Here is a 72,089-nt window from a genome sequence, read left to right as displayed (position 1 = left end):
TGTGTGAGTCTTTTAAGTACTACATGTCTAGATGCTGAGGTTACTGACACAGTAGCTGTGAGGATTGGTTGTGTTTGCATCAAGTGCATATCGATTTAGCATGTGGCTGTGCAAAGCATCATATATCTACAAGGTCGTCCCAGTGTGTAAAACATTGTGGATAGAGCTGGTTGAAGCCTAATTATACAAAATAAACCAGTAATTACTGCTATGCTGCCTTTATAAAGTGGGTCTATATTAGCGTATTGAATAGACTAAACAGCGAAAATCATTTAGTCGATCTGATACTGTCGAAATGGCGAAATAGCAAAGACACAGAACATCGAATTTTTTCCCAGGGAAAAAAATCGGTGGGCCATCTTTGGGACTTTGCCATTTCCTCCACTATGGTGCAATCTCAGAGTTGGTATATTTAAGTAAGGGGGTGCGGGGGGTGAAGCCCCCCACTTATCTTTGTGCTTAAGTGTTTTTATTTTTATTTTTTTTGTGGAGCAGCAAATTTTTTCCCTGGGAAAAAATTTGCTGTTCTGTGTGTTCGATATTTTGTGATTTAGACATTATCGGTACAATGAAATAGCATTCGCTGTTTTAATCGTACGATAATGTAATATAGATGCGTATAAAGCTAATTGTTTAAAAATGTAATAGTAAACCTGACTCACCCCTTCACCTAGAGAGATGCTCCATTTACCTTTGGTATAGGAGCACATTTTCTGATATTGCCTACTGAGCTAAAAAAAAACAAACAATACACCACACATTAATTAAATGTCCAGAAAGGACCAGTTAATGTGCAAGAGAAATAAAACTGCAGTGATCAGCCATGCATGCCTGCCATCATACAACTCAAATGTCCAGATGTTCACAGAATTGTCAGATTTTTAGCTCATGATTTCGGGATGTTCTTCATAAAATTTGTGGTTTTATGGCAAGTCATTAGTAAATAATAATACATATTTGAGTCTCATTTCCATCATAAAATGCATTCTGATGCCAAACCTGTTATTTTAGCAACATTCTATGTTTATAACAGCAACATCTAAAATCTGTCTCTGATTTTTGTCCTTAGTCCCCCATTGTGTTTGGTTTTGTACACATCTCAGGGGTCTGCCACTCTGACCTCTTTTACCCTTAGGCTCAGAAGGACAGAGTGATATCTCTGCAGATCACAGTGGTCTCTATACAGCAAGTGCAGAATGATCTTACTTTCTATAGGGCACCACCAAGAAACTCTGCCTCCATTAGTGACCTTGGAAGCCAAGGATACTTATCAGGTCACAATCCAGAGAAATGCAACAGATCTCTGATGGTCACATATGTCGATGCTGTCAACACAGTATGTGGGCCTAAGGACAGCTGTGTGGTGTAATCAGTCTTGCCAGATACCAAACTATAGATCTCTTATTTAAAAGGTGAACAGTGATTACTATACCCAAACTGTTTAAAACAGTTGTGAATGAATGGTGAACAGTGATGTTTTAATTTTTTAGTGCTATTAGTATTACTAATACTGATGCATTACGTGTGTGTTGTTTGAGGACATTCATGACAGTTTGATACTGTCAGGGTACAATGTAATGGTTATAATGTCAATAATGATGTAGCTTTTTGCGGGACTATATACAATGGTGTACTGCCATAGCAGGGAAAGTGGAGAGGATGTGATATGGCAGGTTCACTAAAACACGTTTTTTTTTTTCATTGTATGCTATGCAGATAACATATGACAAGTTCTAGGCTGAGGACCTCATGTGCCTGTCCTGTAATGATATGCAAGTGCTGCAAGATATTGTTATTGCTGATAACTAAATTCACAGCTGTTACACTAATATTATGGTGTCCAATATGGGAGGGTTACTTCTGTCACATGACCAGTACACTGTGTGAGTCTCTTAAGAACTATGTGTCTAGATGCTGAGGTTACTAACACAGGAGCTGTGGGCGTTGGTTGTGTTTGCATCAAGTGGCATAGCAAGCACAGACTGGAAGTGAGCATAGAGCACCATAGTTGAGAAAATCCCTCCCAGGTAGCACTATTTGATTGGTGCCTCCTTATACTTTTTATATTCACCTCCAAGTATGGACTACAGATCTGGGAAGGTATCATCAATAGGAGGGAGCATATAGTACCACTGAATTTTCACTTGCAGGCTCTGCATTCAGCGGCTTCAGCAAGAAACACACGTGTCTTACCTGCATTAAGAATCAGTGTAGGGGACGAGTAATCAATAGCCTTTCTAAACATTTGGGTTATTCCCTTGCTACATCTGTACCAAGGCATTTCATGTTTGGTCCGTGCTATTTCTTTTGGTATGAGAGGCTAGTGTAAACATATAGCCACAAAGGGGGGAATCTGTGAATAGTAGTAGGTGATTGCATTTTGCCTTGTATGTACAGTTGTAGGCCCATGCCAACCTATGGGTAGCACACCAGTACTGTATTTTGTCTATCTTGGTTGATGTTGTAATGGGCTAGGGATATATGCTATTTTACAGTAGTGGCATACGTTACTAACAGGAAAGTCAATATCAGCATTATTTATAATGTTGAGTGTATTTCACATGTAATCTGCCATTCGCAACAGTTCAACCCTCTGCCAGACTAAAAGTATTTGCTTGTTTGTATGTAGCAGCAGGAAGTTGAATGTGCATGTGAATGGTAGAGTTTCATTAATCTGTGTGTGTGTGTGTGTGTGTGTGTGTGTGTGTGTGTGTGTGTTTTAAGAATAAAATAATATTTAAAAGAAGTCTGAAATGTGCAGGCTATCACTGAATACATCTAGCACTCAGTAGAGCCATATTTCTAAAATCTTGGTGATAATGCAATTATCTTGTAAATAGAAAAAACATGCACCTGAAGTTTGTATAATGTTTGTTTATTTTTTATAATCAGTAAGTGGATTGTGTTTTACTATAGTTTATTGAATGAGCCGTTTGGTGAGTGTGCAAGCATATATGATTGTTTGACTTGCCGTGTTTCAGTGTTGTGTAAATGTAATGATATGATTGTTGATGGGTTTTATTGGGTGAGTAAATGCTTGATGAACTTGTTTTTAATTAATTTCAGTTACTATTTCGGTATCGAGAAGCATGATGATTTCCCTATGCAACTGACACCCTCTGTATGAAGAAGTATGTTGTCCTGCTTCTTCAGTAAATTGTTCCCCATGTTTGTGTTAATATCGTCATTTTTAACATTCTGTTCTGATTTATGTATTCTTTAGATCTTTAATTATACCTAATAGGCCTCTCTCTAAAACTGTCTCTAACCAAGTCAAGCCATGCGGCTGGATGTCCTGATAATAATATTACTTCACTCATCTACAGTGATGGTAAACATACATCAGCATTTTTGTATTTATAAAATTAACTGAATAAAATCACTTGGATTTTCACCTTATTTTCTACAAAAAACATGCTTCAGAGTAGGTTACAATAAATGACCAGTTCAAATGTAAAAAGCAACAACATAAATTCAATGGGGATCATTACATTAACAGTTCAAACCTTAGCCACTATACAAACAAATTTATTTTCCAGATTCAGGTCTTTTCATGACAGTTCTTTCCTATCAGTTGATACAGCATTCATATCCCAGGTGTATCCGCGTGTAACTTGAGATGAACTAAAAAACCTTACTCACATAAGAAAAAGCAACTGTAAGAGCATGAGCACAAAAGGATAAATTGTGTGAACTCACCCTTTCACAGTAAGGATTTCATCTGATTCATGAAATGCTACAGCCTGACACAGAGTAAGCCTTCAAGCTGCTTATTAAATAAAGATGAACACTGCTTCTCATAAATGTATCAACCAGAGCTGAAAATGTACTGCATAAAATAAAGCTTTTAATTAAATTATGTGGTTTAAACTGTGCATTAAATTGTTGCAGTATAGCACAGATGCAAGTTAATTTGTCAAAGCTGTATAATAAATATTTGAGATGTGACTTTGCTCATTGGTTTAATACTAATGCAGATTATTACATCTTAATTGAAGTTTTCTCCTGAAAAAAAAGGAGAAAGTATGCCTTGCAAGGCTCCTGCTCTATACCACTTGAGCAGAGTACATGTAGATAAGTCACCAGACTAGTAATATCTGCAACACGTTCACTTCTCATTAAAATAAGCCACCACCCCAACTAAATTATATATATAAAATTCAGATTTGGTTTAGGCTGTTATGTTTATTGTTGTTTGTTATATCTATATCTATGTCTATATCTGTACTTCTCCCTCTCTCTCACTCTTTTTCTGTGTGTGTGTGTGTGTGTGTGTGTGTGTGTGTGTGTGTGTGTGTGTGTGTTTGTGTGTGTGTGTATATATATATATATATATATATATATATATATATATATGTTCATAGGTTAATACTAGGCTGACTGCCCTTGGGAGCCATATTTTAAGCGTAGCCAATTATCCCTTGTGAGACTCAAACTTTTGTATACATATATATATATATATATATATATATATATATATATATATATATATATATATATATGTGTATATTCTAAAATTTGGCAGATTTTATGTAAAACTGTTGAAGGAATGATGGGAGATTCAGTAGAGTTATGATGATTATAGGGACCAATAGGCTTACAAGTTTTGACTTTTTAATATTGTTTTAAGAATAAAATAATATTTAAAAGAAGTCTGAAATGTGAAGGCTATCACTGAATACATCTAGTTCTCAGGAGAACAATATTTCTAAAATCTTGGTGATAATGCAATTATCTTGTAAAGAGAAAAAGCATGCACCTGAAGTTTGGCAGCAGATTTAACTTCCTTTGTGATTTAGACTGCTAAACGTGTTATCTAAGCCAAAAAATAATGTAACATTTGGTGTGAACATATTGGTAAATAGCAAACAGTTGTTCAAAATCACTGCTACAGAAAGGGAATGTCTTTTTTCAAAATCCTGGCATCAAGAGATAGTTAAGCATAATCTTTTGGAGTCATGTCAAAACCTACTGATTCCATTCCAGAGATAACTTTGAAAGAATTAGAACCCCTTTCCCTTGATCAACAACCTTTTAGTATGATGTCACCTTAAGATTCCAAAGACCAAACACAAAAGTAGACATTATGCTCTGGACAGATGGAGTTTCTGGTTTCCAAACATGTGCACTACATACTCTGACAGTAAAAATAAGCTTAGCATGCTGGAGTAAATCAGATGTTTTTTAATATTACCCTTGCAGGGGAATGTCAGTGACTGGGTTTTCGTTAGAGTTGGTGAAATGGTTCACTGGAATTCCCACAGATTAGGACAATAAAAAAAGTATAAAATGGAAGCTTCTCTCAATACACCGCTGCAGCACAAGTATGTTAAATAAGAAAAAAAATGAATATTTCTGAGAGTAATACAATGTGCATTTTGCAGATTTTCATTAAAATAACCTCCAAAATTAACTTTAGATACAGTATATATAAACATCACCTATCAACTGATCTATCTATCTATCTATCTATCTATCTATCTATCTATCTATCTATCTATCTACCTATCAGTCTAGCTATCTATTTATTCTTTGATAACTGGTTGGTCCTACTGAGAAGACCCAGTTTACAGCTAACTTCATGTAGACTAGTCCACAAGTACATATACCAAGTAAGATAAGTCAAGGACACAGCATACGCATGTTCATTTCCCATAAGATTCATTCAAAATAGTAGGCATACACATATAAATGACAGATGTTTTACACTCTGGACACAGACACATAGAGGATGAATAAATTATTAGGACAGTTTGTACAAAAGTAGCAAGTAATCCCTCACATAGTCTTGCTTAAAAACTACTTACTTAGTAAAGGTATGCAAAGAATGCATATACATTTAGGACCCTTCAATTCAGAAAAGCAAAACTATATAATATGCATGAAAGGTCACATAAAGAAAAAGCTGTAAAGATGCCAGCTCCATTGCAGAGATGTTTTAGCTCAACCATTGTCTTGATAACCTAGATTTGATTAACTGTCTTGATGGTTGAATGTCATATGAACAGGAATGTGGGTGAACAGGCAGTGCTGGCTTGCTAAGGCAGGGTGCCCCATTTCCACCCACCTCACAGTAGTGATCGCGGCACTTGTAACAAGTGTGTCTAAACAGCATGAACCTGGCAAAGAATTTATAAGGACTCTAGCTTGTGTTTACTACAGCAAAGCACTCTTTCAATGATTCCAAAGTAGTAGCTATTGTAACCTGCTTTCGCCTCTACAAGGAATGTTAGAAACATATGAAAAATCTTTACCACTGTTCAGTGGTCACTGAGAGCTTAAACTCTTGCTTACCTTTTTTTGGTTCCCCAGAATTTGAAGTTTCTGAGGTACGAATGTAAAAATGATTTAGATAAAAAAACAAAGAAGAAAAAGGAGCATCATTCAAGATTATTTGCACATCAGAGTAAGACACAATTAAAAACAGATCTATGTGATTTCCAATGAAAGAAGGTGAGTCAAATATTTGAATGAACTACTCAAGAACTAAGAGTGTGTTACAAATAAGGATAATGAACACTTTGTCTAGTAGCATGTAAAGAAAAGGCTTTTGAATGTGTAACATAGTGAAATGCAAGCACAAGAACATTGTAATAGCAACGAGATAGAGGAAGCACCTGTCATGCTGCAAATGAATTGACAATGAACAGTTGTAAATTACATTGTTCAAATAAAGAAGAGAAGTGTAAATCACTAAAACTTGATAGTAGTGTGGGCAAAGGTTATTGTGCTTAAAGGAGTTTTAAGGTGTAAGTTTGTCATTAATAGGATCTAAAGTTAACAAAAACATTTCATAGTCTAGAGGTAAGAAAGAAATGAATAAAAAAATGAACAATCGTAAATATATCTTTATAAAGGAAAGCAAATGGTGGGGTGTTATGCTTGCATTCCAGACAGCAAAGTGCACAGAGCAGTTGACAGGCACAAGAATACAGAAGGATGATGTGCAACTGGACTGGTGGCCCTTAGGGAGAATAAAACACAAGTACCAGAGGAACTATCTTCAGAATACTAAAGCTAATACTGAAAACAACATTGAAATTTAGGAATAAAGTCCGAGCTAAAAAACAATTTGCTCTTAATGTTCTTATCTACAGCTCGGTTGTGACTGACAGGCCCAAAGACAACAATGAATCCACTGGATAAGAAACAAAGAAAAATATTTCAGGATTACTGCGGTGGTGGTGCTGTGGTAGCGTTGTCGTCTCACAGTTAGACATTGTCCATTCCATTCTCAGTTAGAGAGTCTTCTGTGTGGTGACATGCGTGAATGGGCATTCCTTCATTGAAGGTTGTGTGTTAGGCCCGGCAAGCCAGCATGTAAAAATCTACTGCCAATCATTAGCGGACCGGAGTTCCGCTGTGGCGACCCCTAACCGGGAAAAGCCGAAAGACACAAACAAACAATATAAAAAACAGGGAATACCTATATTATATATCCCATAGTCTGAAAAAGGTATGGGATTCTTCAAAATTGATTGCATGTATAGATTTGTAGTTGTGGGGATATAAATGTACTTGTTGACCTTGTCAAAACCGTGATAGTGAAAATTCTAAAGTGTGATGACAGGAACTGTATGCTGACATCTTTGCTTAGTTTAGCAGAAGCATTTCAGAAAGGAGTAGGACTAGAAATCAAACTAAAGATAGATGCCAATCCAGCAGCAACTGAAAGTGCCAAAAAACAAAAGACAAACTGTAAAGAAAACGACCAGAAAAAAGGTTAAAAAAACAGAAAGCCAAAAATATAGTCTCAAGTATACAAATTCACTGAACAGCCATGTTTACCAAGATTTAACACAGGAATAGTTAAGGATGTATGAATTTAATCCAATGAAAAGCTAATAAGTGCAGCAAATGTAGGTTGCATAAAACAGAAATGGAAACTGTTGCACTTTTTGTTGCTGGTTGTAATTCACTCATGGCTGAGGGTCTGCATAGTGAAAGAGACAATAATGTGGCAACACTGCTGCATTTAAGGCTTGTACAAACACAATAAGATAAAAGTAGCTAAGAAGTATTGGAAACATGAACCACAAAGCATTATTGACAGTAAGGAAGTTAAGAAGACATGGGATCACCCAGTACCAACAGATAAGAAAATAGATACATGAACATTAGGTATAGTACTCCAAAAAAAAGAGCAAATACAGCATTAATCATTTGCATAGATTCAGCCAGTGATTATAGTGTGTTTAGCACTGAGAGAAACAAGGCAATATTTTTTACTGCCGTAGCTACACTCAATGATTATAGAGTGCTATGTACTGACAGCTGCAAAGTTATAAAAAACTATGGCAGTGGGGCAGAAAGAGACACAGACAGTCCCAATACCAGTAGGAGCAACAGGACTAAATAAAACATAATTTTCAAGTGTGCTTACAAAAGTTATATATACATGTAATCATGTATGGAATGCAGAAAGAAACTTTTCTGGGCACATTGTAGGTGCTGAGAATACTCTTAGCTATTATCAAAGACTGAATAAATACTAATCTTGTGGACTTCTATGAAATCTAGACTCGGGAATAGGGCCCATTCCTGAAAATGTATTAGAAATCCAAAGCATTTGTAAAAACTAAAAGAAGGACTATAGAGAAAATAACAGTATCCTTCTTGGTTATAAATAAATAGGTTCAAAATAGTGGGAGAGGGAACAGTCCAGTAAAACTGATTACTTATGAAAGAATGTACAAATCAGAGGACACTACAGACAAGTGTAAGTACTAAACTTGAGTTGGAATAACCCTGCTATGAAATATCACCTAAATCAGTGGAATTGGAAAGGGATCTTAGGTTATTATTACTACCTGGATTGTACCACCAAGAGCAGACTGAATGTGCAGGTTCAAATGGAATGTTGAGGTAAAGTCTCATTGGAATACACTTCTTATTAATTTTTACAGGGTCCTTGTCAAACTACTCCATAAATATTGTGTGGGGTTTTGTAGGCCACATGAATTTATATAAGTAAAATATCATCAGACTGGTAGAAGGAGTCCAGAGGAGGTACGCAAAAAAATATATGTGTGTGTGTGTGTGTGTGTGTGTGTGTGTGTGTGTGTGTGTGTGTGTGTGTGTGTGTGTGTGTGTGTGTGTGTATGCGTGTGTGTGTGTGTGTGTGTGTGTGTGTGTGTGTGTGTGTGTGTGTGTGTGTGTGTGTGTGGAATGAAATGGAGCGAAAAAACATTACAAGAGAGCAGATTAGCTAGTGATCTTTGACTTGATCAAAATCAAATTTTCAATTACTTGTACACAATTACAATTCATTCAGCTCTGTTCTGCATTAAAATTACATTTATTTGTTTATTTATTTGTGTTGTATAACAAAAGGGGGGGACTGAGTTACAGTACAAGTAAGAGGAGGATACGAAGAGAGCAGTGATGAGTTTTGTACAGGAGTGATGCGCTAATCTGGTGCAGCACATTCGCAGAGCCAAGAGTTGATAAAGTGAGATTTTAAGTGTAGTTTGAATGACTGTGTCGAGCAATCATATCTCATTGTTAGAGGGATGGAGTTCCAGGTTTTTGACACTAAGTGGGAACTGAGAGATTAATTAAGTTTTGATTTATGTAGAAGGTCTTTGTCAGAACAGTGCAAGCTTCTGGGTGGATTTTATGGCTGTACAGCATTGGCAAGAGATGAACGATCATTCTGTTTATTAGATTGTGGATAATAGGAAGTTATGAGTATGTGAGATGGTGAGTGTGGGACTGGAGGATTCAGAGGGCTAAACAATGATGCCTTCTGTGGGGGAGGCTGTATGCACATTTTGTGATCTTGTTGTAGTATTGTTCAAGTTTGTTTAATTGAGTAAGTTGGGTGTTTGTCAATAGCAGTGCTGAATAGGGAATATAAGAATAGAGCAGGCAGTAGAAGAGCAATGGCAGTGTGACATCTTGCACTGTTGGACAGATCAGGTTTTGCCCTATAGATAGTCCTTAGCTTTTGATGCATTTTTTTTTCACTATATTTAGAAAGTGGAAGTCAAACTTTAGGTCCTTGTCTATGTAAACTCCTAGGAGTTTTGTTTGTGTGACAGGTTATATTTTGGTATTGTTGGAAGAGATAATAGTGGCAGATGTTTTCTTTATTGTGAGGTGTATGGCTGTGAAGAGAATTAATTTTGTTAGGGTTTATGAATAGGTGGGAGGTAGCTTAATGGTTTTCTATGGAAAAGAAGGACTCCTGTGACAGTTTTTGTAGGGAGTCAAGGTTGTTTGATGAGCAGATTATGATAGAATCATCTGTGTACTCTACTAAGGTGGAATTCTTACTGGCCAAGTCAAGATAATTAACAAAACTGTAGAACAGGATAGGTTCCCTTATGGATCCTTGTATGATCTAACTGCAGCAGAGAGAGATGATATATTGTTAGATATCTCACTTTTTATCTCATTCTGGTAGCAGAGTTAATGAAAAGGAATTTTAATGGCACTTTCAATTTGTTGCACTGTCTTTTATTTAATCTTTTTCAATGAAAAAAAAACTCTTAATGCCCTTCAAATCATATCTAATAAAATGTATTGTTTCCTTACACTTTCTCCTACAATTAAACATCACTGCTCAGTCCTAATTAAAACTCTCAGGCTACCTATACAGCAAAGATCGCAACTTCTTCTCACAACACAGTTATTTAAACCTTAAATCTAAACTTAATTTCTTACCCTGCAAGTTGAAGTACAATTAGAAAGAAAATTTATTGTATAAACTCAACAACCTCCATAATAAATTTTCTACCCCCCCAGAAACAACAATAGCACCCCCACAAACTCTATACCTCTTCCAAACCCTCCTAATTCCTTCTCTCTAAAATCAGTATCAACTAACTTTGTAAAGTCATTACTCTCTAAACTTAAACCTTGCTCTCCATCTGTTGACAAGCTACCCTCTTACTTCCTGCAGATTGCCTCTGAACCTCTTGCCTATCCTGTATCCATCTTAATCAACCAATCCATTACTGAATCCTATGTCCCCACTGTATGGAAGAATTTCTTTACTCTACCCATTCACAAAGGGGGCAACTCTTCAGACATATCCAACTTCAGACCGATTGCCATACTCTATCCACTCTCAAAAATCCTAGAGAAATGCATTCACAAGCAGGTAATGCATTACCTTCACCAGGAAAACATTCTCACACCCACACAGCATGGTTTCCGTTCCAAGCATAGCACAACTACTGCACTCATATCATTCATCAACATTGTCTTCCTAGCTCGAGATAACAATAAGCTTGTCTCATGCCTATTCCTTGACCTTTCTAAAGCCTTTGACATTGTCTCTCACCCATTCCTTCTAGATAAACTCACAAACTTACATTTCTCTTCCCCTACTATCTCCTAGTTCCCCAGCTATCTCTCTACCCACCAACAATCAGTTAAATGGCTCTCTGCACTATCCTCCCCTCTCACTGTACAAATGGGAGTCCTCCAAGGGTCCATACTTAGACCACTACTCTTTAATATTTTCACCAACTTGCTCTACTCCTCTTGTCCTCAATCATCTCGTGCAATATGCTGATGACTCAGCTGTTATACCCATTGCTGACAACCCAACTGACCTCCACTCAACTACCCAGACATCCTTCCATGCCATTGAGACGTGGCTTAGTGATAACAAATTAATATTTAATCCAAAAAAAAAAAAAACTAAGCTCCTACTCTTCCTCCCGAAAAACATCACCACACTCAAAAGTACATTTACCATCTTATCCTGCAACAACACTATCATCTCAGCTGAGTCTAGTACTAAATTGCTAGGTGTTATAATAGATGATCAGCTTAAGCTTGATTGGCATATTACTAACTCGGTATAAAGAACTCATCAGAAACTTCAACACCTTTTCCATAGCAAGAAATACTTAACTAACACTGCCCGAATAACTCTCTCCCAGGCTTTATTACTCCCAACACTCCTGTACAGCTGCCACATATTCACAAATCTAAATTCTACACTTATTTCCAAGCTTGAAACTACCTATAATAAGATTGCCAGATTTACAGCTAACCAAACCTACAAGTCACACCACTGCTTAACACTACAACAACTAGACTGGTTAGAATTCCCTCAGCTGCTCCAACTATACCAACTACAAATCATCCACTCTATCCTCTATCTACCTTCCTTCTGCTCCAGCCTCTCTACTATAATTTCAAAATATTCCCCTGCTAGAATGCTACACAGCTCAAATCAAGAATTATTAGACATCTACAAACCCAAAACCAAAATAGGCTGCCTTTTCTATAAGTATAACCTATCTACATCCTGGAACCAACTCCCCTTGGAAATAAAATCCCTCCAGCATAGCAAAAGTTTCAAATTAGCTACAAGAAAATACCTAAAAACAAAGTTGTCTTGCCACTGTAGCCAACCACCCTGAAACCACCATCCTTTCACCTATTTCACCACCTCACTCGTAATATATCTCTAACACTATTCCCCTGCCTCTTCTACCTCTTCCCTTCCTCTATCTCCAACCACTCTTAATTCTTACAGTCTCAAAACAACCTACATCTCTTACTAGCCATTCTTGCTTTCCTTTCTTGTTTCTAACTCATATACAACTAGATCCTACCCACTTTAAATAAGATCTGCCTAACTATTGACTCATTTTGCTCTAAGTAGCTAAAATAATAGTGTAACTAGTCACATTTTCTTCTGCTAATTGTTTAAAACCTTGTTTGTAACAACTCACATACTTGTCTGCCAGTTGTTAATACTCTGTATAATTGAATTGCCTGAGGAGCTTTTTTCTCTCTAGGTCTCTGCCTGTAAGATCCTATAGCTGATTGTTACTGCTATGTTACTAAAAATCTAATAAATTGTTTTCTAGTCCTGAGGAGCTTTTCTCCCTGGGTCTCTGCTAAAAACAGGCCAATAGCTCAGTCAGACTAACCCGGTTAACAAATGTAAAATAAATAAATAAAATGCATACAATAAATAAATTACGTTATATATCAGTCAAATGTAAGTTTTTCTCACCTTACATCTTTATATCCTTCTCAACCCCAAAAGCAAGGAAAAAAACATAATTATAAACTTTTATTTTCTCAGTCCAGAAACTTGGCAATCTATTCCAGCTAATAGACCGAAGCTCTCTTGTGGATTTTTGAAAACAATTTGAAAGGCTATCTTTTTAAAGCTTCTGTATGGCATTACTTTGACTCTTCTTCCTGTTGATCTTCTCGTTTGTTTATATCATTGCCTATATTTCATTTTAATATTAAACTGGCTAGCTTACACACTCATTGCATTTTGCCCTTAATTTACTTTTCCCTTTATCTGATCTATTTTTCTAGTCTGTATTCAACCCAGCTTTCTGTCTTTCCCTTTTATCTTTTGTTCATGACTTCTTCACTCTGCTCATTCTGCTTTTTTAAAGTATTTTTATTATTTCTAGTTTTTGTTCTTACCTTTATTTTACCTCTAATTTCTTTCTTTTTATCTTTTTTTTTCCATCTACTTTTCAAATGTATCATTATTTTTGTATTTATGATTTTTGAATAAGTTTGTACAGTCATGTTGGGTTCTTAATGTGTGCTTTTTTTCTAAAATTTTGTAAATGTATTAACTTTATGGTTTAGCTTTTTGCTCTGTATTTGTGTAATAGTGCTTTGTTAGCTAATATGCCATATTCATTCTTTTATATATTATAGCCTGCTGTTTAATATTTCCAAAGAACATGGCTGTGTACTCCCTGGATTGAATGTGAAATCAGTCCTACTTGTATCCCTTTTCTACTTTGCTTAACAAATACATTAAAACAAGTACATTTATCTAACACCAGAGGTGTAGTAATAAGGGTAGTGTAGTCAATACTCTAGTTACTGCTGCTAAGGGACCATCACCAGGCCTGTTATGTGAACCAGTGACCAGTGACATATTTTAAGTAGGTATTTGATAATCAAACTTACCTAGTAGGATCATAGAATGGACACTTTGGTAAGTACTGCAATTTGTGCAAATTATTAAGTTGTAGTATTTTAATTTAGCATTCCATCTGCAGCCACCTAAGGTTTTGTGGATGTCATAAAATCATAGAATCTACAAGGCTGTTTATTCACAAAGCATTTAAATCTTGCCCATCCCCACTTTCAAGGAGGACAAGCCTGTCAGTCCTGGAGTGAATGTAGAGTACATCTTCTGTTATCCAGGTTTAATTTGAAGTATAAAGGGATTAAAAACTTAAAACAGTGCTTTTTTAACCTTAGATTTTATTACTTGTGTGTATTCTAAAATGTTTGTAGAATCTTCTAACTGAATGAAATTATATGTTTGGTTCACCTAAATGAATTTGCATAACTCCAATTTCTTTTAATTCTAATAACATTGTCTCAGTTTCAAACATTTAAATGAGCAATGCTAATGAGATGGATATAAACCACAGACCACAATTCATAGACATTGGACAGAGTACTGAAAAATGGTGGCACACTAATGTATGCAGTGCATAACTCATTTATGGGTTGAAGCAGGGATAATTGTTTTTTTTATTAATAATTTAGGGTAATAATCTCAATAGTTCATTAACTGTATTAACAGAATATTGTTGCTCAACTAATTCAAGGGAAGTAAGTATTTTTAAATCACAAATCTTCATTCATTTATTCAGTTATTAATTTTATGACAGATTGCATAATCCATTCAGGGTCATGAGTCACTGACAAACAGTCATGATATTTGTTTCTTATAACACTTGACTGATGTAATTTGCAGATTTCTACAAGTCAGGGTTATCCTGAACTTTGAGATGCATTAATGCTCTAAAAGTGCTTTGATCAAATTATGATTTAATCATGGCCTTACCCTAAAGGGAAAGACATTTAGCTTAATCATCTTTGATAAGGCTAGCATACCTGCAGACTATCAAATAAATGGAATTCACCTTAAGACTGTTATTGTACCTATTTACCCAGTAATATTGTCTGTCATATTATTATCTGAAAACAAGAAAGACCTTGTATAGATTTCTAGCATAGGCCTTCTTCAATCATGAATGTTTTGACCATTTCTTTTGCAATATGTGTTCCAACAATGTTACATGGTACCAAGAAGTGGGACTTTATAAACTGGGCACAGACAAATGGTGAGGTAAATTAAATGTTAAGATTAGCATATCAGATATAATCAATCATTATATTTCCAGAAAGGAATAAATAATGGGTCTATATTAAATCAGTGAATGCTTAAAATATAGAACGCTGATTAATCGACTGATTAAAACCGAAAGCTGAAAATTCTGAAGACACGGAACAACGATTTTTTCCCAGGGAAAAAATCGCTGTTCCACAAAAATAAATAAATAAATAAATAAATGAATAAATAAATAAAAAGTTCAAAACACAAAATAAAGTGGGGGGCTTCACCCACCACACCCCCCTACTTAAATATACAAACTCTGAGATCACACCAAACTGGAGGAAATGGCAAAGTCCTGAAAACGGCCCAGCAATTTTTTCCCTGGGAAACAAATAGCTGTTCTGTGTTTTTGGGATTTTCAGCTTTTGGTTTTAAAGGGTTGATAAATCAGCATTTGCTATTTTAAGTGTTCGCTGATTTAATATAGACCCTAAATGACATATACAAGGATCTCTTTAAAATGTTTTTAAGTTAGATGAAGATGTATTTGTTATTACCCTGTAACATACTGTAGTATAGTCTTAGGGTAACTGTTGAGTGCTGTGATACGTGAACTCTATAGCTAAAAGCTACTCTGATCTGGATTTATTGCAGTGTGTCATAGAAATGTCTATATCTTTGAAATTGTCATGTTAACACTTTGCCTTTAGGAAGGTGACTGAAATGTGTATGTAAAATGTGGGCAGCATAAAAAAGTATCGCCACATTGTGCTCCTCACTGGAAATTCTGACATCATTAGGATACAAGTTTCATTTCAAAGGATTGTGTTACTTTATCCTCTGGACACTATAGAAATGATTTGAAGGCACTTTAAAGTTGGACTGAAAGAATTTCAGAGTCAACAACCCAGCAGATCATCAGCAGGAGGATGTGTAGGAAACCTTCTCCCATAAGATTTATAAATGAGTAAATTAGGCATCTTGCCTACCAGAGCAGTATGTGTTCTGCTGCTTGTTGCTGGTTTCTGTGTTAAAAAGCATATCTGAAGTACAACACAACAAATGTTTGCCTGAGTTTTGAGTCATTCTGCTACCACTGAACAATCATCCCATTATCCACATTGTGCAAGTAAAATAAAAATTAACAGTGTTTCTAAAAGTTGTAATTAGAATAATTAAATGAAAGGGCAAGCTAAAGACTTTGTATTTGCATTTAATTAAAAATATTGCTTATAATCAACCTCAGTAGATTGGAAACTACTTTCACATGCAGTGCCATTATTTATGTAGCCTCCTTTCCTTACTGCCATAAACAAGACCCACTGTGATTATGTGTCAGGGACTGCCTGAGAAAGCTATCAAGCGAAATTTGTAGCGTTGTCGCCTCACAGTTAGACGTTGCACGTTCGCTTCTCAGTTAGAGCGTCTTCTGTGTGTCGACATGCATGAATGGGCGTTCCTTCATTGAAGGTTGTGCGTTAGGCCCGGCAAGCCAGCACGTAAAAATCTGCTGCCAATCATTAGCGGACCGGAGTTCCGCTGTGGTGACCCCTAACCGGGAAAAGCCGAAAAACTGACACATTTCCTGAAATTACAGACACTTTAGTAGCATCCTTTATGCTTCATTTCTTTGAGCACAAGTTCTGGATAGATAGATAGATAGATAGATAGATAGATAGATAGATAGATAGATAGATAGATAGACAGGCAGACATAGATAGACAGACAGAGAGATAGATAGATAGATAGATAGATAGATAGATAGATAGATAGATAGATAGACAGGCAGACATAGATAGATAGACAGAGAGATAGATAGACAGATAGATAGATAGATAGATAGATAGATAGATAGATAGATAGATTGATAGATAGAGAAGGCATACTGCTTGCATGCTATTACAATCATTCAGTGCTTGCAAAGAAATTTAAAATTGAAAGTGTTAAATCTTCTCTGATTATGCCTCTGTGCTGTGGTAATTTTTTATACAGTTTTAGCATGTCTCTAAGAGTTTGAGTTAGCTACCACACAAGACAAAAACATATCTTAGATCTAAACTGGAATGGAAGTAAACTTTGACAAAAGTAAGCTATGTAGAGAGGTAACACTATAGATTAATCTGTTATTCTTGTGGTATCCGTATGAGATGTAATTTTTATTTATATAGTTTTTATTTATATAGTGTAGGATTGTATACTATTTATATATATATTTTAGGCCATACAGGTAAGTGATATAGACATTATGTGTACATTCTTTATGGTGATTGTGATACAGTGGGATTAGGAAATTAACTTTTTCCCATTGTAGTGTGATCTTGGAGTTGGTATATTTAGTTTATGGGGCATATGGGGGGCTGAGCCACCCACATGGGGGGTGCAGGGGGACTTGTCCCCCTACAGAAACATAGTAAAAAGTGTGTTTGCTAGTTTACTGTTGTTATAGGTAGAGGGGATGTCATTTTCTTGTGATTTATAATGTTCAATGTTGTGATGCAAAGTTTCGATGTTATGAGATTCGATATTCTGGGTTTTAGATATTCTGGATTTTAGATGTTGTGGTCTTGACGTTTTGAATTTAGATGTTATGACTTTTTGATGTTTTGAAGTGTAACCACACACACACACACACACACACATGTGTATATATATATATATATATATATATATATATATATATATATATATATATATATATATATGTATTATAACACTGTTATCTCAAAACTGAGTACTATCTTTCAGGATGACAGCTATAGTAAAAAACTATCACTAGCCTGTAATATATATTTAACCAAAACGTGTTTAGTAACAGCAAACTTACAAATTCTTTTGAATAAAGATATTTCCTCCAGATATATTCTATTATCATATTCCTTAATTAAATAAAAATATCTTATGCAACAATTGACTCAATGGTCAGGGAGCACTGCATATAAACCACAAAAACTTTACTCACTGATGCCCGCAGCACACTTTATAGGAGGAGAGGTGTTAATACTTAAATACTTAACTTAACATGGCATTATAAATTACTATCCATGTTCCAAACTAGAGTATGACTATTAAGATAGACTCTGCATCTTATAAGATGTCATGAAGCAAAGTGTATTGACAAAATCAAAAGATTTGATTGAGTCTTTAAATACTGATGTAGTTAGAATAATTTTTCCCATGCTAATGGGTACATCATTTTTTTAGAGAAGCCAATGATTGCATGACTAAATATCACAAAACAAACTCCCATTAAACTCTTCCAGCTGTATCACTATGCCTTATTGATTTTACCTTAGAGTTAGTCTTGTAGTCCATTCTTCCTTCTCATTAAAAAAAGTGTATTTAATACTTCTGCTGTAACTCTCACCATTTTAAATTTTAGGTTCCAGATAATATTGTCACAAGTGTGAGAATAATTAAACTTTGAAAGGCTTCTTACACAAAACCCGGTGTAATTCATAAAACTACATAACATTTTATAAAGATGACCTTCTAGCAAATGTCAGAAGTTCTATAAGCCCTTTCTTCACTTATTATTATCTGGCTTTCAGCAATTTCTTCCTGATTTTGTATTTACAATGGGAGCCAATCAACATGAGTGGATTTGTTATAGTTATTCTTAGGCTAAAACATGATTGCCCCTAGTAAAGCTATTTGCTGTAATCACAAGTTTTCATTTTGTTGCCTCATTTATGTTTGAGCATAGCTATGGAACTTATTTCTTAAGGCTTTCTTAAAAAAAAACAAAAAAATTCTACTACTTTAGAAAAACTAGATGAGCCCTTGATATCTAACCCAACCTGATTTGTACATCAAACCACTCCTTGCAGTCTGTGTGAAAGCTGAAGCTAAAGTTCCAGAGTCTTTCCCTGTGGGTTCCATATATATGTAACTTTAATCTGAGATGCTTTATCAGAAAATGAGACAGAAGTCTGCAAACTTTAACTTCTCAATTAAGCAAAAAAAAGTTACATCTAGTGCCTGGTTTTTATATTAAACAAACAACTTTTGAAGTACCTCAGAGCTTATATAATTGACCTAAACAGTATAAATCGTACTCAAAATGTGCCTCTGAGATAGCACTAATCAGGTAACAATTTGCAGCAATCAAAATCATTGACATTTTTTTATATTATATATTATTATTTATTGACAGATTATATTTGCTGGCTGTACAACTTTTATTGCAAAAGTACATGAATGCTAATGGCACTCCAAGATTAAATGTAATGTGATGTAGTATCTGATCTTTAACTAGACATCGGCTAATGTAATTAAAACATTATTTGATTCAGTACCTATATGCCTTTTTGGTTTGAATAGATCATTTAAAACAGTTGTTTCCATGCTGAATGCAGCCTTCTTTGGAGTATTTTGTGAAAACCTGTAAAGGAAAAATGTTAAATAATCAAACAGCACATTACAGGCTTCCAAAGACTGCCATTTCAGTGTTTTAAGAGCTCAGCATGGGTTCAAAGGTCACCATCAGCACTCTGTTTCCTCTAGTCACACATTCACACTTCATACAGTGAAGATCCAGGGACAGCTCGAGACCTTTAAACAGTTCTAAAGTGATTTTTCTTTTGTCTTAAGGCAGGAAAAATGATTAGAGGACAGTAACGCTAAGAGAAAGAAAGAAAAAAGGTCACAAGCTAGATTACTGAATGTAATATGTCTCAATTAAGCCAACAACTGGATCTTCTTACAAACAAGTGAACAACTTTCCAAAACAGGATGCCCAAAGCCTACAATATTCACACTGAAGCTGACATTCTTTAACTGTGAGACTCCAGTGCATTGTTTGCTCTCTCTCTCTCTCTATATATATATATATCTATATATATATATATATATATATATATATATATATATATATATATATCTATATCTATATATATCTTAAAAAAGAAGCATACACACACATATACATACGAGTACAACCCCCTCCCTTTCCATCGCCAGCATCACATAACCCATAGACAAACACATATGCATATGCATAACCTGTCTTTTCCCTCCCCCTTTTCTTCTTAATTTTCCCCTTTATATAACCACAACTACAACACACATACATATACATGTATACAAGTACAATTCCAGTCATCTTTATAGCTAATACCAAAAGACATACACACATATATAAGTGCAACCCCCTCCCTCTTTATAACTAATACATACCCCATTTAATAACACACACACACATATATACATATATATATATATATATATATATATATATATATATATATATATGTATATATATGGGTCTATATTTATAACATCGAAGTTCATAAACTTCGAATGTTACAATATCAAACCCTTTAGTGTGAAAGCTGAGAATAGCGAAGCCTCTGAACTTCGAAATTTTACCTAGGGTAAGATTTTGGTGGTCCATGGCATTGCTATTTACAGCAGTGTTGGTTATGGACCGGGTTTAGGAAAGTGAGCGAACGGAGGTTATGGATTGGGTACAGGTAAGTGTGGTGCGATGGTTACAGACCGGGTTAAGGTAAGTGAGCGAACAGACTGGGTTAAGGTGAGTGTGCATTAGTTAGGGACTTTAGGGTTAGGGTGGGGGTGAGGTGAGTGTGCAGTAGTGACAGACTTTAGGGTTAGGGGTGGATTAAGTGAGTTAGGGTTAGTGCGCAGGTCAGGTAAATGTGCGATTGTGTGGACATGAGGGTTAGGGTGGAGTAGGTGAGTTAGGATTAGGGAGCGGGTAAGGTGAGTGTGCAATAGTTAGGGACCTTAGGGTTAGGGTTGGGTTAAGTTAAGTGGATAGCTAGTGGTGTATGTCTGGTTTAGAGTAGAGTTTCGTGAAGTGTATGTGTGTGGATTATTTATTTTGGTGTGCTTGAGTTGTGTGTATGTTTGTCAGAACAGCAAATGTTTTCCCTGGGAAAAAATTTGCTATTCTGACTGTTTGGCTTTCTGGTGTTTCTATTGAATGGGGTCGATATTATAACATTCCATGTTTTTAGACTTCGTTGTTATAATATAGACTATATATATATATAAATATATATATATATATATATATATATATATATATATATATATATATCTATAGCTCAATAATCCAGAAATGATGTCCAGAACTAAAGCATAACTATAACTACAACTATAATTATATCTTTTATAAGAATATATGTGATAGACTACCTCCCCTTCTATACACAAACAATCCGATTATAAATATCAGTATAGTCATCAGTTTTCCTAGTTCAATAGCAGAGCACAGTTAAGAATAAACAGCACGCTATGAACCCATTTATACCTTATTAAAAGGAAAAGGCTAGAGAAGAGGTATACAGAAAACATAGGGAAAGAAAATAAAAGCAAAAGGAGAAATAAGGAAAATGACAGGTACATAACGTGCAAAATGTTTACCTTGTTAATAGGTTCCATAAATATAAACTAGGAAACTAGGTATCCACAATCAAAAGGAGAAAAGAATGTTAAAAATATGAAATATTTAACATTTTTCACATTTACTTGTCTTTAAGCTTATTGTTAGCTCCCTCTTTAACAGACCATCGTGCAGACCAGTTCATATCTTCTGTGTCAGATAATACATTTTTCTTTTGCACAAAGCCCAAGGCTTCATGTAGGAAGCTGAAAATCTTTAGCCCCATCAGATAGATACATTTTTATTCTAGCCGGGAATAGTACTTGTTCTTTAATGTTAAACGTTTTTAGCGATTTTATTAGAGGTACACATTCTTTTCTTTTGGAGATGAGAGAAGAAGTATAATCATTGTCGAAGTGGATATTTTTCCCATTTATTTTGACAGGAGGATTTGGCCAGGCAGACTTTAATACCAAATCTTTGTCTTGAGTGGATAAAAATCTGACTATTATGGATCTAGGATTGGAGTTTCCAGTGGATATTGTTTTAGACAAGGACCAATGAGCTCTTTCTATTCCAAATGAAAGGGATTCAGGTAAATTCAAAGCTTTGGATAACCAGTTGTTTAAAAAATGCACCATGTTATCCCCTTCCTCTTTTTCAGGAACCCCATAAATTCTTATATTATTCCTCCTTGATCTACTTTCGAAATCATCCATCCATTTTTTTCTCAGTCTTTTTTGTTCACTCTAGTGCATGTTTTTTTCTTTAGGTAACCATTTGATATATATATATATATATATATATATATATATATATATATATATATATATTTTTTTTTTTTCTTTTATAAGCACATGTGCATGTGCATGTGTGTGTGTGTATGTGTGTGTGTGTGTGTGTGTGTGTGTGTGTGTGTGTGTGTGTGTGTGTGTGTGTGTGTGTGTGTGTGTGTGTATGTGTGTGTGTGTGAGTGTGTGTTTTAAGGCACTCGATTATCTCTGTTTAGCATTGTGTATAATGGTTTCCCCTTTTGATAATATCTGACTGATTACTGTTCAGAATATGACATGACTGCTGCAAATAATATGACTTGACAGGAGACTTATGCACTTTTTTCTAAAGACTTATCCTAAGCTCCTTGATGAGCATTATGTCACAAGAAGGCTAATATCTGTAATTTTTTAACACCTTATAGAAGTATGAGGACTTTATTTTGAATGTTCTGTTCTAAATTGATATTTATTTCCTGTTGTGGAAATACAGTGTGTAATTGCTGAATCAGATCTTCCATTCATTATTCACATGTATGCAACTTTGGCTAAGATATTTATGTGCGACTATTGAAATGATTAAGTATACGATGAGCTACTAATTGACAGTAGAAATCTATCAAAATAAAACAGTGGTGTAGAATAACAACTGTGCTGTACCTTTAAGAAGCTTTTCCAATTCTGTGTGTGCATATAAATTCCTAGCAAGTGTTATCTTCAGTGCCATTTTGAAAGTGCAGCCAGAGTGTTAACATCTATGTGCATGATAGCTAGTTGGTTTATAAGTTAAAGTTACTCAGCTTAGTTTATGATGTGTTTGTATGTAATAAAGCTGCTTGAAAAAGTACCCACAAGATTCACCTATTTCTTGCTGACCTGGTGAGTGACAAATAGTGCTGTCATTGTCCTTTTTGCACATGCATAAACATATTTCAAGCATGGGCACTAATGCCCTATTAGTCTGCCAATATACCAAAACAACTATTGTCATAATAAATGTCCAGGCTGAAAGATGTAATCTAAACAAGTATAGGCATAGGATAGAACAGTGTAGGACACTCTGACTGTAACCTTAAATATTACCTGTCCAAATTATCTATGATGCTTGCTATATCTTATTTGTAAGCAATGCAGCTATCCATCAAATGAAGAGAAAATCAGTACCTAACTGTTCTCGTTTATTGATCACTGTCTTGTGAATGCTGAAGTTAAATCTATATAAATTATATTACTGCACAATTGTTCATTCATAGCTGTTATTATATTGTCATAGAACATCATGTTACAAGTGGTAGTAGATCTATTTTGAATAAATACATTCTGAAATATGGTTTCAATTCCCAACCTTTCCTCTTCTGACCATAATGTATCCAATATAACCTACTCTATTAATTTTTCACAACATGAAAGTAAACTTATGGGCCTATATGACTTTGGGTTGGTTGTACTCCTCTTTCCCTTAAAGACAGGTTTATCAAGTTCATGTCTCCAGTCTTGAAGAATCTCTCAATACTTATAGGCCGTAATAATTAACACTTATAATGGCACTGTACATTCATGCTGAAGTGTTCTCAGGTCATTATTACTAAATGTGTCTCCTCCATTTACTTTGTTTGGATCTAGTTTGCATAGTTCTTTATTTAATATAATCTAATTTGATTTCAGTACCAGGATTTCACTAGGAAAATTGATCACCATCTTTGTTAAGCTAAACTGCTTTGCATAAGATTCTGTTATATTCTAATCTGTTGTGTCTGATAATAAATTTTAGAGTCCCTGTGCAGTTTATTTGTATTTCTTTTGTCCCACCACATATTATGTGTTTATAAAACTTGATTCCTATTATGATCAATATTTTTATTTGTGTGTCCTGCTTGCTTATGTCAGTTTTCAAGAATATAGGTCAACCTCTTTTCCATTTCTTATATTTTTGGTCTCACCTTAATCAAGTGTCTTGTTCTTATAGGTTCATAGGTTAATAGGTGTGTACTAGGCCAATGACCCTGGAACCTTAACAAACCCAGCCCATAGTATTACCCTGACATCATGCCACCCAACCTTAGTTCCCAGTGTCTCTGTTGAGTAGAGCCACTGGAGTGATCCGGGGGGTGCATTTTCTATTTTACACCCACTCATCAAGGTTTCTCTTGAAGCGGGCCATTGAGGTGTTCTGCTTGACATGTATTGGAAGTCTATTCCATAGCAAGGGCAGTCTCTGGGTTATGAACTTCACCCTCCAGCAGATTCTGTTGACTGTGGGAATGAGGCTGAGGTCACTGGAGTGTGTGGTGTGGAGGGATTGGGATTTCTTTAGATGTAGCATTTCTAACAGAGCCGGATCAGACATGGCTTTGTATGTCAGGCAGAGATCACCTCTACATAGGTGATATGAGACAGTGAATAGTTGGAGTTGTTTGTATCTGTCCATATAGGACAAGTGTTTAAGGCCTAGGATCCTCTTTGTAAGGTACTTTTTTGGCCTCTCCAGTTGTTGCAGGTGTCTAGTGAGGTACATGCCAAATGGGGCATTGTACTCAATGACTGGCCTAATGAAGGAAGTGTAGATGGAGACAATGACCTCTTTCTTCTTGAATGCAAAATCCTTAGTAATGAGATGTGCCACATAGAAATACTTTCTGGCCACAGTGGCAATGTGGTTGCCAAAAGAGAGGTTGCTGTCAACCTGTGTTCCCAGATCTCTTATAACATCTTCTGTGCTCAGTAAACTACCACTGATGTGGTAATTCATGGGAGCCGGGTTTTTCCCAAAGGGGATGATGACACATTTTTTCCCATTGAGCTTAAGGCCATAGTTTTGACACCAGTCGTTGGTCTCAGTGAGGCCTTTCTATAGGATGTCAACATCACTTGGGGAGTTAATAGTAGCTCCCAACTTGCAATTGTTTGGAAATATTTCATCCAGAGACCCTTTGTGCTTGCCTGGACTCAGAGAAGTAGATACCAAACAGGAGAGGACCCAGAACCAAACCCTGTGGGACTCCACTTGTGACTAGTCAGCAGTCTGACTTGGAGTCTGCTACTTTCACATTGTGGGTTCTATCGGTGAGCCAGGTTGCAAACCACCTAGTGATATAAGGGTTGATGCCTAGTGAGTTCTTCTATGATTCCAAATGGGGAATGGTATCAAACTCCTTGGCCATATCAAGGTAGGCTGTAAGAACCACCTTGCCTTCATCCACAGCTCTGGTGACTGACTCAAAGAAGTCAACTAAGTTGAGCAGGCATGATCTACCCTTCACAAAACCAAACTGTGTGGGATCCAGAGTTTGGAGATTCCCTATATCCTTGTTTATTAGGTCCATGATGATGCGTTCCATATCTTTGCATATCAAACTCATCAGGCTAATGGGGAAATAGTTCCCAGGGTATGTAGATGCTCCTCGTTTGTGGAGAGGGATGACTGTAGTAGTGCGCCATTTGCTAAGGACAATGCCTAAGGTGTGGCTGTGATTGAACATGGCACACAGGTGAGGTGCCAGTTCACTCTGCAGTTCATGTAGAACACAGCCAGGGATATTGTCAGGTTCCATGGAAGTTGTATTCATGGCCTTGGACAGTGCTGTTTTAATCTGCACAGCAGTAATACTGGGTGCTGGCAATCTACTGGTATTGTGATTGGTCATTTGGGGGGGAGGGGTAAAATTGGCACTGAATCTGTCAGCCAGTATATTGGCAATATCTGCTGGCTTGGTATAGGAGGTACCATTGTGCAGTAGCTCAGAGCAAATCAGGTATTGCCATGGAGATTCTTTACATAACTATAAAAGGCCTTGTGGTTGTCTTTACTATCTGCTGCAATTCTGTTTTCATAGCTAGCTTTAGAGGTTTTGATGAGGGATCACAATTTTTTTTAGGCTGACAAGGGAGTTTTCCAGTCTTGGGACTTCACCTTAAGCTGCATCAGTTTCCTCCTTCTGTTGTATAGTTTGTTTATGGCAGTAGACCACTAGATTGGCTTCCTTTTTCTGGAGGAGATCATCTTGATTCTATTGGGTATGGCGAGATCCATACATTTGTGTACATGTTTGTAAAGTGCATTGGTGTATGATCCGGTGGTCATGCAATTATTCTCCATTTGCATCGATGCCATGAAGTTAGCCACCTCTGTTTTTAGGACCCCAAAGTTAGCTTTGGAGAAGTTTTTCATGGTGTTTACTTTTGTGGGAAGGGGTGGGAGGGATGTGGATTTCTAGGTTGTTTAGTTTTTGGTTGGATCTAACCAGGGAGGAGTTAAATATTGGTGTAGAGCAATGGTCGCCCGTGTTAGTAATGACCAGGTCAAGGATGTTGCTACCTCTAGTGAGTGTAAGAATGAGCTTGGTCCAGGGCATTTGAATTAATGAATTCCAGGAAATGTTGGGCAAGTGTATTGGTACATGAGTAGTTTTCCCAGTTAATAGAGGGATAGTTGAAGTCACCCAGTATGAGAGTGTTAGGTTGGACCCTAATATTCTCCAACATGGCTAGGAACATGGAATGTGAGTCTTGGGACATTGTTGGGGACCTATAGCAGGCTACGACCTGAATCACTGTCTTACCCAAAGTTAGCTATACCTGAAATATCTCTGATGCATTATGTTGGGTTAACAGTCTGGAGGTGTGCACATCCTTTATGAATATGGAAACATCACACCCTTTGGAGCTTCGGTCCAAGTTCTGGAGCCAAAGGGTGTGGAATGAGTTAAATCCTGGTAGTTCAGGGTTGCTTTCTACTGATATTGAGCATAAAATAAATTGCCAGCTATGTGGCTAATACTTAAATCACGGAAAAACCCTCTAGACTAAGAGTCAAATATTGAATAACAAAGAAGTGAGAACAGCAATAACCCCCCATAACTGCAGAGAGACAGAGAGACCACAGTATTCAGTGAAACAATTAAATAAACAGAAACATAAAATACATTATCTTTAAAACTGCAAGGTTGTAATTAACTTCAGCTTCTAATACAATTGATTGTAGCCAGCCAAACCACTCAGATATTGAGCAGAAAATAAATTCCCAGCTATGTGGCTAACACTTAAAGCACTTAGGCTAAGAGTTAAATATTGAATAACAAATAAGTGAGAACAGCAATAACTCCGTCTCACTGTAGAGAGACAGGCAGACCACAATATTCAGTGAAACAATTAAATAAATAAAAAAAAATACACCACTAGCTTTAAAACTGCAAGTTTGGACTTAACTTCAGCTTCTTATACAGTTGATTGTAGCCAGCAAAACCACTCAGATATTAAGCAGAAAATAAATTCCCAGTTATGTGGCTAACACTTAAAACACAGAGAAACCCTCTAGGCTAAGAGTTAAATATCGAATAACAAAGAAGTGAGAACAGCAATAACCCCCTCTAACTGCAGAGAGACAGACAGACCACAATATTCAGTGAAACAGTTAAACAGAAAAATAAAATACAGTACTATCTTTAAAACTGCAAGTTTGTTCTTAACTTCAGCTTCTAATACAGTTGACTGTAGCCAGCCAAACCACTCAGATATTGAGCAGAAAATAAATTCCCAGCTATGTAGCTAACACTTAAAGTACAGGGAAACCCTCTAGGCTAAGAGTTAAATATGGGAATAATATAGAAGTGAGAACAGCAATAACCCCCTCTAACTGCAGAGAGAGACAGACAGACCTCAATATTCAGTGAAACAATTAAATAAACAGAAAAATAAAACACAGTACTATCTTTAAAATGGCAAGTTTGTAGTTAACTTCAGCTTCTAATGCAGTTGATTGTTGCCAGCCAAACCATGCAGATATTTAGCAGAAAATAAATTCCCAGCATTGTGGCTAACACTTAAAGCACAGATAAACCCTCTGGGCTAAGAGTTAAATATTGAATAACAAAGACGTGAGAACAGCAGTAACCCCCTCTAACTGCAGAGAGACAGACAGACCATGATATTCAGTGAAGCAATTAAATAAACAGAAAAATAAAATACAGTACTATCTTTAAAACTGCAAGTTTGTACTTAACCTCAGCTTCTAATACAGTTGATTGCAGCCAGCCAAACCACTCAGATATTGAGCAGAAAATACATTCCCAGCTATGTGACTAACACTTAAAGCAGCCCAGAGAAACCCTCTAGGCTAAGAGTTAAATATTGAGTAACAAAGAAGTGAGAACAGCAATAATCCCCTCTAACTGCAGAGAGACATACAAGACCACAATATTCAGTGAAAATTAAATAAACAGAAAAATAAAATACAGTACTTTCTTTAAAATAGCAAGTTTGTACTTAACTTCAGCTTCTAATACAGTTGATTGTAGCTAGCCAAACTACTCTCATATTATATCCTCCTAGAGTTGTGTGCCTAAATGCTGATGTTAAACATTTCTTTGAGTGTTTGCAGTCAAACATGTTTTCTTTCAAAACTTTTTACATTATTTCTGGTCTTTTTTCACTGAATGTATCACTGCAATTAGTTTGACATAGTGACTGATTACTTCCATACAATCTGCTATTAATCTTCTGCTCATTTGTTTAGATTTCATTCTGGAGAAATTATCTAGCAACAATTTAACCTTTATAACCCCATGAGGCACATCAATGGTGGTAAAACCTGAAATGAAGTAACAGTAATTTCTTTAGGAACACAAATTAAGTCTTGTATGCTCCAGCCCCTGGTAGACTTTTTAGCAATCTGAACCAATAGTTTTTTTTTCTGAACATACATTGTAAGAAATGCCCTTACTAATGTTGAATCAATATTATTCCATTCTGTATCTGGTAAATTTATGTCCCCAGCCACTATTATTCTAGCCGTCTATGTTTCATGCAAGAAATGTATGTATTCCTCTAGGTCATCAGTACTTGATATCAGTGGTCTGTGCTCTCTAACAATTGTTATACATTCCAGGGTTCTCTTTATTATCACAGTTACATAGTCGACGGTAATGGTGTTATCACTGAACACATAATAAGCATAGGTCTCATAACAATCTTTAATCCCTATGATAACACCTCCACCTGATTTTTTTTTTGTTAGAATGTATTTTACAGTTAAAAAATATTTATACCTTGACACCCTGACAAAACTGGTTTCCAGTCATTTTTCTTTAAACATGTTTCACAAACAATGACAATCAAACTTGGGGAACATAACGACTTTTCCCATATAAAGAAAAAAAAAACTTTATTATTAAAACTCCTGGTATTAACAACCATCATAGATGCATCAAATATTGCTATTTGTGAGCTGTTAGATTTTTGATCCTAGCAAAAATCCTGCCTTGTGTTTGTCAAATATTATAAAATATCTGCTGCAAAAAAATTCTCTTCTCTGATCTTGACAAGTGCATACCATCCTGACTAAATATATGTTCCCAAAATTATTCTCATGTTTTACACATTTCCATTTGTATAATGGGCCAATTTTCACATAGGCATTTACCCAAAAATATTTTCATTCACAGTACCTGGCTCTCCTTTTTTTATGTGATTTATTTAAAATTTGTCCAAACACTTATACAAGGTATGCTGTCTAAGAGAGCTTTACGTTCCCTACTAATAATCAGAGAGACCTTGTGGACGAGATCATTTATACCAAAATGAATGAAAACAGATCCATGCTTTCTAGCATGAAGGCATTCTAAGGCATTCTCACATCCAATATTTTTGCTCTTGGCAAGCATTACCCTATTTAATGTTTATTGTCTTCTCTGTAAATGTATGCATGAGTTTCTCTTATAAATGAATCTCCAATTACAAGAATATATTTTATGACAACGTCTAAAGAATCTTCAACTTTTAGTTCAATAATTTCTGCTTTATCAAGTAAAATAAAGGAGCACAACGTTGCGAGTCCACAGTAATATTTTAATAAAACAAAGTTGTTAAGCACTTTCATCAACTAGTGTGACTTCTTCAGAACAAGATACCATTAAAAATTTCAAATTTAAATACATATTGCTGGTTAGTCATTGGTTCTAATCCAACCAATTCTGTCAATGAAGAATCACTGCTCATGAATGTATAAACACCAATTAATCAAAATTAAATTAATTTTACACAATAATGATTAAAACAAAAATTGAATACCCTCAAGACACAAATAATATAAAATACTGTTAAAATACTAATCCATCACAGTATGAACTCATCATACAAAAAATATTTATGTATATATAGCCACAAATGTTCTAACAAATTACTTTGATGTTACTAAACTAACTCTGCCTTTTCTTTAAGAATGGGCATTATAGTAATATGCTCATTAAGTCCTGGTGGATGATCAGCAGCTAGCCTTATTTGCCACAATAGCTCCTTTTTATACAACATATTTTGCCAATCTCCACCCCTCGCTTCAACTGTTACAAATTCAAGTATACCAAACTTAAAGCATGTAAAGTTAGTACATAAGATACTATGCTTGTATAAAGCATTGCTGTCTTTCTTGTTTTTAATATCATAAAGATGTTCATATATCCTAGTCTTGAACATTCTCCCTGTCTTTCCTATATAAAAGGAAGAACATGTACTACACCTAGCTATTTACACTAATTTGCTAGAACAACAATTGCCACTTTTTAAGAAAACATGACTTTTATTTTGATTATCAATGGCAATGGAGCTATCTTGCAATATATAAGAACAATAGGAACATCTGCCACAAGGTTTACTTCCACCTCTTTTGTCCTGTCTATTGTTGGAAACAAAACCTGTCTCCAACAAGGACTTCATATTGAGTCCTACCTTTGTAGAAAATATGGGTCTATCACCCAATATACGAAATATCTCAGTATTTGTTTTAAAGATGTTCCAGTTTTTTGTCAAAATTCCTTTAATCTGAGAATAAAAAGGACTATATTGTACTACACAGGCATGTTGGAAATTAGGTTGATCCTGAACTATCGTATCATTAAGTTCATTATATAATCTGTCACCACCAGTACCTAATAAGGGGATATAGACGTCACCCCATTTTTTAAGAACATCTTCAAGTATAGGGTCAATAAAGTGTCCCGGATACCCTCTCTCTAGAAACATATCCCTTAGATTTTTAAACTCTGTTATCACATCATTTTTCATAGTTGTCATCCTAGCTATTCTTATAGCCTGGCCCTTTATAATGTTTTTTTTCTGATGAATTGGGTGGTGACTAGTATAATGTAAATAACTATTGCAGAAAGTATTTTTATGGTAGATTTTGGAAATAAAACCATCCTGGCCTTTAATGATCTTAGTATCCAGGAAATTAATTTCTTGTTTGACGAACTGATAGGTAAACTTTAGGTATTCTTTAGTTTGGTACAAATACTGAACAAACTCAAATATTTGTTCTGAACATCCCTTCCACAAAATAAAAATATCATCCAAAAATCTACTGTAATATACAACACTGGAAGAAAATAATGCATTTTGAAAAATATACTTATGTTCCCAACCCAGGAGAACTAAATTAGCATACAAGGGGGCGCAGGCAGCACCCATAGCAACCCCTTTAAGTTGCTGAAAGTATTCCCCTTCAAAAAATATATAATTATTTTCTAATATAAGATTCATTAGTTCACATATAAGTAGTACTTCATCTGAGTTCAAAGATGAATAATTAAAGAGAACATCCTCAAACAAGCATAAACCTTCTCCTTTCGGGATACAAGAAAAAAGGTTTTGGACATCTATGGTAAGAAAAACACTGTCAGCTGACCATAATTCCTTCTTAATTTATCCTAGAAAATCCCATGAGTCCTTTAATAAATGGGGAAATTTATTCATAATATGTTTCAATTTTTTGTCCACATATGCTGCTAGATTGTGCATTTTGGAACCTGCAGCTGCTACGATAGGTCTGAAAGGTGGCTTTCTCAAGTTCTTGTGTATCTTAGGTATTCCAAAGATCACTGGAATCTTATATTTGTTCAGTAAAAAATCATAATCATCCTTTGATATTCTCTGATCCATCAAATATTCATATAGATAAATATCTAATCAACGATACGAGATATATATTTCATTTTTAGAACACAAAAAATAATTATCTGCTTTGAATAATATATTTTGCATATCATTTGTTTAATCTTTTGAACTATATAAAACCACCCCACCTCCTTTATCAGGTGTCATAATTCTTATACCCTAATCTCCCTTTAAGCTCTTTAAAAGCTTCAAGATTTAAGTTAGTAAATCATTTTCTTTTCTCTCCCCATACTTTGTATGGGTTCTCCTTGACCAATTTTTCATAAGCAGTAACTAGCGGATGCAATGGAGGATTAAACGTACTACTTCTCTTAGGAATATCTTTCGATTCAACTGTAGTAGCTTTGTTCGAAAACATAATGTTCAGGTTTAATTTCCTTAAATATAGCTGTAAGTCAACCATTACTTTAGCTATGTCAGGTACATAAGTTGGAACAAACTTAAACCCTTTAGAAAATAAAGAAAAGAGTTCTTTAGTAATAGGGACCTCAGAATAGTTGTATATATTGAAGCCATTTAAACTGTATTGAATATTATCTATACACTGTATTTGAACTACAGAATCTACCACTTGGTGTACCCGTGGTTCTGCTGTGCTGCCCTGCTGTAGGTTTTGTATGTCCCTTGTCTGCGATTTGCTATTCTCTCTGAGCATCTGGGAAGTGGAAAATCCTGAAGATCAACTGGATAGTCCGACTCGATTTCACTATAATTATCACTGCGTAGTTCAAAATTAGAATTAGAAATAGATTTAGCCCTCTCAGCCTTTTCATTAGCTGTATTATTAATATGATCTTGTTCTCTTTCGTGAAAGACTAATTTATCTGTGGGATATACCTTGTGTAGTCTATACTGAATAGTGTCCCTAACTAATTTTTTAACTTTTTTCTTAAAAATATTATCACATTTTTGATCCACCCTGCTGATAATTTTATAATACAAATTTTCATACTGTGCAAATAATAAATCAGTAATGATGTTTTCATTTAATACATTCACTTCATCACAAAGCCTTGTTTCCATTACCTCATAAAAAGACACAGTTTTGCCTAATAATTCCAAACCCCATTTGTTGAACATGTCAGTAAATGTCTTAACAGTGTCAGTATCATAATAAATTCCATAAGGAAATTTAAAAACTCTTACTCCTTGTGGAACCAGTTGTCTTTTGATACATTCATTTAAGTAACACACTTCCATTTGACACATTTTAAACTTAAACAATTTCTTCTCAAAAGTATAAATCATGTCTCTTAATGATTCAAAATTATACTGTCCAGTTTCCCTGTTAACCAGGGCTCCATTATTTTGTTTAGGGCTGGTACCAGCAAAGGTAAAATGTTTTTGAAATAAATTGCCAAAATGTTCATTATTATTCTTGGAAGATATAGTTTCTTTACAGGTACAAGATTCACACTTTTTGGTAGCAATTGAATATTCTCTTCTCTCAGTAGACCTATTGGTAGTACAAAAACTATTACTGTTAATAGGTTTACCATTAAAGTTAGTATAAGCAGTACCTGTTGTTAAAACTTCATGACATCGTGCTTGCATCGCGTTAGAAAAATCAACAGGGGCCGGTTCAATATCGCCTTCAAACTGGACAACACAATTACTTTTGAAGAGTTTTTGGGGCGAGAAAGCCCACGTGTATCTCCTACTTCGACAAAACTATTGGCGTTACATGGAGAATGCCTTCCTTCATCCCCATTGTGAATTTGCGCCGCCATGATGACATCATCCGTTTTCTTAAAGCGGCAAGGCGGTGTATGAACATCAGGAACAAATGTATCACAAACAACAGCTTTATCACCCCTTTTAGAACCATCTGAAATTAAAATACAATCCAAATCTTTTTTACTAGGCTGCGTAAATAATTCGATAAGCCTAGTTAGTTCTCCCTTCAATTCTGCCACATCTTTCTTCAAGGATACAATATCTGACTGACCAGAATCCAAAATGGGAGAAAGGCTAAATGATTCTGGAGACCCCATAGCAACAAGCACCACAAAATAAAACAAAGTCCAAACAAATAGTGCTCAAAGTGCTCCAAAGAAAAACTAAGTAAAATAAAGGAGCACAACTTTGCGAGTCCACAGTAATCAAAATTAAATTGGTGTTTATACATCCATGAGCAGTGATTCTTCATTGACAGAATTGGTTGGATTAGAACCAATGACTAACCAGCAATATGTATTTAAATTTGAAATTTTTAATGGTATCTTGTTCTGAAAAGTCATACTAGTTGATGAAAGCGCTTAACAACTTTGTTTTATTAAAATATTACTGTGGACTCGCAACATTGTGCTCCTTTATTTTACTTAGTTTTTCTTTGGAGCACTTTGGGCACTTTATCTGCTTTATCAGTTGTTACAAATGAATGATCTTTTTCACTATTAGTCTTATTAATTCTTTTGTTTTCATTGCTTATTTCATTTCCAAGCATACAACCCTCATCCAGCTGGCTTTAAATATCCCCAGCTTGAGCAACTTGTCAGCTTCTGTCTTTAGCCTCTTTTTCTTAGAATAATGTTCTTCAATCCTTCCATATTCAGTTTTGATTTCTTCCTTTTCACCTCCCCCTTCTCTCTTGTTTATGCATTCTATTTTGGAAAAATTATGGCTTTTTTTGTAGACTGAAGTTTGTTTGGTAGAAACATGTTATCGTTCCATGTAATCTGTGTGTTACGTAACAAGGCAGTGTCCTTTTCAGTACATATTCACTTTGCCTATAGACATTAATCAGTTTATTTTTCTTCCTTTTTATTTGCTATTATCTTCAGTCTTTCTTTCCTTTTTATTTTTTCTATATGCTCTGAATCCTCAGACTGCTGAATACTTGTATCCTGAATTCCATAGAAGTCAGTGGTATTATACTGTTCAATAGGGGTTGAGTGATCTTTTTACTGACAATAAACACTTCCTTTCCTAAATGTTTTCTGTTTGTTCTTTGCCTTACATTATATAGCATACATATAACAACAGCTCTTTAAGCTGTGCCAGTTACACAAGTGCAATTGTCATCACTAAGTCTAGACTTACTACTTATAATGGTAAGCAAATTATCAAGGTTTTGTCATGAGGAGCACAGATTGCCAGTGTTATCAGGTGTTACCTTTAAATACACATAGGATTTAGTGCATTGTACAAGATACTCATACTGCAACAAATCATTAATGGCACATTCATTTAAGGAATCCATTTCAGCTGCAAATAAAGAATTCTAAAAGAAAAAGGATAATCAAAATCAGTTAACACAGAAATCAAAGGGATTTTAAATCAACCTCTGTTTGAAAAATCGCACAAACAATCGACACAAAAAAATTAAATTAAGTAGAATAAAGTTGTTTCTCTGACCACACCAGTTCTCATAGTTGATGAAAAGCTGGAATTCCTTTAAATCACTCACAAATACAAGCAGTAACTTCTGCTCACCATCACTTACAGTCACACCTCGTTTTTACAGTAAAGATAAAAAAACTACAAACCAACACTGGATTGTTTCAGATAAATTTTGGATTATCCTGTCTGCAGTCTGTGTGAATTTATAGTTGAGTAGGATCTTGGTGTGGCTAGAATTTGCCCATCTAAAACCCGTGCCTTTCTAACCAAAAACAGTGAAAATTAGATGGAAAACAAGAAAATACAAGTAAATCTTGTCTGCAAGCTGTCCCTTCCTCCTAGAAACAGTGGAAAATAAAATGTAAATCAAAATAAATCTCTTAGCAGGGTACTGCACAGTCAATCACAAATCAACTCAGGATACTTTAGATAAACTCTGGATACATATGAAAGGGGGGTGTAATCATTATTTTAGAGGCTATCTGAGACTGAAATTGTCTAAATGTGTTGCTGGAGGTTTAGTGTAGCATATGCCCTAGCCATCGCTTTGTCTTGGGAGTGAGATTGAATAAATATCAGCAAGTAAGTATGAGTTTTTATCCATACATCTACAATGTATTGACACTCAGTGTTGCTATGCATTCTTTCTTGAGTTATTTAGCTGATTATAGGGAAAGCAATTAGGTATTAGACCAAGAGTAACTATGAAATATAATTCTGTTGTTTTTTAGAGATTTTCAGCTGAATATAATACTGTGCTGCTTGATATATATATATATATATATATATATATATATATATATATATTATAGTTTTCTGAATAAAAAGATGAATTCTTATTTTATTCATGTAGAATTTTTTTGTATATCTTTTGCTGTAAATACTTTTATCCATTTTTGGTTAAAACTTATATTTCTTTTGTCAAAGCCATTGAATAATCATATGCATTATAACCCTGATTATCAGGTTCTCTCAGGAAGCAACCAGTCTGTTCAGGTAAGTTTGTTTTTCATTTATTTATGTATGTATTTATTTATTTGTTTATTTATTTGTTTATTTATTTATTATTTATAAATAAATAAACTTCTAGTATGTAGCCATACTTTTTCAAGAGATTTCAGGTGTCCTTCTCAATCGGTACTAGTAATCTGACATTTGCAGAGAGCAGAAACCAGTTTTTCATCAGTGTTTGCTGTACATAATAATATAGCCTTCTTGTGCTGCCCTCCACCTCATGGGTATATAAAATATATACTGAGCAGTCCATGTACTCTCCTGTAACTAAATACATACACTTTTCTCCTCCCTTCGACCAATAGCAACCTGCATATTTTGTAAGAATCTACTCCTCGACTCTAACCCAATCTGCAAACAACACATCAAGGTTACTAATGGTAAATGTCAACTACTCTGTCACTTTATACTGCCCATCCCTGAAGGTTATAAATATGTTCTAGGTGTATGATGTAGGCACCTACAACTGGATGCAGTACATTCCAAACCACTCTGCCTTACATAGTATACGGGAACCACTGCCACTGATACCCTGCACTGGAACAATGCCTCAGTGTACCAAAGTCCTTCCATCAGTGGAGTACATAATGCACTGGAATTTCTTTGATGCTGTATCTGAAAGAGGCACCAAACCTCAAACATTATGCAATCACCAGCAATCAAACATCGCACACAGAATTTAATGAAGTGACATTTAATCATGCTTTTGGCATTTCAGCTATGTCTTCTTAATGACACTTTTTGGTCATTTTATATCAATGCATATTTAGATGTCTTTGTCTTGAATATAGTGAGAAAAATTAAGAAGTCTGCATTTTGGTGGTGTGATGAGGGAGTTCTGGGAGTAGGTGTAACATTTTGAATTGAACTTTATAGTAAGCTCTCATAGTATGACAAGTAGGAAAATAATTGTTAGATATGGCATTTCAGGATTACTGAGATTAGTGCTGCAAATAATCTTTGACTTGTGAGTCACTAATGTTGCAAATATAATGAGGAAGCATGCCAGTGCCTTTAACTTCAGAAGTACACTAACTGAGAAAACAGAAGTAAACTGAGGCTAAAACCAAAGCACATACCCGTATAGCTCCCTTCATTGTTTCAAGTTTGGTTAAAGCAAACATTCAATTAATCAGAGGTTGGAGAAGTGGGGTAACACTTGCACATTGGCATGCATGAGATTAAAGTAATAACTTGGGATATTAAAAGACAGCAAATGCTCAGTTAGACAAAACTGTTCTTGCTTTGACCTTTAAGAACATTTTTTAAATAGAAATACATATGGCAAAAGAACAACAGTAGAATACTAATAAAATAGTGTCATTATATTTTGCATATGAAGACAGTGAGAATATCAAAGGTACATTAATTACGATAAAGAAATGATTACCTTCTCCTAAGAAGAAGAATATTACTGACTAGAATGAAAGACATTTTTCCTATGGAGTTATTACTTTCAAGTCAAAAATTACTTATATTCAATTTACACCAACATGTAACAACAAATGTTTTTTCTAAGACGTTAGGAGTTCTCAAACATTGTGGGAACCATAGCTGCATAGTACCTGTTAACCAGATGATTGCTATAGATAATGGGTTTGATATGCCTAACACATACCTCAGCTAACAATGCTGAACTGGAAACTCTAAAAGAAGTTATAAATACTTAGAATATATACAATCCACACAGGGCAAAAGTTTACTTTTTAGGTGCATTTGTCATGGTCGTTGGTACTTTTTTACTTTTTTTGGGAGGATTGTAATTAACTCACTTATGTTTTCAGACCACTCAGCATTTGCTGTCCAAATAGATTTATCCCCTAGAAAACAATGGAGAATAAAAATTTAAAATTTATATTTATTTATAATATATTTATTTAAATTTAAATTAAAAAATAAAACTATATATAATGTTAGAACAGAGAGTTTAATGTTTGGTCAAGAAGTATTTGCAAGAGTTGTCAGTGGCCTGGCTGGCAGCTAAATATTTTTATATATTAGTGATAAACCACACAGATGTAACAAACAGAAAATGAAGCAAAACCCAACAGTATCCATGCTGGAACAAGACAGAGGCAGTCCGCTCACAAAGATACTCCAAACTTCTCCAACAAATCTTTATTAAATGAATGTAAGTACTTTAACAATGTAAAACATTGCTTCTTCAGACATAAGTTGTAACAATTGGTCTGCCATCTATATACATAAGTAAAACACCATCAACTAATAGCAGCTCACTAAAACACACACCTTCATTAAAAACCCTTAGCAAAAAAATAAAAACAATTCAGGACATCATTTAAAGAAAACCACAGAAATCAAATCATAATTCCTCTGATCTGCTTGAGTTTTCTCGATGTCAGCACACGTTTGAATGAAACCGAGTCGTTGAGGCTATAACCATGATGTGCTCCCAATCTCAATATCCACTGCAGCTCAACACTTTCTGTTTTATTTATCAGATCACCCATTTATTTTTTTTAAGTTTATGTGCTGTTTGTGTGGGCAGTGTGGTGCCTTCACAAGAAGTGAGCAACAGATTCCACAATCTGAAAGATTTAGTTCTGCAACATAGTACCTGAGTTGTCTGTGTAATTATAAGACATGGAGTTTCCTTTCTCTCTCATTGTTAGGTTCCGGAAAGAAAATGAGGAGATGGTTCATTTGTAAAAGTAGACTCGGATACCACTTTAGGCATAAGAGAAGAATTAGTTCTCAAAGAAACTCTGTCACTGTGGAAAAGGAGGTAAGGCTGACTCACCATAACAGCTTACAGCTCAGATACCCTTTTTGCAGAGGTCAGAGCAATCAATAAGACTGTCTTCCATGTTAAAAAGTTCAAGTCAGCCAGATTAGCTGATTAAAATGGAGCAAATGCTAGTTTCTGTAACACAAAATTAAGATCCCAAGGAGGGTGCACCAATTTAATTGGAGGTTTCTTGTGCCAAACACCTTTCAAGAACATTTTGACATGTGACTGCCTTAAAAGAGGATGATCCATGGGCAGACATGCTGAAATGACTGATAAATGAACCTTGATGGAGGAATAAGAAAGGCTATAGGACAGTGCCACTTTTAAATGAACATTGATAGAAAAGTAAGAAAGGGTAGAGGACAGTTCCTCACACAAATACTGTAAAACCAGAAAACAACTAGACCTGAATTGGTGCTAGTTATGTTGTTGGCACCAACTAGAACACTTTTCCATTTCCTAATAAATGATTTTTTAGTAGCAGGCTTCCTTGCCTCCTTTAGTATCTGCTGCATATCCTCAAGAAACAGGTCCCTAAAAGGAATTAAGACCCCATCATCCAGGCAGCTAGTTGAAGATGCTTGGTGTCAGAGTGTATCAAACACCACAGCTCTTGTGAGAGTAGATCCATTCTCTGAGGAAGTGTGTGGTAATTGTCACTGGCCATTTCCAAAAGAAGGAAGAACCATGGTTGCCTAAGCCAGAAAGAGTAATTTCAATGATCTTGGGGGATTCCTTCTCAATCTTTAGAAGTACACTAGATATTAGTGGAAAGGCTTGAAAATCATAGAGGAACATTCCTGTCCAAAGAAAAGAAAAGGCATCTGGCTTTTGGGTCTTCTTGCATGGAGTCCTCAAACAGAATCTTGATGGTTGACTGTTCTGAGAGGAGACAAAGAGGTCTGCTTGAGGAACAGATCAAATCTTGGAAGTCAGCCCGAACATAGTTTCTATTTCTGAGGGTCTGGTCCTGCTAAGTTTGTCTGCCACACAGTTTTCCTCTGACATAATGTAGAATGCCTGTAGAGTGAGACATTGCTGTGAAACTCTATCTCAAGCTTACATGACTAGTCTACAAAGGGGGTAAAACATGGTTCCCTCTTGCTTGTTGATGTACCACATCACTGTGATATTGTCTGTAACCACTTGAAGGGGTGGACAGGACAGTAGTCTCTCCTTTGATAACCACATCGGCACATGATTCAGGAAATCCTTCTACGTGGCACACCTCATCACAAAAGGGTTCTCCTCTAGAAAAAAGGAGGTGATTTTTCCTATCTACTCATCCCTCATCAGACCCATTATAGTGTACAATGCCCTGTTTGGTATGTATCTCACAAAACACCTTCAACAATTGGAAAGGCTACAGAAATACCTCACTAAGAGAATTACTGGCCTCAAACAGATGCCATACGTACACCTTCTCAAAAAACGCCAGCTCTACTCCATCGCATATCCCCTACTCAGAGGCGATCTCTGCCTAACATACAAAGCTATGTCAAATCCAGAGCTGATGGACATGCTACACCTAAAGATATCCCAATCTCTCTGAACCACATGCTCCAGGGACCTAAAGCTTGTCAACACAATAAACAGAACATGCTGGAGGGATAGATTCCTGTCTCAGAGACTTCCCATACTCTGGAGCAAACTACCCATTCATGTCAAGCAAAGCTCCTCATTGGCCCTCTTTAAGGAAAAATCTTGATGACGATCTAAATCCCCCCTTAGGCCTGTACTATCTGCTCAGGGATCTAAGATTTCACCCTTATCCAAGTTTCTGGATTGGAAATTAAAACAACTAAGGGGTAAAGACAGGTATCTACTAAAAGATTCATGGGAATTCTTGGGTAAAATTACTCCTGATTTAAATGTTCCAGATTTGAAATTCCTTACAATAGATGTAGTTGATCTTTTTCTGTTATACCTCACGAACCAGACTTAGCCTGGCTGGAGGAAGCACTTAGAAATAACCCTGGGGCTAGTGATAATGACATATTCCTTTTTATGGAACTAGCTGACCTTGTGTTACATAACAATTTTTTTGTATTTTTCTGGGGAATATTTTAAACAAATAACTGGAGTTGCTATGGGAACCAATTGTGCCCCCACTTATGCAGACATCATCCTTTCTGTATGGGAAAAGAAATATGTTTTTAATAGTGAATACTGTAAATACTGGAGCATATACATTATATTTTTGGATGATGTCTGCATTTCTTGGATAGGTACACCAGGACATTTACAGGATTTCATGAGTCACTTAAACCAAAGTACCAACTTTTTGTCCTTTACATATCAGGTCACAACACAGCAGGTCAACTATTTGGATGTGTCCTTAAGAACAGATGGAACAGGTTTCAAATCTACTATTTATAGGAAACCTACTTTTTCCAATACCTACATTCAATACACTAGTTCACACCCCATATACCAGAAGAAAGGCATAGTCAAGGGATAATTTGTCAGGGCATCCTGAATGACCTCTGATGACATTGAATACAATCTAGAATGTCAAAAATTGACCCTGATGTTTCAAGAGAGAGGATATCCAGAAGAATTTATTACAAATATAAGCAATGAAGTAAGGGATGGTAGGAATAACAAATATAAATCCATCCTGGGCACAGGAAACATACATTTATCCACGGTTAATAGCAGTGCTCAAAATTCACTAGTGGGATTCAATAGAGCCTTTATCACAGACTATAGTGCTAATTCTGAAGTAATCAAAAACATAGTGAAAAAGAATGGGAAAGTTTTTGTGATTTTACTGATCTCACTAACTTAAAAGGGAAAACAGTGAAAACTGTTTTTCGTAAGGGGAGCAACATCAAAAATTTATTGGAACAAGGAGGAAGTGTCAATGTATTTTCCAATCAACGCAGAGGCACATATAAATGTGGGGCCTGCACGCAATGTAAGAATATTTCCCACACTGATAAAGTATTAATTTCAGCTAGAAATAGGTGGATAACAGCATCCACTTACTCTAATTGTAATACTCAGGGGTTGATATATTTAGCTATGTGCCAGATGTGTGATGTGTTCTACGTCGGGAAAACAGAAAGACACTTGAGACGTAGAATATATGAACACTTGTACGAAATACAGAAACAAAATTCCAAAAATGCTTTGTACAGGCATACCCTGGTGTGCAATTAAGCCAAGTTTGAGTTTTTTGTCTTGGAAATTTAGCCCAGGGAAACTAGAGGTGGCCCTTGGGAAACTAAATGATTGTACCGGGAGACTTATTGGCAAATCATACTGGAAGCTAACAGAACACCAGGTTTAAATGACAATATATCTATCATGCCACTGCTCAAGTTAAGAGCAGTAAAACTGTGACAATGTATATATACATTTTATAGCTATAAATATGGCATTTTGTGCATTAGACATACATATATGTATTTTTTAGCTTAGTATTATTATAAATATTTTTATATAAATTTTATATATTTTTTACATTTTAAATATCAGGTTATACGTCAGGTAATTCATGCTGGATGTATTGTATATTGCTCAATGGCTGACTGTAGCCAAAGGAGTTAACACAGCAAATGTTTGTAACAGTAATTGGTGCTTTAAGTACTAATTGATTATTGTTTCTTTAATCAGTGTACCTTGTGACTAATATTTAAACAGCCTTTGAATTTTTACTTGTGTATCTGATGACGTCAGGGATTTTTACTGACAAAAACGTTTTATATGGTTATTACTGGTGTTTATTCCAATAAAGCTTCAGTGGGTGCGGTTTCACCTTAAGACTGAATTCTTTTTCGGATAATTGTTGTATTATTTCAGTCGAGTCGCTGGTTTTGTGGTTACATGCTCCAGGGACCTAAAGCTTGTCAACACAATAAACAGAACATGCTGGAGGGATAGATTCCTGTCCCAGAGACTTCCCATACCCTGGAACAAACTACCCATTCATGTCAAGCAAAGCTCCTCATTGGCCCTCTTTAAGGAAAAATCTTGACGACTGGATGGGAAATAGAAAATTCACCTCTGAGATCACTTCTGTGTTACTGCTTGACAGGGGCACAGGAAAATAATTTTCTTGGGTGGTGAAAGCCAGGGAACCTTTTTGGCTAGGCTTATATAGGCCCCAGGGATGTTTCAGAGAATGACTTGAACAAGACAGGGATCTCCTTGATATTTATTTGCTTGCATCTGTCCTTAGTGTCCCACACCTCCTAAACTTTTATTTATCCTAAAAACTGTTCCACAAGCATAGTTTGAAATGCTTATGGTAACAAATTGTTTTGCAGCAGAGAGGGAGAAGGAGAGACCTTGATTTAAGGATACCTGTTGTCTCCATGAAGTGATTTATCTTCTGACAAATCCCAGTACTGGGATCTAAAAAGCTAAAGGGTGCTGATGTTAGGACCAAAGAGATTTCAGATACCACTGCACCTTTGTCATGTGGAGTCTTGCCAGGGGTATTATGAGCTTCATAGATGCCATAAGTCGCACAATTATGAGGTATTCCCTCAAAGTAATGAAGTCTGAGTAGAAAGCCTCAGAAATAAATCTAAATAAAGATCTATTTTTCCTTTGGAAGAAAAGCTCTTTAAACTGAGGTATCTAGATGACATCTCAGGAACACAATCCTATGTCTGGGAGTCAAGAAAGAGTTTTGAATTTCCTCTTTGAATCTCAGCTTGTGCGAGAGATCTTTTACCCAACAGAGAGATTCCAGACATGCAAAGACAAGCAAGTCATCTAAATACAAGAAAATGTGGCTACCCTACAAAGAGCTATAACTGGAAACCAACACTTTGTGGACCCTCTTGGTGCAGTGGATAGTCCAAAGGTAAGGCAGAGAACTGATAATATGATACAGATACACACAACCTTAAGAAACACCTGAAGTCTAGATGAATAGGAAAGCAATGATAAGCATCTTTTATGTCTGGTGTTACAAAGATACTTGAAGTAGGAAAAAGAAGCAGCAGGTTGCGAAGTGACATTTTTTTTGAATTTGGGCATTATCACAAATGAGTTTGGGAAAGAAAGATTGAGAACTGGTCTCCAAGTGTAAGAGAAATTTAAAAGACCAAGGATGTTTATACATCCTATCTGCCTTTTTAAGGACATCTGTATGACTATCAAGAAAATTGCAGGAAGTAAGACACACAGTCTGTAAAACTGACAGGACAAGAGGAGCAGGTGTAGGTTCTAGAAAATCTTTCTGTAATAACTCATAGTATTTTTTGAGGGGCTGAAAAACCTCTGTGTTCTCCCATTGAAAATATTGGGACATTCTAGCAATAGTCATAGAGAAAGATAAACCCCTCACAGGGAGAACTGGAAAGAGAGTCTGAATCAGAAAACTGAGGACAAAACCCTGAATCAGTACCTGCATCTTCCTGTTTGGATTCAGAATATTGAATCTGTTCAGAAAAGGAGACATCCCTCTTTCATTTATCAGAAACTTCTCTACAAGAAGACTTCAAGAGCCTGAATCAAATCCTGAACCAGTCCAAGTAAACTACTCCTATCTAAATGAAATTGAGAAGGAGTAGATACATGCTTGGCCTTCTGTTTCTTTTTGACAGGAAAAATGGGGAAAACCATGTTACTAATGTAAGCCGCTGCTTCCCCAGGAATGGGCAGAGCATTCTGACACAACATGGAAACCTTCTTTGTTTTTTCTGCTAGTATCAACAAGAGTTGTTCTCCCACCCCCACTGAGTGGACCCAACAGCCGCAGAGGATGCTGCCAATCCCCTGTCCATTGTGGTTGTAGGTGCTACATCAGAGGGATCTGGGGTAAAAGATGAGTGGTCCAAGGTACAACAAATGGCCACAGTAGGGTCACTCACCTATGACTGAGGCAAATTACTAGCCTGCTCTGATGGCAGAGGCTGTTTGCTTGTTTGCCTAAGTTCTCACTTCTGTGGCTGCAAGAAGGACCAACCATGGGAATGACCATGGTGCCTCTATCCTGGGGAAAATAATCAATAATGCCGGTAAGACCACCAGTCTACAAAACCTGCTTTTTTATTATTGAGAAAAAAAGTAGTAAAAATCACTTTCAAGCACTATGGCAGCTGGACAAACCTAAAATAAACACAGTTTCCACAAAAAAAGGAAAACATAGTTTATTAGTTAGATAAAACTATTTTAAACTGAAAGAAACAATGAGAGCTCCATTTAGAAGTATGTTACAACCTCAAGACAATTCATTAAAACACAACACTCCTAGTTTTAAAATAACTTTCTGAAGGGGAAAGTAATAAAGCATCAGTAAAACAACCAGAAATTGGAAATTTTTTTCACCAAAGGGAAATTATCTATCCAGCTAAGGAAAGCACAAGCCAACCATCAATCTTCAAAAACCTCAGAGGAGGGTACTCTTTAGTGGCAGTAAAACTGTAAAGAACATCAAGCCCAGACTCGTTTTTAGTCAGCTCAGCTTCATCTGCTTAACAGTTTGGGTATGTGGAAGGTGCCATGAAGCTTCTGAAGCTGACTGTCTGTTATATGCTTGGAAGGATATAACCCATATGGTTAAGGGTACTGCAGCAGTGATCAGTATGTAACATCTAGTATCAATCCATCATGTTAATTCATACTGAGATAAATTGCTAACTTTAGTAGAACTGTACAGACTTCAAAATATATGTCTCATCCTTGTAATAACATTTCAAGCAAGATTTTAAACAGATTGACACAACGTAGTATTTATTATTGAAACTAATATTATATCATAATATAAAAAAGATCAAGATGCTTTTGCACCTGAGGACTTTACACATTAAAATACATAATACCATTTTGCATACACAAGATTACTACAGTTTTCCCCTACTTATTTATAACAACAGTTAAAAATCTGTCTTTCCTAATGACTGATGCTTGCCCTCCGGGATTCCTTTCCTATCAGGAATTAAAAAGATACCCCTTCTCTTCTTTCCTATTTATTTTGGATATTCACAGGTCATTATCCAATTGTGGTTATTCATTTTAATTCTCATGAAGTTAAAATAAATAGAACATTTTATTTCAATTAGCCTCTTGCATTAATTAAAGAGCTGGCCAGAATTACTAATTTCACTTGGACAAATTATTTTTACACAGGTATCAGGCAATTAATTAAAAAACCTTCACATCTTCCCTACCCAACACTAACTTCTTTGTTATTTAAATATTTTTGCAGGGAATATAGAACTAATATTAATAATTGTTTGTTAAATTATCTACTCTACTTAATAAGTGTAAAGATCGACCTCAAGAATTGTTCTAAATTAAAATGTAATATTCTAAATAAACCATCTTAGTAAATGTCCTTTTCATGGTGTTTTTTATTCCATTAATACTTCTCCTTTTAAAATTACATAGTCCAGCAAGCAAGTTCACAAGGTAAGATAAATCAATCAGAGGTGGTTAGAAAGGACTGGAAAAGGGAATATAAGCAATTCACAAATAAACAATAGGGTGGGGGTATATGTATGTTTCCCAAATATGAAACAAAATCTAGAAGATTTAGGATCTTTGCCCGGAAGTATTTACATAGGTATTTTATACCCCAAGTAGACGCCAGAGAATTTTTCCTCAGTTAGTCATTAAATGTTGGAGGTGTGATGAGGAAGAAAGAAATAACTGAGTACATATTTCCTAGGAGTGTAATGAATTGGCAGACTTTAAATTCCCTGCAGACTACTCTATCAGAGATATTGGGTGAGCAAATTGGTGTATATAGGGAAAGGATTTTTCTGAGTTACAATACAGATCTGGAAATGCCTAGACATAGTAAAGCATTGCTGAGTCAAATTATGGTGGTTGTCATAAAATCAATGGCTAGAAAATGGAAATCAAAGTCTAAACCATCTGTACTAGAAGTATGAATATGGTAACAGAGATAAAACAACTGAAACTGACATCTTTAGAAAAACGTAGGAGCAAATTACATAGAAAAAAGGGAACTGTGGGAATAATATATACAGGGAAGGAATGAAGTTTAAAAATGACAGGATTTAAATCAGCTATTTAATGTTAGACTGAAAATGATTGGGTAGATTATAAGTGATGTATAATATTTACAACTAAACTTATATCAATATGGTCTGGGATGTTTAATGTTTATCAACTAAGTTTTTGTCAATATGGTTTGTTCTCATTTATATAACTGTATGGTTGCCTATGTCATAAGTGATAATTTAATAAAAACATTTCTTGTTTAGAAGTAAAGAATCAGCTACAATAAAGTAAAGGAGATTTAAAACTTCTTAACTGTGAAATATATTTCCTGATGAGTAGATTCATTAAACTGATTAGAATTCCTGGTTATTTACAAACTGGTCTTCTGTAGAATTCTTTACAGATAAAATAATGAAGACGTTTAGTCTTTGAATATGAATATTAAATTCCTTTACTTTCTAAATATCACTTTCACAGTGGTGTCTCACTAACCAAATAATTAATTATAATTCATCCAAGAAACTATGAGAGTGATTGATAGCTTCTTTCTTTAGAGAAATGTTATTGATATCAACCAATACTAAATAGTCTGAGCATTAAACAATCAGATAAAACAATGAACACTTTTTGTCTTTGCATTGCATCCTGCTACCCATCCATCATACTTCACCTCTGTCACCTATAAGCTTTGTCATCTTTTCTGCCTGCACTGGTCAGTAGTATCCATAGGCTACTGTTACTGGATTACAGGGAAATGTACCTGTAGGATTATAGAAGTGCCAGCCCTTGGGTAAGTCCTTTTCTTCATACGTCTAAGTGATATCAGCTAGGACTTACCTAAAATAGATGTAATCCTGAGTATGTATAGCCTCCTAATATGATCTCCTGTGAAATGCACCTTATTCATGCAGCATATTTAACAGTTCAACTTTACTACACTTTAACTTTAGTTGACATGTAGCAAACTAATCACTAACCTTAAAATATCACCTGCCATATTCGTCATAAATGCAGAGCATCTGGCAAATGCTGATCCGATCCTCTTGAAAGGTCATTTAACTGATGTGATTCACCAGATTGTGAAACATAAATATGTGGGGATGCTTTATTAAAATAGGTCATAGAATGTGAAAGATTGTTTGTGAGTTCATGAAGAAAGAAGGAGGGATTTTGTGCAGGTGTATATGCGAGTTCTGTCTTTCAACTTGGGGAAGAGGTTATCAAGAGCTTCCCTTGGTGGAACACAATAACATTTGCAATAAGAATATACATATTACCAAAGGAAGAATATTTAAGGACTAAGGACAAAAACTACAATGTCACACTTGGGAGATGAGGTGGATACTACTCAAGAATTTCAGGATATGTGTTTTTACATTTTGGTTTTTGAATGCAAATTTTGCAAATGTAGAACATTGCACAGGTTAACAAATGAAAGAATAGATAACCAGAGTTCTCAGGAGAAAGCAACTCATATGCTATGAATACCAGAATGTCTGCCTGTATCCATCAGGGAACCAGGTGAAAATTTGGTATATGATTGTTTAAGCACCTGTAAGGGAATATCAGATTTAACTAAGAATGTTTACAAATGTAGATAAATGAATTAAATTGGTCATTAATAGTGGTCATTCTAAGAAAGCAGAAGTAATGAGAAGGGCATGGAAAGTGAGCCCCCCTTGCTCTTGGTTTATTCTTGTTGGCAGTGTTGGTGATGAGGACTTGCTTGATGAGGCATCAGGTAAAGAGAAAATCTTCCAGCTGTAGTTCAGTAATTGCTGGGCTGCATGTGATACTACCAGAGGTTTGGATGATCTTTGTAACTTTCAAACTTTCCAGTAAACAAATGTAAATAAATAAATGAATATATAAATAAATATCTTAAATGCAATAAGACAAAAACAGAGCAAATTAGAAGTGGTGTGATAAAAGAACCTGCCAGGTAACAGTATGTCAGTGGACATGAAGTACCTAGGTATTAAGGTGAGGAGGATACAGGAAGTCACTACTAGAATGAATAGCAGTGATCTGTTACCATATATCTTGCAACTTTTGCTAAGGTAGAGCAAAAAGATCAGTACATTGGTGGGAAGTATTAATATAATTCAGATGCTGGCACTTCACAAACTTTCCTATGTACTCAAGTGTTGTTCAATGTCCTGACATATTGTGATAAGTCTGTCTATGGTGGAGTAGAGGCAGCAGGATCCAAAAGCAGATGATTAGATTTACAAGGCCAGTATGAGACTGAGGCGTGCTGAAATTTTGGTTATATTCATTTACTGCTTCTACGTCTCACCTGTTACAAGAAAAAAAAGTGAAGTAAAAATAAAGGAATTGACAATATGATGGACAACAGAGAAATAGATATGAAGCAGAGAAAATGTGCTTTTAGAATCATATGTGGAATGGGATGCTTGCAACATTTTGGAAGAGTCATCTGTTGAAATGGAATTATTTGTGAAGCCTTATTTATTAATTTATTCATTTATGTATGTATGTATGTATTTATACAATTTATTAACTGGGGTAGAGCACTGGACCCATTGGACCAATTTCTGCCCAGAATGTGAAATCACATCAAGTGGATTATGATTAGTATTTATGCAAACCATCAATTATTGTAGAGGGACAATCATTTTTTTTTTTTGACGAGAGAGAGAAATGGGGGGGGGGGTAAATGAGTTAAAATACTTTGTCTACTTGAATATTAATGAGGGTAAAGTACCTACCAAAGTCAAGATGTCCAAGACTTGATTACTTTATGATAGAGGTTAAACATTTGTCTAATCCAGGAAGGGAAAAGTCATGTTTGCAGGTATTTAGTACAACATTTTGGATGTAGGAAATCAGAAAGATGCTGTGATGTTTATGAATGACCTGTGTGAAATTAAAAAAAATCTGAATAAGCAGTAGTTTGAGCAAGCACAGTGGAAGGAGTGCAATTTCTTATGACAGAGTGAAAAGGAATTTTGTGTAGGTTAGCAGAATTTCATCTGTTCTGTTGGTCATGGACCTTCAAAGATGAATATTTACTGATGGTTCTGCACACAAGCACAGTTAATTTGGCCATAGCTATCGGGTTATGAAAAGCACTGGAGACATTGAGAAAACTACAGATAACCCATTAATATTTTAGGCATTCACAGAAGATAAACATTTACAAGACTGCTATAAATGAAAGGGAAGAATTAGTGTGAAGCAAACCCCCATACTTCTGAAAAGTGATAAGTTTGGAATTATGAGCAAGAAGCAGGAATGAGAAAAAAAAGAAAAGAAAAAACAAACAAACAAAAAACATTTGTTTTGATTTTTTTAAGGTGAATATAAATTTTATTGTAAAAGACTGGGAGATGAACTTAAGTCTAAAAAATCAAGGCAGAACAACATGCAAAATTATATAGAAATTATTATGGTTCAGATTGACATAATGCAAAAGCACAATGTTTGCCTTAGCTGTTCATAGGTTCATAGGTTGATACTAGGCTATCTGCCCTAGGGCATTTACAAGTCTAGCCAGAGTGTGTTTGGCTTTCGCCACCCTTCTTAGATTAGTCGACTGTGCCTCTGTATAGTAGGTCACAGAAGATAGCCCATTTAAGGTTAGTTTACTCTGCCTCTGTCTAGCAGTGACACAGAAGAGATCCAAGGGGTAAATTTACGATCTCCCATCCAAACGTCAAGATTCTTCTTGAAGGGGGTCATTGAGGGGCTCTGTCTGACATGGATTGGGATTTTGTTCCAGAGTGAGGGGAGCCTCCCGGATATGAATCTGTCCCTCCAGCATGTTCTATTTATTTCTGTGCTGAGGTTTAAGTCACTGGAGCGTGTAGTTCTGATGGGTTTAAATTTCTTGAGGTGGAGCATGTCCATTAATTCTGGGTTGGACATGGCTTTATATGTCAGGCACAGATTGTCTCTGAGTAGGCAGTTAGCAACTGAGTAGAGCTGGAGTTTCTTTAGCCTAACTGCGTAGGGCATCTGTTTGAGTCCCTTGATCCTCTTGGTGAGGTACTTTTGGGGTCTTTCTAGTTGTAGCAGGTGTCAGGTAAGGTATATCCCAAATGGGGCATTGTATTCAGTTATGGGCCTGATGAGTGATGAGTAGAGGGGCACAATGACCTCTCTTGATCTAGATGTGAACCCCTTCGTGATAAGGTGGGCTCTATAGAATGTCTTTCTAACCACTTTGTCATTGTGATTGTCAAAGGAGAGATTGCAATCTACTTGGGTCACCAAATCCCTAATTACTTTTTCTGTACTTAATGGATTACCACCTATGTGGTAATTTGTGGGCACTTTGTTTTTCCCAAAGGGGATGACTATGCACTTTTTGGCATTTAGCTTTAGGCCATGGCTCTGGCACCAATTATCCGTCTCTGTGAGACCTTTTTGGAGGATGCTTGTGTCAGCCGGCGAGTCAATTATGGCCCGCAGTTTGCAGTCATCTGCAAACTTTGTCAGCCATAGTCCTCCTGTGTTAGCCTGTACCTCAGAGAAATATATACCAAACAAGAGAGGTCCCAGGACTGAGCCTTGTTGGACCCCACTTGTAACTGGTTTAGAGTCTGACATGGCACCTGCAATTCTGACCATGTGGGTTCTATCCCTAAGCCAGTTTGCAACCCATCTTGTGACATAGGGGTTGATATTTAAGCTGGTGAGCTTATTTATGATGCCTGAGTGGGGTATTGTGTCGAAGGCTTGTGCAAGGTCAAGGTAGGCTGTGTGGACTACCTTCCCTTCCTCTATGGCCTTGGTGACTGTTTCAAAGAAATTGACCAGGTTCAAGAGGCAATATCTGCCCTTAACAAAGCCGAATTGGGTAGGGTCCAGAGTTTGGAGGTTCCCAATATATTTTTTTATGAGTTCCATGATGATATGCTCCATAGCTTTGCAAACCAGGCTAGTTAGGCTTATAGGGCGATAGTTTCCAGGGTCCGTTGTGGCACCATCCTTATGGAGTGGGACCAATGTTGCTGTACGCCATTCTTTGGGTACATATCCTGTTGTAAGGCTGAGACTGAACAGTGATTTTAAGTGAGGGTTCAGTTCTTCTTGGAGCTCATGTAAAACGCAGCCCGGGACACCGTACATTGATGCTGTGTTTTTTGCGTTGGAGAGGGCAGCTCTCACCTGTGCATCTGTGATGTCAGGGAGGCCACACTCTGTTGGGATAGTCATTTGCTCATTTGGGGGGGGGGGGGACTTTGCACTGAACCTGTCTGCCAGGATGTTGGCAATATCTGTGGGTTCAGTGTATTTTTTGTCATTTTGCACTAACTCAGATCATATCTGGAAGTTTCCACCCAGGTTTCTGACATAACTAAAGAAAGCCTTGTGATTATCTTTAGCGTCTTGTGCAATTTTTCTTTCGAAACTAGCCTTATATGATTTTATGAGGGATTTTAGTTTCTTGCTAGTACTGATTAGAGTTGCCTTCCCTTTCAGGGATTTTGCTCTATCATGTAGTAGCTTCCTCCTTCTTTTGTACAGCTTATTTATGGCTGGGGTCCACCAGACAGGTCTCCTGCCTTTGGAGGAGTGTGTCTTGGTTTTATTTGGGATAGCACGATCCATGCATTCCTGTAGGTATCCATAGAATGCATCTGTAAAGGATTCTGTGGTTTGGGACGTATTTTCCACTGGCCCTGTGGCTTTGAAGGATTCCACCTCGGGTTTGAGAAGTGGGAAGTTTGCTTTTGAGAAGTTTTTGACTGTGGTTTCCTTTGCTGGGGGTGGGGACGGGATATGGATTTCCATAGTGATTAATTTATGGTCAGATCTTACCAATGAGGGGTATACCTCTGGTATGGAACATAGAGTCCCCATGTTGGTGATGATCAGGTCCAATATGTTTTCCCCTCTTGTGGGAGTGGTGACCAATTGTTCTATAGCATTTGAGTTTATAAATTCTAGGAACTGTGATAACGTCTTGTGAATATATCCAAAAAAAATTAAGGATCAAGTCACAATGTCAGGAAGTATATCATAGCAATTAATCACATGAAACATTTTGTATATCATTTGTGTAGTATTATGAATGTCATGACTGATCTGTTTATTAACACACATTAAAAAAATTTCACCAGAAATACCACAGCTCATAGAACCAAATGTCGACTCTCCATAGTGGCATAAAACACACATCTCAGTTTCTTTAATTGCACAAAGAAGTGCAAGAACACCTTTGCTTTGCATAGAGGGAGTGGTATGCAACTTGACAGTGGTACACAGTGAAGCACTGACAAACAGATTACTAGGGAATGCTATATCTTACTATGTGTAGCTTTCTAACAAAGAATAGGATACATACCTAAGGTATCTTTCACTGCTGTGCTGTACTCCACAATGATGTCTGGGACAGATTTATACAAATGCTTCACTCCTTAGCCATGGCAACCGACCAGGAGTCATTACCATGATATGGTAATAATTAGATATATTACAATATAAGATTCCAGTAGTGGGTACTCACAGGCATTACTGTTTATGATGTGGGGCAAGACAAGCTTGCATAATATATCAGGATTCCCTGCACCATAAGGAAATTCATAGCAACTGGGAATTTCACTACCATGCAGAGGAGGTATTCTTTTCCTTTTATTTCCTTTCTTTTTTAATATTAGTGCTTATGCTGCTCAGTGCTGTATATTAAGCAACATATAAACAGGGAAGGAGATTGCTGCAATGTCAGACAAACAACTACTGTATAGTATAAGGCTACTGTATATGGATTTCTTAGTTAGGATCAGTCACTACTCCAGTGGTGCTGCCTTACTGAATCACCTGTGACTGGGGGGGGGGGGGGGGCTGCATTTGTTTTTCTTTTACAATGGGCCAAAACAACATAATTCTAGCCCATTCTTTACCAATCCTTTGGAATAGCTAAGGGATTTGATATGTTATACTACATAACGGAGATGCTCCACTGTGTACCAGCATTGGTGAATAGGGCCCAAGTCATCAAAACAAGATGTAAGTTGTTTCAGTAATAAAAACGTAAAGAGGAATAAAGACTTAAACATGCAAGATGGATTACATGCATCTGCCTTTGAGATCTTGTTTAAAATGGACTTGTGACATCAGAAGACATTTAATATTGTGATCACATCTGATTTATTTTATGAATGCAAGATACATTTGTGAAGCTTGCAATGCAAATCATACAATTTACTCTTTCAAATCAGTTAATCAGATTATCATAATGTTATAACTGTCTCTCATTTTTATTTTTAATTAATAATGGTTTTGCCAATTAATTAGTAAAGTTACCCACTATTTAATGTATTGATTGCAGGCTTTCATCAAATGTGATTGGCATAACATTTGAATACATTATAAGTGAAACATTTTAAAGTGCTTAGACAAATACTTTCTGAAATGTGGAAAGTTTCTAAGAATTCATTTCAAAACAGTATATGGAAGTTTATAGGCAAGTCTGGCCATTTTGTCAAGCTGGCTAGTGCCTTTTCATTTGAAGTGAGAATACGCAATGACTCTTATATTGGTGAGGGTAGATAACTTTTGCAAAACACAACTGTTTTGTCTAATTCTTGAATGCCAACAAAAAACTGAGACTCTTAGAAAAACTACAAACATTATTTAATTACCACACACTATACAAGGAATTAGCAAGAAGAAGTACCACTGTTCACATTCCTTGTTAAAGTTTTGTGCTGTCATAACTCAGTGACAACCTATCTGAAAGAAAGTTTTGGTATGAGGAAGTATTAGAGGCATGTACTTTTTAGAATGAATACAATACAGAATTAACCCAAAGGCCAGCCACTAGCAGTAATCCTGAATTAGGCAATTACTTAGGTCCAGCAGCCCTTCTCTGTTAAGTGTACACTTTCAGTCATTCTGATTGTTCTAGACAGCTTCAGCTCACTCCTTCCTGCTCTATCAGAACTGACTATAAATAAAACCACTTGCCAGTCAGAGCATCTCATTCTGGATTAGCTGACAGAGTGAAGCTGAAATAGCTGCATGCCTCAACAGACCCCTGTCTTCCTGACAAGAGCTAACTTGTATTTTGTAATTAATTCCCGTCAATCCAGATAAAAAACAGGAGCCCTGAACAAAGAAAGAACATTTGTCATTAATTGCAAAGAGTAGCTGAGCAGTGCAGATGTTAGCAATGGTGACGAGTAAAGCACAGTATATTTGAGGCTGGACAGTATTATCTCTCATATCATTTTGTAGTTTGGCAATAACTAGTTTCATATGTTTTGAATGCATTTCATGGCACGAGTTAAGTGAAGTGTCTCATAAAATTCCTTTGCGATATAGTTAGAAAGAATTCAAAGTTTTAAATGTAAATTTTCAGGTTAGATGATATTCGGGTCACCTTTAGATAATTATTTTCACAGGGTATTTAAGCTGAATGTTTATTTACATTTGATTGAGGGCTAGATAATCCAGGCTAGTTAAATATATTTTCAAAATAGAATATTATAATATTATGTGAAATTCAATTCATATCTGGCTAGAAAAAAAAAACATGTTTTGTTCCTTCTGAAATATACCTTTATGATATAAAGGTATATAGTAAAGTATACAATAAAAGTTAATAATATTCTGAAAAATTTACAACATGATGTTCAAAAATATGTATTCAGTGTAAATTGAATATTGCCCATGGGATACAGTCTGACCACAGAAAAGTAAAGAAATATAAATCTGTATGGCTGCATCCACTAAAACTAAAAACTACAGCTGCAAATGTATCCATGCTGTTAACTGGAGAAGCAAAATCATCCCACTGTGTACTTAGTGGAAAAGTCCACCATCCCACATACACACATATTAAAGCAAAATAGGGCACAACATGTTTAAGACAGGATTTTACCTTACTTTGTGGCATCAGGAGTTTGAAGACAACTTCACAGAGTTGTAGGATGCATGCAGTTTTCTAATTCTGTAAAAAAAAAGTAAGTTCACTTAATCTAATGTACTGCCAAGCACAATACATTACTACCTTGACCGCAACAAAGCAAAACTTTGAGAAGAGATGGAAAAGAAATAAAGTTCAGAAGTTCAATGGAAATATTTAAAAAGGCATACCATTTTTGGTAAGGACACTTTAATTACCTACACCCAAACATGGATTATTCCTAAATTATTAATTAACAAACGTTTTCTATTATACCGTCAATATTTATAAGTTGAAGCAATAAGATTGTTCAACATAAATTTCAAAAAGAAAAAGAAAAATACAAACAAGTACCACACACTTGCATGTACAGAAATTATACATACTCCAAGCATTGTTGTTAATTTTACAATAAATGTAAGAAAATTAAATGCTGGGGGTTCATAACATAGACAGTTTCACAATCTATTGTACAAATACCAGCTCCTCGTCCTTGTACCAGCAGCAGACAAATACATCCACAATATAAAATGACTCCTTACTAAAAATCTAACTCTCATCTGTAAGCTACAACTGGATAACACCAAGTCCCTGCATCTCTTGAGATGTTAAGGATAGTCTGATGTTACCTTTTAGGATAATTTGCCAATAGAATGAGACACAATGTGAAAATGGGTGAAAAAGCCTGCCATATTTACCCACCTCACTAGCTGTACACATAGATTAAGTTGAAAGCATAGCCTTATAATATAATTTCATTCTCAGTTGCAGTCCCTTTTGCCTTAACCTGCATCTCCCTCTCTCTCTGTATGTATATATATATATATATATATATATATATATATATATATACACACACACACACACACACACACACACACACACACACACACACACACACACACACACACACACACACACACACACACACACACACACACACACACACACACACACACACACACACACACACACACACACACACACACACACACACACATACACATATGGGTAAGCACATGTAAAGATATCTATGTACTTGTAGTAAGAGTGGTGCAGCAGGAATCTAAACGTTTTAATGTTTACGTCAGCAGAACATCTTCAAAGAGTCGATAGCAGCAGAGAACTCATCAATATTTAGTCAGTCAAGTACTGCAGAGATCATTGATTGAAGAAATCATCAATTTAATGATCATGCTTGAAACATTTGCGTAGAACTGAATCTTCTTTGCTATTCATATGAGGAGGGAAGTGACTACTCCTGTGTAAGTTAACTAGAAAATGCTATCCAGAAATGGTAGCATTATATTAGATATGGGACATGAACACCTCAGTGATCTTAATATATGAATATGAAGTTAATTTGAGTTTGACAGGAAAAAAGGCAAGGTGTGAGTCTCTGCAGTTCATTTTTCCATAGCCCATACCTAAAAGGACAATGGAGATTTTGCATACACTTTCCATGAGAATTATATTATTCATCTCATACCAAGGCTTCGGCATACTAACTAAAGCCTTTGCTACCCACATAATGCTTTTTCAGGCAGAGTCACCCTACTTCACATTTCTACATAGCAAAATCAAACTCAACTTTGGAAAACATCATGGTGGCAGAACTCAGTGCTAGGAGTCTAAATAAAATATTCCGGAGTGTGTGGCTCTCCTGTACCTTGAACTCAGTATATCTGTTGTTATTGTGACAAGGATTCAGTACAGTAACAACACTCTATCTATACCATGTTATAGCAGCCATCACACCATCTGGCCTTTGAGTATCTGCAGGGGAGTATCTGTAATTGTTAAAAACAATGTCATCTCATGTCAAATTCTCATGACTGTAAAATCCACTTCCTGGAACTCAAAACCACCCTTAACAAACCCAAGTATTAATTTATTGTTACGTCTCAATCTCTATCAATGTCCCCCAAAGATCACGGATATTAATATTCCGCACTAACTGACAGATATGAAAAAAGAACAAATATAAAAATAGAAACAGAATTAATACTAAGATATTGTCATAAAACAACAACTCATTAATACAAAAGCATATAATGGCAGTTGGTATTGTCTAGTTGATTCACATTTAGATGTTAGGTTCTAAGAAGACATTTGGAAACAACAATAAGTATACTGAAACATCCCGAAAAAGAAATAACTAATAAATGTGGGGTGAGATAAAACAGAACATTATCTGTGTGTGGCATAACAAAGTGTTTAAGGTACTGAGTTCATTGTGGTAGAATAGGAAGGGAAAAGGAACTGGCAGAGTATTGAAAGAATGATACTCAGATTTCGTAATTGCATGTATTATTCAGCTGCCTAATACTTTCTTGTGGGAGTATTCTTAGCTGAAACAGTTTTTTTGAAAATGCTTCCTTATGCATTTTCTTAATTTTAATTATGGCTTAGTAAGAGCAACAGCCCATGATTTTGAAATACTTGGGAATAGTCTGTAGTTCTTATTTATGAAACACCCATTTAGGTTCATAGGTTCATAGGTTCATAGGTTCATACTAGGCTATCTGCCCAAGGGCATTTATAAGCCTAGCCCATAGTTATGTGGCTTTCGCCACCCCTTTAGTTTGAATAAAAACTATGCCTATCATTTTTCTGTGCCTCTGTCAAGCAGTGACACTGAAGTAATCCCTGGGGTATATCTGCAATCTCCCATCCATTGGTCATCCATAGAATACACCAAGATACTAGAGCATGGCAAGACAGCTAAATAGCAATACAGTACATACAGTATAGCATCTTTCTATCATGAACATTTGGTATCTGTGAAGAAACAGACTGAGGGGCATGGTGGTATATTTCAAAATCAAATTATATGAGTGTAAAAAGTAATGATATGTTAGCTTATGAACACAGTGATACATATGTGCAGCATTTTGCATGTCCATTGCAAGTCTTTTGACTGTTATTTACATACTGTCGCATTTTTCCTTAATTAAACCCAAGTGATGATGTTGTAGAGGACATGGCACTGTCACACACTACTCAGATATGAGATATATCACTATGTGTTCATCATGGATGGGAAACGAGTGGCTGTATATATTAGCACAGATTTTATTAGTCTGTGTGTCATTCATGGCATTAATGATTATCCTTTAGAGGTGGGTAAATGTTCTGATGACATTATACAATGACTCATGAAATGCAGAACATCAGTAATGATGAGAAACATATCATACAGCTTAGCCCCTCCAACTATCAGTAGGATGGAACACAAGAACTGCACAAAGATCGGCAGTCATCTGATGTATAATGCACTCTTTTAATGGTGGCATTTCTCAAAGTGGTGGCAAAAATACCTTGAAGTGAAATGTTACTGGCACTTACATATTGCTGTAGCAGCCCAAGTGTGATGTGTATATCTTGCAGCTTATCAGTACATTTCACTGGTCCTTGTGTAAAGTCATAGTATACATATTTCTGTTGTTTATCTTACTTCATGACTGTGTACATTTCTTTGGAAATGCTTCTATATATGACTGCATATAATGACCCAGTATTGTAGTGATGTCATATGCCCTGGATATACTCACTGCTTTACCACAGAGAAGATTAAACTTTAGCTACAATAAAAACTAAAACAGGTGTGATCCCATCTCCTGCTGTATTATCATGTTGAGAAATCTTCGTTATGAATGGCAGACAGCACACTAATGTGTAATAAAGTTTACAGTTGCCCTGGGGTACAAGCATTTAGTAGGCATTATTTACATGGCAAAAGAGTAACCAATCACATACAAGTGCTGGACCAAGAGTCAGTAAACAGCCATGACTGATATTGTTGACGCTCAAATGAATGTGCCCATTTAGTTGGAAGTATGTGTGATCTTCAGTAAGTGCTCCTTAAACTTTAAGAATATAGGACAATGTTCATAACTACATTTTATTATGAATTTTAATAATAATAATAATAATAATAATAATAATAATAATAATAATAAACAAAAAATTTTGTTTAAAAAAGTAAAAGGTTGAGAGAATGAAATAAGATGGCAGATATAATCAAAATCTTAGGTGCATTGGAAACAAATGGATCTAAGGGTACCTGTTGCAGTATCAGGAGAGAGGCATATTTCAGCTGAATGGAAAATAAGCACTCTACAAACATACATAAAATATATTTCAAGCACAGGCATTGATGCCCTTCTAGCCTGCCAATATACCAGAACAGTTGTTCCCATAATAAGCATCTGTCAGGCTGTTCTTAAACACATCTAAACCATTGCTTGCTTTAATGTAATTTGGTAGTCTGTTCTATGCATCAGCTGCTCTCTCAGAGAAGCAACTAGCACACTTCTCATTCTTATAGAATCTTTTTTTTTTAATTTCTCCAAGTCTTTTGTATTTCTAATACCATGATGGGAATGGAGCCCATTCCTAAGTCAAAGTATGATTTAAGTTCATGTCTTGAGCCAACAATATTAACCTTTCATCTTTTGGTTTAAATTCACCAGTCACAAACCATTCCTGCAGTTGATCCTGAGCAACATGAAGTTGGTCCAAGAGTTTTCTGTACTTGTAACTATTTTTTATGCATTTTCCACATTTCTTTCCTTCTCATGTGATCCTTCACCTTATAATCTTTCTTTTGTTTTTTTGGCACATTCAGTTACTGCCTGATTTTCATCTACTTCTGGTTTGACTTCCATTTCTACTTGATGCTGATATGCTTCTGCTAAACTAAGCAGGGAAGTCATCTTAGACTTGTCCTCCTCATAATTCAGAAACTTTCACTATGCTTAGGTCTTGTGAGGTCAGTAGATTTGTATTCAGTCCCACGATTGCAGATCTCTGTATGTCATCAGTTTCGAGGAGGCCCATACTTCCTTCAGAATAGGGAATATATAGTCTTGGTATGCACTGATTTTTATAAATCATTTGATGAGCATGAAATATCCTTCTTGTTTTCCTGTCCAACCTATCCAACACCTTTTGGAGAAAGTCAATCACTCCAAAGCTTTAAATTAAGACAGGAAGAGCAAATTGGTTTAAAGCTTGGACTTTGTTTCTAGATATCAATGCTGTTTTCAGTATTAATTTTAATCTTCTAAAATATTCCTTACTAAGTTTTATTCACATTTGTTCATGTTTTATTGTTGCTCCTTCATCAGTTCCCAAAAATGTATACACTTCCTCTTAGTCAAATTGTTTTATATGGCATTCTTGTCCGGAACTGATGTTGTTTTGGTGCTGCAGATTTCCTGCTTTAAAGGTTGCTTTTGCACATTTATTAAGACCAAATGATGTTCTTATATCATCTGAAAAAGTTTTGACCACTTACAGTTTTGCTTTCAGTACCTCACCTGATGGTGAATTATACAGATTTAAAACAGCTACAAAAAGAAGATGAGAAGTCTTTACACTGTTGTTTTTGAGCTAAATTGTAGCCATGAGCTAGTCTATTAAATAGACAGCTTAATGGGTTAAAGGCGAGACAAAAGAGCAGCAGTGACAGAGTCATTGTCACTATGGAATATTCCCCCTTTGAATTTTTGTCCCTTTAATAATAATTTGTCCTTTATCATGGCTTAACTGCAAAGTGGTGTGCCACTGTTTCATGGGTGCCCTAATGTAGATCAGTATACCATGTATTTTATACAATTTTAAGCACTCTTTTATCCATGAATGTGGGATACTGTCAAATGCTTTTTGTAGTCTATCCATCATACTTAGATTCTTCCCCCTTTTACAGTTCTCCATTATGACTTATTTAACAGTAAATGACCATTTGTTCCATGTGACTTTATTTTGTTACCCTTTTGTTCTATTGTCATGATTGAGTTTTCTTTTAAATGACGATAAACTCTGTCAGCATCAATTTCAGTGTATAGTTTATACATTGTCGGAAGGTAAGTTATTGGTCTATAGTTTTTATGATAGCTTGCAAGTTCACTCTTAATTAGGGTTATTGTTTTTCCTGTTGTTAACTAGGGTGGTGTCTGTTTGGGGTGTGCATATAAAAAGTTCTTGGTCATGTCTGAATCTTCATACAAAGATGTTAATACTTTTAACCAGAAGTTAGGTACTGCATCTGGGCCTGGGGTTTTCCAATTTGAGGCTTTTCTTAACTTTTGTTTCAGTCTCTCTGGCTGTTACTTTATCCCATTTCATATCATGTACATTTGAACTTCTTATTCTTTCTTTTACTTCTTCTATCCATTTAGCATCATTGATATATTCCACAGGAACTTCATAGGTATTTCTCCAAAATGTATCTATTTCTTATTTATTTATTTTTTGGTGGTGTCTCATTTCCTTTTGTGTTGTTTCCCAATTTTCTATAAAACTTTTTGGACCAGTAATACATTGCTTATTTTTTACTTTTCCTTTATATTTATCTGCATATCGTCTTTGTTTTTCTTCCCATGCTGATATTTTTAGTTCATTGTTTGTGATAGTGCACAAACGATCCTGATCTGTTCTAATATTGCACACTGCTATTGTCACATCTATCTTTCTGAGTATTTTTGTTGATCTGTTCTCTCTTCTGTACTCTTCTTCTAATGGTGACACTTCTTGCCTTAATTGCTTTATAGTTTTCTCTATTCAATACTTCCATGATGGCATTCAATTTCTCCCCTTCCTTTCCCCTACTACCCCATGTTTTTGTGGTAAGACTTTATCTGTTATTAATTTAGCTGTACAGCAATATATCCTATTTGCCTCTGTTTTATTGCATGTATCTCTATGGACAGTTCTAATTATCAAGTTCATTTGTTTTATCAGACTTCTTGGGTTTTATTGACTTTTTGTAATGTATTTATTTCATTGATATTAATATGTCTGCCCTATTCTATTAAATCAAGCAACTCTTTTCTAAGATCATTTTCTTCTAAACTGAGGGCGCATTCTTATAGGTTCATAGGTTCATAGGTTCATACTAGGCTATCTGCCTTAGGGCATTTATAAACCTAGCCAGAGTTGTGTGGCTTTCACCACCCCTTAGGTTGAAGAATACTATACCCATTAGTTTGCCGTGCCTCTGTCCAGCAGTGATACAGAGATGATCCCCGGGGTAAACCTACGATCTCCCATCCACTGGTCAAGATTCCTCTTGAACAGAGCCAGCGAGGTGCTCTGTCTCACATGGACCGGGATTCTGTTCCACAGCATAGGGAGTCTCTGGGTGATGAATCTGTCCCTCCAGCACATCCTATTTATATCTGTGTTGAGGTTTAAGTCTCTTGCTCTTGTGGCTCTGGTGGATTTGGATTTTTTGAGGTGGAGCATGTCCATTAATTCCGGGTTGGACATGGCCTTGTATGTCAGGCACAGATCACCTCTGAGCAGATGGTATGTGACTGAATAGAGCTGGAGTTTCTTCAGTCGGGCAGCATATGGCATATTTTTGAGCCCCTTTATCCTTTTGGTGAGGAACTTTTGGGGTCTTTCCAATTGCTGCAGGTGTCGGGTAAGATACATTCCGAATGGGGAATTGTACTCAATCATTGGTCTGATAAGTGAAGAGTTACAGGGGAACAATGACCTCCCTTGATCTGGATGTGAATCCCTTCATAATCAGGTGGGCAATGTAGAAGGTCCTCCTAACCACTTTGGCAATGTGAGTGTCAAAAGAAAGGTTACTGTCAACTTGGGTCCCCAGGTCCCTGATAACCTCTTCTGTGCTTAATGGATTGCCACCTATGTGGTAACTTGGGGTTACCTTGTTTTTACCAAAGGGTATGACTATACATTTTTGGCGTTTAGCTTAAGGCCATGGCTCTGGCACCAGTTATCCATTTCTATGAGACCTCTCTGAAGGATATCTGTGTCTGATGGATTTTCAACTATGGCGCCCAGTTTGCAGTCATCTGCAAACTTTGTCAGCCACAATCCTCCTATGTTTGTCTGCACTTCTGAAAAGTAGATGCCGAACAAGAGGGGGCCCAGGACTGAGCCCTGTGGGACACCGCTTGTGACCGACTTGGAGTCTGACATGGCACCAGCAACTCTAACCCTGTGGGTTCTGTCCTTGAGCCAGTTTGCAACCCATCTTGTGACATATGGGTTTAAATTTAAGCTGGTGAGCTTTTCTATGATACCCAAGTGGGGTATTGTGTCGAAAGCTTTTGCAAGGTTAAGGTAGGCTGTGTGAACTGCCTTACCCTCATCAATGGCCTTGGTGACTGTTTCAAAAAAGTCGACCAAGTTCAAGAGGCATGATCTGCCCTTGACAAAGCCGAATTGGGTAGGATCCAATGTCTGTAGGTCCCCTATGTCTTTATTTATGAGTTCCATTATGATCCTCTCCATAGCTTTGCAGACCAGGCTTGTTAAGCTTATGGGGTGGTAATTACCAGGGTCCGTAGAAGCACCGCCTTTGTGGAGTGGGACCACAGTTGCCGTACGCCACTCTTTGGGTACGTATCCTGTGGTAAGGCTAAGATTAAACAGCAGCCTTATGTGTGGGTTTAGTTCCTCATTGAGTTCATGTAGCACACAGCCGGGGACACCATCCGGTCCCATTGATGGTGTGTTTTTTGCTTTAGAGAGAGCAGCTCTCACCTGGGCATTTGAGATGATTGGGAGGCTACACTCTGTTGGGATAGATATTTCTCCTTTTGGGGGGGAGGGAGGGGAGAAATTTTCACTGAACCTGTCTGCCAGTATGTTTGCAATGTCTGTGGGTTCACTGATTTTTGTATCATTTTGGACTAATTCTGAGCATATCTGGGAGATTCCACCCAGATTTCTAACATAGCTAAAGAAGGCCTTATGATTGTCTTTTGAGTCCTTGGCGATTTTTCTCTCAAAGGTGGCCTTGGATGATTTTATGAGTGATCGTAGTTTTTTACTAGTATTGATCAGAGATGTCTTCCCTTTTAGGGATTTTGCTCTATCTTGTAGTAGCTTTCTCCTCTTGTTGTAAAGTTTGTTTATGGCTGGGGTCCACCAGATTGGGAGCTTGCCTTTGGTGGAAAGGGTCTTGATTTTATTTGGGATTGCTTGATCCATGCAATCCTGGAGGTGCTCGTAGAAAGCATTTGTAAGGGATTCAGCAGCATGGGTTGTGGTTTCCAATGGCTCTGGGGCCTTGAAGGATACCACACCAGTCTTAAGAAGTGTGAAGTTGGCTTTTGAGAAGTTCTTCACTGTGGTCTTTTTTGTTGGGGGTGGGGGCGGGATGTGGATCTCCAGTGAGATTAGTTTATGGTCTGATCTCACCAATGAGGGATATACTTCCGGTGTGGATCATTTTGTCTCCATGTTTGTGATGATCAGGTCTAGTATATTTTCACCTCTTGTGGGAATGGTGACAAGTTGTTCCATAGCATTTGAGTTTATGAACTCCAGGAACCTTTGGGCTAGGGTATTGGGGCTTGAGTAATGTTCCCAGTCTATGTTTGGGTAGTTGAAGTCACCCAATATGATGGTGTTTGGAGAGACATTTATATTCTCCAGTGTCTTCAGGAAGGCTGTGTGGGGTTCCTGAGTTTGAGAGGGTGGCCTGTAACATGCTACAAACTGTAGAGCAGTTTTGCCTATGGTTAATTGCACCTGAATGGTCTCTGATGCTTCGTGAGTTGCCACCAGCCTGGAGGTGTGGGTATCCTTGATGAATATGGATACACCCCCTCCTTTTGTGGTACGGTCCGGGTTTTGGGGCTGGAACGCATGATATGAGGTAAAACCTGATAGTGCCGGGGTGCTCTCAGGAGCCTTGAACCAGGTTTCAGTCACAGCACAGACATCGATGTTCTCCATACTGAGGAGGCCTTTGAGGGCATGCATCTTGAGATTTAGACTTCTGGCATTGAGCAGCATTACCCTTAGTTTTTTTTCCATTATTGTTTTCTAGGGCAGTGGGTTTAGAATTTGAGCCTTGTCTAAAAAAGGCACTATGGGGGTGGCAAAAGCCTTTGCCAATATCCGGAAACCCAGGGGTGTCAGGTGCAAGCCATCCCTTGTGAAGCAGCGTGGCTTGTCAAGCATGTCATTCCAGGCAGACAGACATTGGATCCCCTTATAATGACACCAGAAATTAAGCCAGTTATTAAAACTGATAATTTTGTCTCTGTATTGTGGCATCATTCTTGGTGAAGGTAGGATACTGCTCAGGGTCAGGGTCATACCAGCCTGGGCTACATAATCTGAGAGCTCCTTTATGTCTCTTTTCATGTAGTCCAGGGAGGTACGTCTCAGGTCATTCACACCGGCATGGACAATGACTGAGTCATACTTGTACTTGCTGTGGAGTGACCTGAGTGCTTGTGTTATGTGGCGGATTCTAGCGCCCGACAGGCAGCTTACTGTGACCCTCTCCTTTTTCAGTCTGGTGAGTGGGACGTCAGTGTGTCTGACTATGGAGTCACCTATGACAAGTGTGACTGGCATTGTGTTTGGCCTTAAGGGCTGTGACTGATTTGCACACTGACTTTGTGATCTATGTGTTGCTTGTGTTATGTCATGAGGTGGCAGTTGTTTGGGTGTCTGCTTTGGAGGCCTCTGCTGTTTTGGTAGATTTTTGATCAGTGCCTCCGAGTATGTCTTTGTGTGTTTATGTGTTTGATTTGTAGTTGTGATAGTTCTATGTGAGACTGGGTTTGTGTTGTGTGTGGTTACCTTCTCTTCCTGTCTGGTTTTGCCAGTCCTGAGTTGAGAGAGCTCAGCCTCCAGTTTGGCTATATAGTTGCATCTCTCGCATGTATTTGTGTTTTGTGGGAGGAGGAGAGGGTTGTCTGTGTACATGAGGCAATTGTAACATTGCCTCAATATTCCCAGATTCACCAGCTGAGCAGGAGAGGACGCTAGCAACTGTCCCTTTGACATGCTAGAAGAAATGAAAAAGTTTCCTGTGTAACTGAGTCAGAAAGGACCTATAGGGAAGTGGGTACTCAAGGGGGTTTTAAGCTAGTGAAGTACTTTGTATAATATAGAAGTGCTTTACCTGACTAAAAAATGCTTTAGGAACAAGTGCTGAGCTTTACAGATGCATTCTGCATTCTTTGTTTTCCATTTCCTGTGGGCATTCTATAGAAAGTTCCAGAGCATCTTCTTGTGCCATATTCTCTTAATTTCATCTTGTGTCATCCGTTGCTGTTTCATATGGGAACTCACTGGCCTATCACTCCACAACATTGACTCTGTCAGAGTTGCCACAGTTTCCTGTTCCTTCTGTTGCTGTGCAACTTCATCTGAATATTTGCACTGGTTTCCTGTGAAAGACTCCAAAGTATCTTCATATGGCAAGTGATCTGATGTTTCTCACTCCACAGTTTTTCCTTAATTTGGGTATCCATTCCTGTATCCTGCTGTGATGTTATCTGAGTTAGATTTTTTACACTAAATCCTTCACTTTGCAGGTAATCCATAACCTCAGTTTCTGTTTCTTTAACTTCGCCATTACTGATCCTCTTGCCTACTTTTAATCTTTGTTTTCTTATTTTTTTTTGTATTGTAGCATTTTCCATGTAAGATGCCTTTGCATGTATTTATCTTCAAATATTTTGGTGCTGCTTTTTTGCATTCTTTAGTTTTGCTTTCTCCTCTGCATAAATATTGCACCATATTAAATCTCTTTTTCTTTCCCATGACCATACTTCTTCTTCAGATGTCTTCTGGTCCTCCTGTTTCTCCTTACTTTGTGGGATTGTTGTTTCATCATGCTGTGATGTAACCTGTGTTAAACTTTCTGCACTAAAATCTTCGCATTGCAAGTATTCCATAACTTCATCTTCTATTTTTTTTAACTTCTACTTTACTAATCTTCTGTTCTACATTCCCTCATTGTGATCTTATTTTTATTGTGATTTTTTTCTTTATCTCCATGCCTTTGCCTGCATTTCTGTTAGATTATCTTTGGCACTGCCTTTTTTGTGTTAATTAATTTAGCTTTCTCCTTTACATAAATATTGTACCATATCAGATCCCTCTTTCTTTCCCATGTCCATATTTCTTTTTTATACCTTTCAAAAGTATCTAGATTTTGTTCTTTATATTTTTTCACTTCTTCAGTCACTTCTTTTTTGAAATGGTCAAAAGTTTCTTGGTCTGTATAATGTTTTGCATAAATCTGTTGTATTAATGAACCCACATTTTTATTTGAAGCTTCTGACAAATTTTCTTGTGGAAGTATTTTTATTTCCTTTAATTTCTTTCTTAATCATTTTGTATATCTTCTGTTTGGAAATTCTGGGTTTATTGCACAATAGTAATAATACACAATTTCTTTCTTATCCTCAATAGTCCACTCTATCATCTTTATGGCTCCTTTTTGGCCTATCAGTTTTTGTGATTTTTGTTGACTTCTACTACCTTATGGAATGGGGAGCATCCTCCCCCTGGGCCTGGTCTTGCCCCATTGTAGTAAGGTTTGAGGATTCTACACTGTCATTTTTTCCTGTCCTGGCACCAGCGTGCCTACCAGGATTGAACACTTTTTTATCCTGGGTCTTGTGCACCCATCTATCTTTTTTAATTTTTGACCTACTTCTGTCCATGATATATGCTATATAAAATGCAGTCTGTATATCAGTGTCATCTTTTAGACATCATTTGGATGGTGCAGTGGTGCAGTGATAGCGTTGTTGCCTCACAGCAAGAGGTTCTCCAGTTCAATTTGTGGCTAGAGTGCTTTCTGTGTGGAGTCTGCATGTCTTCCCTGTGTTTGTGTGGGGTTTCCATTGGGTGCTCTGGTTTCCTCATACATTGGTTAATAGGTTCATAGGTTGGTACTAGGCTATCAGCCCTAAGGCCTACGCAAGCCTAGCCATAACAATTCCCTGGATATTTCTTCCCACAATATTTACTTCTCTGGGCCCCTGTCTAGCAAGGCTACTGACATGATCCCCGGGGTAAATTTCCTATCTCCCATCCGATCATCAAGGTTCCTTTTGAAGAGGGCCAATGAGGCACTCTGCTTGACATGTATGGGCAGTCTATTCCAGAGTATGGGGAGTCTCTGGGTCAGGAACCTATCCCTCCAGCATGTTTTGTTCATTGTGATGATAAGGTTTAGATCCCTGGCGCATGTGGCTCTGAGGGATTGGGATTTCTTTAAGTGGAGCATGTCCAACAGCTCAGGGTTTGACATGGCCTTGTATGTTAAGCAGAGATCACCTCTGAGTAGATGATATGCCAGAGAGTATAGCTGGAGTTTTTTTAGATGGTCAGCATATGGCATCTGCTTTAGGCCTGTGATTCTTTTAGTGAAGTATTTCTGTGGCCTTTCCAGCTGTTGCAGATGTTTTGTGAGGTCCATACCAAATGGGGCATTATACTCTATAATGGGTCTAATGAGGGATGAGTACAGTGGGACAATGACCTCCTTTTTTCTGGATGAAAAGCCCTTAGTGATGAGGTGTGCCACATAGAAGGATTTCCTGACTGTTGTGGCAATGTGGTTATCGGAAGTGAGATCACTGTCCACCTGTGTCCCTAAGTCTCTCATTATACTTTCAATGTTTAGTGTCCTGCCACCTATGTGGTAATTCATGGGTACATGTTTTTTTCCAAAGGGGATAACTATACATTTCTTGGCATTAAGCTTGAGCCCATGGTTCTGGCACAAGGCATCTGTTTCTGTAAGTCCCTTTTGTAGAATATCCACATAATTTGGGGATTCAATAATGGCTCCCAGTTTGCAGTCATCTGCAAACTTTGTTAGCCAGAATCCCTTAGTGTTGGCCTGTACTTCAGAGACATAGATGCCAAACAAGAGTGGTCCCAGGACTGAACCCTGAGGTACTCCACTTGTCACTTGTCTGGAGCTGGATTTGGAGTCTGCTACTTTTACAGTCTGGGTTCTGTCAGTAAGCCAGTTGGCAACCCATTGAGTGACGTATGGATTTATGCCCAGCTTAGTAAGTTTATCTATGATTCCAGAGTGGGGGATGGTGTCAAAGGCCTTGGCGAGGTCCAGATAGGCTGTGTGGACCACCTTACCCTCGTCCACAGCTCTGGAGACTGATTCGAGAGAAGTCAATCAGATTCAAGAGACAAGATCGGCCCTTCACAATCCCAAACTGGGTGGGGCCCAGTGTTTGAAGGCTGCCAATGTCTTTGTTTATAAGTTCCATGATAATGCGTTCCATGCCTTTGCAGATCAGGCTTGTCAGACTGATGGAATGGTAGTTCCCGGGATCCAAGGCAGATCCTCCCTTGTGGAGCAGGATAACTGTAGCTGTGCCCCACTCAATGGGCATGAAGCCTAAGGTGAGGCTATGATTAAACATGACACTTAGGTGAGGTGCCAGTTCATTTTGTAGTTCATGTAGTACACAGCCTGGGATGTCATCTGGTCCCATGGATGCTGTATTCTTAGCTTTGAAGAGTGCAGTTTCTACCTGTGTGGCCATGATTATCGGAATTTGGCAATCTTTAGGTATTGTGATGGGCCCTTTAGGGGGTGAGAGGTGGTGAAGTGCATCTGGAGCATTTCTCCCTGAGCCACCACTGAAAATTGACTTTGTTCCAAGTCGGACTTTCCTGGTAAACAAATGTTAAATAAAAATAAAATAAAATCTTGGTGAGATTTTGTGAAAAACAGGGTCCACCTAATGAAGGTACTCACCAAGACTTGAGGATGAATTCAGTTTCAGCAATACTACTCTCCTTTGCTTGCTGACTTGTAGGTTGTCTGATGATTTTCTACTAATTTTTGATAACTCTGAATATTCCCAAATGCAGTTGTCTCCAAATGCCCTATAAACCTGAATAAGGTTTGCTCTTAAATATCTATATGAGACACTGTATGACTTCAAATATATTAGTCTTTCATAATAACTTCAATTTTCATATCCATGGATGCCTTTGTTGTATTTCTGTCATACTTTTTCCAGTTTACTCATATTTGTTTTCTTATAAGGTTTCCATATTGTTATTCTACACTCAAGTTTGGGTCTAATATAACTGACAAACTATGACTTCATCATTTCTGATTTCTGAGACTTTATAAATCTTTTTATACAAACAGTAATTCAATAATTATCATTAGCCAATTGGCTGATATGATTATAAAAACTCAGAGTAGGATCTAGCCACATACCCAGGACCTTAAATGAATCTACAGTTTCAAAAAATGTGTGCTGTACTAAATATTTACCTTTTAATTTATGTCTCCCAAATCTCATTTGCTTTGTTTTTGATGTATTTATCAACATATTATTCTCATGTCCCCAAATGTTCAATTTAGAGAAGTTTTTTTGAGGACATGCCTTTTCTGCAACACATAATCAGCTTACCCATTTTCAGGTCATCTACATAAAGACTGTAGAACAACTCAGATAAAAAAGTTAGACCTGAAAGATGCAATCTAAGCTACAATAGGCCCAGGACAGAGCCTTGTGGGAACCCAATACTGTGACCAAGAATTGCATCTGTCCAATTGATGTATAGTACTTGCTGTACTGTATTTGTGAGCCATGTAACTATTAATGTCATGTAGAGTACATCAATGCCTAGTTGTTATAACTTATTGATCAGTATTTTGTGAATGACACTGTCAAATGTTGAAGTTAAATTTATACAAATTAAATTACAGCACAAGTTTTCATTCATAGCTTTTATTATATTGTTATAGAACATAATGTTATAGGTGGTAATAGATCTGTCTTCAACATATGCATGCTGATATATTGTTTCAAGTCTCATCCTTTCCAGTTCTAACAAAAAGTTATCCAATATTACCTTTTTTATTAGTTTTTCATAGAAGGAATATAGACTTAAGAATCTGTATGAATCTGGATGTGTCCTACTCCCATTTCCCTTAAAGACAGGTTTAATAAGTGTATGTCTCCAATCTTGAGGAACCTCCCATATTATATATGCCTTAGTAAATAATCAATATAATGGTACTGTAATTCTTGCTGAAGTGTTCTCAGGTCATTATTACTAATTCAGTCTCTTTCCTGTGCTATGTTTGTATCCAGTTTGCACAGTTCTTTTTCAATATAATCAAATTTGATTTCACTATCTGAGTTTACCTGGGTGTCACTAGAATGACTTATCATCCCCTTTGTGGAGCCAAACTGTTTTGCCTAAGATTTTGTAAATATATCAATAATCTGTTG

The sequence above is a fragment of the Protopterus annectens genome, chromosome 4.part0 (genome assembly GCF_019279795.1).
Source record: "Protopterus annectens isolate FY-2018-M chromosome 4.part0, PAN1.0, whole genome shotgun sequence".
NCBI lineage: Eukaryota > Metazoa > Chordata > Ceratodontiformes > Protopteridae > Protopterus > Protopterus annectens.
Note: the sequence above shows the minus strand (reverse complement) of the source record.